The sequence below is a fragment of the Neolamprologus multifasciatus genome, chromosome 4, assembly GCF_963576455.1.
Source record: "Neolamprologus multifasciatus chromosome 4, fNeoMul1.2, whole genome shotgun sequence".
NCBI classification, from domain to species: Eukaryota; Metazoa; Chordata; class Actinopteri; order Cichliformes; family Cichlidae; genus Neolamprologus; species Neolamprologus multifasciatus.
In genome coordinates, this window is record NC_140442.1 from 3,219,096 (window position 1) to 3,291,184 (window position 72,089).

At 40.9% G+C, this 72,089-nt stretch overlaps 2 protein-coding genes and 1 pseudogene across 3 annotated transcripts; 2 read left to right on the forward strand and 1 right to left on the reverse strand.

Annotated features, from left to right (window-relative positions):
* Positions 1 to 10,737: 10,737 nt before the first annotated feature.
* LOC146519478 (small integral membrane protein 36 pseudogene) lies at positions 10,738 to 11,338 on the forward strand (annotated as a pseudogene).
* A 34-nt stretch (positions 11,339 to 11,372) lies between these two features.
* On the forward strand, positions 11,373 to 27,600 carry mmd (monocyte to macrophage differentiation-associated). 2 transcript variants are annotated; one of them, XM_085158206.1, is made up of 7 exons: positions 11,373 to 11,483; positions 22,774 to 22,855; positions 22,958 to 23,118; positions 24,963 to 25,037; positions 25,128 to 25,229; positions 25,565 to 25,634; positions 27,274 to 27,600. In XM_085158206.1, exons 1-7 carry the CDS (start codon positions 11,446 to 11,448, stop codon positions 27,475 to 27,477), a joined length of 732 nt encoding a protein of 243 aa, XP_085014332.1. In that variant the 5' UTR covers positions 11,373 to 11,445; the 3' UTR covers positions 27,478 to 27,600. The 2 variants fall into 2 exon arrangements, with proteins under 2 accessions (XP_085014332.1, XP_085014331.1); XM_085158205.1 differs by lacking the exon at positions 11,373 to 11,483 and adding an exon at positions 20,846 to 21,893.
* A 3,989-nt stretch (positions 27,601 to 31,589) lies between these two features.
* On the reverse strand, positions 31,590 to 43,833 carry hlfa (HLF transcription factor, PAR bZIP family member a). Its single transcript, XM_085158189.1, has 4 exons — positions 43,459 to 43,833; positions 42,153 to 42,512; positions 35,924 to 36,126; positions 31,590 to 35,101 (listed from the first exon to the last, which is right to left on the reverse strand). Exons 1-4 carry the CDS (start codon positions 43,571 to 43,573, stop codon positions 34,886 to 34,888), a joined length of 894 nt encoding a protein of 297 aa, XP_085014315.1. The 5' UTR covers positions 43,574 to 43,833; the 3' UTR covers positions 31,590 to 34,885.
* Positions 43,834 to 72,089: the final 28,256 nt, after the last annotated feature.

Genomic DNA, 72,089 nt, shown 5'->3' on the forward strand with positions numbered 1-72,089 from the left:
TCTGAGTTTCCCCATGGGGAGAACACACAAGCTGCTCTGATGACGTACACGAGACAATGGCGAGAAGTCAGTTTTACAGCTTCCAGCTGATTTAAACTCCAGACCACACATTTAGACCGAGACAAAAATTTGACAGAGTCAATTATAGTCTGTTCACTTCGCCCAGGACCTTCTTGGACAGGATAAGCATCTGAAGATTATTAAAATGTAAAGGTATAAATGTTGAGCTTTGTGAGCTTTTGATGCTTCAGGTTTTTGAGGAAGGCTTAAACAATATAATCCTCCTCTGAGTTTCTGTGTTATGTCAGTGATGTTTTAGCATGCTAACCATATCTAAGATGAATAAAACTGCTACATTTCATGTAACAAGTTGCCCTGATTACAGTGCCTGAACTGCTAATTTATATCTTCTTTTTTTAAATAATAATTGAAGCCAAATACTTATTTATACATGCATCAAGCTGCTGTATAAATAAGTTTTGTTAACTCTTAACTTTTATAAAGTCAGAAAAGCCCGTTTTAAAGTCTTAAATAATTGTACGTAAAGATTTCTTCTTTCTTTATATCTATTTTCTTTTCTAAAAAGTCAATGTGACGTTTTAAAGGCAAACTTAGATTTCATATGTATATCAGCAACACCATTATTTTTAAAATTCTTGGCTAATATACCATTGCACATCTGCATTGCAACTGTATGCAGAGGATAAAAAAGAAATTAAAGTTGTAGATACATTCTTTATTTTTATATATACATGTGTTGTACACGCTTATATTATTACAAACCCTATAATTTTGATCGTACATGCAGATAAGCTCTTCGCTTGAGCAGATTTTTAGCATTTGCAGCTCTCTTCGGTCACATTTAGGGCTGAGTGAAACATAGGATAGCTGGTGGCGGGTCCTTGGTGAGAGGAAACCATGGACTCTGGGAGGGGCAGGTTCCCACACCCAGAAGAAGAGACGCAGAACGTTGTAACACAAACAGTTCTCCACTCAGGAAGGAAAGGGCTCACTTGTTGGGTCTTTATCAGATCTGCAAGATCCTAAGCCAAGCCACGCTTCTCCTGCGTGTTTGGGATGAGCAACTCTCGAGTGTATGTCTCATCAGACTCTGTAATCACGAATAGAAAAGGAAATTGCATTTTATTACAGGGAGAGACTCAGTGCTACCTGCTAAAATGGGACCTGGCATGCTGGATCTTTTGCTCTGTGTATGCCCATCTCCTCAGTTTAATACCTCTGAATCACCCTATTAGAGCACTTCGCTCTCACACTGCAGGCCTACTTGTTGTTCCTAGAGTATTTAAAAGTAGAATGGGAGGCAGAGCCTTCAGTTTTCAGGCCCCTCTTCTGTGGAACCAGCTTCCAGTTTGGATTCGGGAGACAGACACTATCTCTACTTTTAAGATTAGGCTTCAAACTTTCCTTTTTGCTAAAGCATATAGTTAGGGCTGGACCAGGTGACCCTGAATCCTCCCTTAGTTATGCTGCAAGAGATGTAGGCTGCCGGGGGATTCCCATGATGCATTGAGTTTTTCCTTTCCAGTCACCTTTCTCACTCACTATGTATTAACAGACCTCTCTGTATTGAATCATATCTGTTATTAATCTCTGTCTCTCTTCCACAGCATGTCTTTATCCTGTCTTCCTTCTCTCACCCCAACCAATCACAGCAGATGGCCCCGCCCCTCCCTGAGCCTGGTTCTGCTGGAGGTTTCTTCCTGTTAAAAGGGAGTTTTTCCTTCCCACTGTCGCCAAAGTGCTGCTCATAGGGGGTCATATGATTGTTGGGTTTTTCTCTGTATCTATGAAGCGCCTTGAGGCGACTTTTGTTGTGATTTGGCGCTATATAAATAAAATTGAATTGAATTGATTTGAAACACCTCGACTTAATTTGGAACTTGGAATATGCAGAGAGCAGGAGTACAGTGTGTTATTGGACGTCTTTTATTTATAATTATAATCTGCATTATTTATACGTACTCTAACAGGCCAGAGGTGTGGCCCGAGGCTCGTCCAGCCAATACTGCATAATGAATAATGCAAACTTGGTCTTTAAGGTGGAGTGTGATCCTGAATGAAAAGGAGAAACACCTGCTGTTAAACAGTTGAGACTTTGATGGGATGTATCAGGATATAAGCTCATGTCTGTGTCTTTTTTCTGACGTAAGTTAGCTTCATGAGATTAGCTTTAGCAGTATTGTCTATAGCAGGTTACAATGTCAAACCAAACTACAAGTTTTGAACACAGTCAGTGTCGCTCTCACCTGGGCTGACTTGAGCTCAAGTTTCCTTCCTGGTTCATTTAAATTTCTGGTTTGACATACAAACAGTCTTTGTATGCAGGCACAAATTTACACATTCAAAGTAACTTAAGACCAGTGAGATTCAGATTTCCAGCTTTAGCTTACAGGATTGGCCAAATCATTCTCATAAAAGATCAAAAGATAATTTTGTAATTGCAGTACTTAAAGGTACAGTGTGCAAAATCTCACCACTGCTGTTCATCTATAGATCAGGGTGGGCAACTCCAGGCCTCGAGGGCTGGTGTCCCTGCAGGTTTTAGATGTCCTTGAACCAACACAGCTGATTTAAATGGCTAAATTAGCTCCTCAACGGTTGTATCCCAATTCAGGGTCTGCAGCCTTAAAGTACGCAGCCTAACGATCCTCAAGGGCCGCGTACTTAAAGACTGCTAAGGCCGGAAGTGCGAGGCTTGTGAAATGGGACGGTCTAGCCTCCGTTGCGCTGCCCAGGTTGCCTAGCAACCATGATACTAACAGCTGGAAACGTTTCATACAGCTTTGTTTGACAGAAATGAAGGAGAAAATCTTTTGTTCATTTGTTTGTTTGTTTCTACATGAGCTTTGATCATTCTCTGATTAAGCTCAGCTATTGAACGGCGTATATTTTAAAGTAAAGGCTGTAAAACCAAGTTAGTACAAATGTCACTAATGTCACATAACTTTGCTGACATGTGGCCAACAGTAATGTTTTAATGTTCTTCGTTATTAAACATTTGCACATAAATAAGTGACATAATATTCAGTACTTACTTAAAGTTTACTCTTCGGCGCCCCTCATCCGCTGTTTTTTTTTCAGCAAAATTATCCACTCCCACCGCCGCGCTATGCATTCTGGGATATGTTGGGCCACGAAGTCTACACCGCCACGTCCTTAAAATTCAGGGAAATGAGGGCCGCATTTCGAGCAGCCTTTGAATTAGGACAGCCTTCGTTGCGTCGCTGTGACGTAATCGGCCTTAAAATGCAGCCTTTAAGCCTGCAGACCCTGAATTGGGATACAGCCAACATGTCCTGCAGTTCTCCAGAGGCCTGGTAACGAACTAATCATGCGATTCAGGTGTGTTGACCCAAGGTGAGATCTAAAACCTGCAGGACACCGGCCCTCGGGGCCTGGAATTGCCCACCCTGATCTATAGTGAGTGCAGACCTCTGCTGTTTACCTCAGCTGTCAATATGCCACGTGGTCACATCTTGTCCGATACGAGTCGATGACTCAGTGAGGATGAGCGCTCTACTGATGTGAATTGTTGGGGATATCCTGACTTTCTGTTGGTAAGCGCTGCTGTTTCTGCAGCTGTGTCAGAGAAACTTTCTTTGAAGTGGATCTAACATTGTTGGACTTGGATAAATAAGATGTGAGAATGTAATCAAACTGTTTATCAGAGGGAGAATATGATTTTAGAACACGCGAGTCTAATATTAGCTGGCATAATGTTAGTTTATAATCAGCTGTTGTTGTTGTTGTTTAGCCGCTTGTTGCCAGCTGTCTGAAGATGGGAGGGTCGCATGTCTAATCTGCTGACAGTAAGTAATTCTGGCAATATTAGGAATAGATAAGCATGCTTATGCCTTTGTGACTTAATTCCAGCAGATGGCGACTGAGGTAAGGAGGAAGAGGATGAGGTGGAAATGAGGGAGGAGATAGCAGTTGTGGAGGAGGCGTATGAAGAGGAGGAAGATATAATGAGAAAGAGATCATGAAAATTTAGAGTGGGGTGAATAATTACTCTAATCCTCTACTGAATGTATAAGTTTGATCACTTACAAAGAAGAGTTTCTCATTATTGACCCGTCGTAGCTGAAGGAAGGAGGTCATAGATATATAATGTGTAGAATAAAACCCAGATAGACAAATAGTGGGCGAGTGTTTAAATATCAGGTACTTCACCTTTGTTGGGCTTCAAAACAGCTGATTTTATTTGCTTTTGTTTCTGTGCTATTTTGACTGTAGTTATGAGCTTACCAGGATTCATGATTTCTTGGTTATTAATGGGAAAGCCAAGTATTATTTTAGTCTTTACAGCAGTTAAAGTCTTTTCTCAGTCTTGGCATCACTTAAACTCTTATTTTAAAAAATTACAGTGAAGAAAAGATATTTTTAATTTGCATAAATACATAAATGATGAAATGGTTAAAGGAAAGAATTGTTACGTAGCCCTGATCGTTCTCTGAGCGGCATCTCGGTTGTGTAAGACTTCATGGAAAACCTCTGCTGTTACAGGGAGAAGCAATAGAGACGAAGGACATCTTCATCACCTCCTTCCTCTGTGTGTTTTCTGCCCCTGCGGCCAGTTCAGCCTGAACAAAATATTCCCTCATGGCCCACTAAAGGAAAATAAGCAAATTCTAATTCCAAGGATTGAACGGTGGATTTGAACTGTTGTGTAACCGTGTAACCCTTTCTCCACTCAGTTTTATTCCCTTGAGATTATAACCATTTAAAGCCAAGTGTGTCATGTGTGTTACGTGACTTTAGTGAGTTTTTGAGACTTTATCAGTGTAACTTAAATAAATCACACAAGACATTTTTAAGTTGTACAAAATGATGAGGTTATTTTTTTAATTACAAAAAACTGCCTGATGTGGCGAACAGTGTTGGTCAAGTTACTTGAAAAAAGTAATCAGTAACTAATTACTGATTACTTCCCCAAAAAAGTAATCTCGTTACTTTACTGATTACTTATTTTCAAAAGTAATTAATTACTTAGTTACTTAGTTACTTTTTAAAAACACGATTTACAACCTGAATAGGTGATAAAGTGATAGATCTTTCAGCCCAATTCTACTTTTTCTACATAATCCATCATACAAAATGTAATCAAATGGAAAAGTCTCTTTTTAAAACTTGTTTTATTAGTTTTAATCTTTTAACTTTATGCATCAAGCAAAAATTTAATTATATGCAACATTCTCTGACTGGAAGAAATTAGTTTAAACCTATTTTCTGCACATTCCAGCACATAAAATAAAATATTTTTTGTGTTAACACTCAGTCTTTCAAATAAATGCAAGTAAAACACAGCAGAAAATAAATAAAGTCAAAGACTAGCGGTCCTGTTGCTCTATTTTCACCTGTAAAGCAGGAGTGGGGTAGGCGGAGGTTTACCCTGGTGCAGGTGTGCAGCGGTCAGTGGAAGAATCCGCGAGTTTCTCTGTGAGTTTCCCATTACGTCGTAGCTACTCGGTGCTTGCTCGGAAGTTTAGGGGTTTTTTCGCTGTAAAAAGAAGTTTTCTTCCCACGCACAACGGACACTAATGTTTTTGTCACTTTTTATGGAATCAAACTCAAAGTAAGGTCAGTACTTCCACGCTTTAAACGCTGCACGCTCATACTCTCTCTGCACTCGATATATGATCCATTGTTGATCTGCACACAGCTGTTGTCACCAACGTCGCACTCGCTTACGTCACTGTCATGAGACATTCTCGCAAAAAAATCACGGTTTTAGTAACGCAGTAACGCAGCGTTCCTACGGGAAAGTAACGGTAATCTAATTACCGTTTTTGCAATAGTAATCCCTTACTTTACTCGTTACTTAAAAAAAAAATCAGATTACAGTAACGCGTTACTCTGGAGGCAAATATGACACAGATTTAAACTCACATAAGCATTTGCATATTTATTTATTTAGAAATTATTATTAGAAGCACCGTTTTTTTCTTTTTTTCATGAATGGACATTATTTGTATGTTAACATTAACTAGGAGGGATTTACAGCATGTATGTCGCACATAAGCTCAGTGCAATTCAGTTTTATCTATATAGCACCAAATTACAACAACAGTTGCCCCGAGGTGCTTTATATCTGAGGTAAAGACCCTACAATGATACAAAGAAGACAAACGTAGAGTTGTTCTTTCTTCCTATAGTAAGATGTTCTACCTTTACAGAGGTGATGATCTTCTAAATTGGTGTTACGCCTCTTCCTCTTTAGCTAATACATGTCTGCTTTATTTTGCGCGTTTGGAGTTAAAGGAGGGAGTTCAGTACTTCTGAATGGAGGCTTTCTTTTTCAGAGGAGCCGCCCACTGCTGTGTAATCCAGTATTGTAAATGCAAAAGTTATTAGGAAATGATGAGACAAGAGAGGGCATTCAGAAAAGAATAGAACAGAACAGAATAGAAATACTGTTAAATGTTCAGTTTCTATGCCAAATGTCAGAACAAGATCTAGAGCAGGGGTCACAGGCCCTTTAAGAATGTAGCCTCATGGGCAGTGTAGTCCGTGCTGCAGGGAGAATGGACTGCCATACCTGTTATGTGTCTGAGAAAAAGGAGAGTTGAAAAGTCCGAGTTGTCACTGAGCAGAAACGGGAGCTGGAAGCATGTAAATATAATAATAACAAATATAATTATTTCTACTACCTGAAGACTACAGTGGCAGTCCAATGAGATGACAGAGTCATTTTTGACCAGGATATGTCCTTCAACGCACATATTAAACAAATATGTAAGACTGCGTTCTTCCATTTGCGCAACATCTCTAAAATTAGAAATATCCTGTCTCAGAGTGACGCTGAAAAACTAGTTCATGCATTTATTACTTCCAGGCTGGACGACTGCAATTCATTATTATCAGGATGTCCAAAAAACTCACTGAAAAGCCTTCAGCTAATCCAAAATGCTGCAGCAAGAGTACTGACAGGGACTAGAAAGAGAGAGCATATTTCTCCTGTTTTGGCTTCCCTTCATTGGCTTCCTGTTAAATCCAGAATTGAATTCAAAATCCTGCTCCTCACATACAAGGTCTTAAATAATCAGGCCCCATCTTATCTTAATGACCTTGTAGTACCATATCACCCTATTAGAGCACTTCGCTCCCGCTCTGCAGGCCTACTTGTTGTTCCTAGAGTATTTAAAAGTAGAATGGGAGGCAGAGCCTTCAGTTTTCAGGCCCCTCTTCTGTGGAACCAGCTTCCAGTTTGGATTCAGGAGACAGACACTATCTCTACTTTTAAGATTAGGCTTCAAACTTCAGACCCCAACCGGTCGCAGCAGATGGCCCCGCCCCTCCCTGAGCCTGGTTCTGCCGGAGGTTTCTTCCTGTTAAAAGGGAGTTTTTCCTTCCCACTGTCGCCAAAGTGCTGCTCATAGGGGGTCATATGATTGTTGGGTTTTTCTCTGTATCTATGAAGCGCCTTGAGGCCACTTTTGTTGTGATTTGGCGCTATATAGAGACGCCAGTTGAGTCTAATAGATTAAACGCCGTGTCGAGGCTGTCGTTTTCAGTATGTGCACATATGTATTAAGCTAAATAAGTTATCATATAAGTTATTGGTGCACCATCTCCTCTGAACATTATGAGACTGTTGCTGCTACAAATGTGAAGCTGAGGCTTGAAAAGAGCCTGTGTCCATCCTTTATCTACAGTCTATGTTTCTGCTATCAGAACAATATAAAATGATATAAAATCAATGCGGGATCCTTTGTTAGGTTTTTAAAGGGTGGACAAACAAAACCACAAACAGGGAAACAAACTGAGAACAAAATGATGCTCTACAGTTTTATTCTCTATTCTTTTTCCACTGCTCAGACAAAGAAAGGAAGAGTAAAGCAGGAAATAAACACTATCTGCATTTGTCTGTATGAGTAATCTATTGGCCTTTTACTCCACATTTATCATTCTCACGTTGTTATCCACACCCAAGAAAAACGTACAAGCTTTTAGAAAGCAAACAGCAGAAGGGTTTTTTTGCTTTTTGGTAAGGTCATGTCTTAAGGTCACTCATTTGTTTTGGGGGATGGTTGACGCAGGGAGAGCAGAGGTGAGGTCAGGATGTGCGAGGTGGAGGGGAGGATCCCCCGCAGGGAGAATCAGAGGCTCGCTGTGAAAAACGAGCAAACAACCTGTCGGTGCTTCGTGCCTGAGAGACACAGGAAGAATATAAAAACTCTTAACATCCTCGGCTCGCAGACGCACACGGCCGAAGTAAAGTGCACAATTTGTCAACACAATCCTTTCCCGTGTGTCCCAGCTGTCTGTCTGCCTCCAGGTCCCGCAGACGCTGCCGGACTCCCTGGCACCAGAGTCTGGCGACGCTGGGGGAAGATCTATCCCCAAGATATGAGCAGGAGAAACTCCACCCGAGAGACAAACCTATTACATCCTCTGAGCTAATCGTTCTCCGAGAGCACGACAACACAAACATCCCCAGGACAGAAACATCACTCTTCCTCTGACTTGCTGCTGTTTTAAGAGTTTCGATTAAACTTTTTTTAGTCTTTAAAAGTGCTCGTGTTTCTGAAAAGCAAAAGGAACAGTTTGGTTTTTATTTGTATATAAAATTGCAAACACAAAAAGGTAAAGTTTTACAAAGGTTTCTCGGTGCAGTTGCCCCTCCGGCAAGCTTCAAGTGGAGCTGAGTGCTCGGGCGGGTTCAGGGGTCAAGCCTGTTTCCTGGGACATACAGAGGGATTACAGGCCTGAACGAGGAGAGAGCAGTGAGGTCATTTTGTACTCTGCACATTTAATGTGTACAATCTGCTGCTCAAACTCGCTTTTAAACCGCGAGGCAGGAAACATCACGACTGATTGTCTGCAGGAGAGCTGGAGCAGATCGGTGCCTGATTTCATCCTGAGCTGTTTATGTTATGAAATCTTTGTGGGGTGAAAATCCCCCGAGATCCAATGAGACTGTCAAACTTGTAGACGTCTGTAAAAATATATATTGTAGCAGGTCCTGATATCATTTCTCAATTTTCTGAACTGATAAGTTGTTTTTTTCTGAATTCAGGGAAAAGTTTCAGTCCTTAAAATAACTTTCTAGCACAGCGGTCTCCAACCTTTTTTGCGCCGGTTTATGCCCGACAATATTTTCACAGACCGGCCTTTAAGGTGTCGCGGATAAATACAACAAAATAAAACTAGTACCAGTACCGAAAAAAAGAAAATTTATTCATAAAACACGTGAAAAGACCCAGGAAAACCGAGTAAACGATAACGATAACAAAATAACTCTGAAAACCGATAAAAACCCTGAAAACTATACATTTCACACCTGAGCCTCAACTCTCGCGGCCCGGTACCAAACGACTCACGGACCAGTACCGGTCCGAGGCCCGGGGGTTGGGGACCGCTGTGCTAGTAGATACAATAGAAATAGGCGGTAACAGTGGGAGTTTTTAAGGGAAAAAAGACGCAAATGTAAGAGTAAGTATTTTCTGATCCCGTAAGAGCTGAGAAAACCATCTTCTATAAAGTATATAATCATGCCCAAGGTCCTAAAGTTGGAAAATCTGTAAAATAAATCAGGAAATTAGGACTCCAAAGTTTTAAAACACAGCAAAGATTCGCTTCAAGGTGAAAATCAGACTGAAATAACAGAAGAAATCTAAGTAAAGGCAGGAAACATTACAATAAAGAAATAAAAGCTCCTTCATCTACTCTTTTCTCGTCCTTCTTGTTTTGTAGCTGGAGTCTCCAGTTTTCTGCACAATCAGGACTCTGAGCTCCCAGAGTGATCCTCCGGATTGATTATGTTGTCTGAAAACATGCATGTGGGATCATCCTTTCTGATTTTCTGTTAATCAAATGTCATCTGCAGTATTTCAGTTTTTAGGAAGTACTGCAGATAGTATTGTAAAAGGTTTTAAACCAATAATTTCATGACTTTGGTTTTATTTTGCCATCCGAGCTGAGTGCTGTGTGTTTAATACTGATACCACTGGGACTACTACTCATGAAGCACACTATGTATCTGTAATGACCTTTAGTGCAGCTTATTCTGTATTAAAACTTGCTTGTAATCTCACACCACACAAACAGTCTTCGGTGTGGAAAAACAGAAGTTTTTGCACTAAAAATTGTAGCTTTCTTTATTTTCATGCCGTTATCTCAATACGAGTTGCTGTTTGATTTCTGCTCTTTGTAGAAAGGTTGTCTGGGTCAAAGTTGACCTGCAGCTTTACTTCTTCTACTGCTGATAACTGCTGCCCCCTGCTGTCCATCACACTCAACATTCCCTGCACTGCAGCAACAGGTACAAACACGACCTGAGACGTTCCACGTTATTTATTGCTGTTCTTATTTCCCGTTTTATTTCACACCTCCGTGTGCCGTGCACAATTTCCTTCGTGGTAATCTCCGATTCGGTGACACCCGGAGGTCAACGGGTGCTGTAATCCGCCTGGATTTGAACGTTCTGCAAAATCAAAATTATTGAAAAGATATTTTAGGAAGAAAGTGTGTCGCGCCCTCTGTGAGGCTGAGTCTTCTGCTTGGTGTTTGAGCTCTAGCCGAGTGACTTTTTAGTGGCTTCTATTCAGCCAGATGGCTTCCTCCGTCAATCCCCAGTTACAATCAAGATTAAGATTACACCACACACACACACACGCTAAAATACGTCACATACACAGTAATTAAATATTCCCATGATGATGTAACACAGAATCTGTTGCTGTGTTACAACTGAAGCTATTAAAGAGAGCTGGGGATGGCAGAAATTCCAGGTTGGAGGAGAGATGAGGATTAAAGTATTTTTACCTCAAAGCCACGCGTCCACGGCGCTCGTCCGACACAGAGAGGAGGAAGAAGACAGGAGCGAGGCAGAGAGGATGGACGGAGGGCGAGGAGGGAGGGCGGATTGAAGAGGATAGAGAGAGAGAGCCCTGCTGTCACCAGGCTTGCTTAGTGTTCTCGGTGCGTAGCGGCTGTTGACACCTTCTGCCTCTCCGTCCACCGAGGTGCTGGTTTCAGGGCCCTGTGGGCCGCCCAGCATGAAGCAGGCGTCATGGGCTTTCTGGAAAACTACCAGGAGATCGACCCCGTCACTTTGAACCTTTGCATCCTTATCGCCAGCTACGTTATCTTGCTCCTCGTCTTCCTGATATCCTGTATAATGTATGACTGTCGGGGCAAAGATCCTACCAAGGAGTACGCCCCGGACCCACAACCCACTCAGTCGCCCATCAGACTGGTGGTGATGCAGAGCTCCTCAGCACCTGTGGGACGGTGGGACACCGCCAACATGATCACCACCTACCACGAGCCATCGAACTCAGACTTCAGGGAGAAGAAGAGCACGATGGTCTGAGTGCAACTTACCTGCGTTTATACCCAACTCGTTTTTGTACATACACGGCTTTTTACATTTTTCTGGGGTTCTTTTGTTCTTTTGTTTTGACTTTTTTTCCTGGGACAATGCTTCGATTTGACCTACATAGGACCGAACTCGGACGGTAAGGGAGAGTGACATGTGTTGATGTATTTAAGTACTGTGTGCATGCACGTGAAATCCCTCTTTATCTCAAGGATCTAAAGGCAAAGCCTGCAGTCACCTCTGGAAAGCAAAGGTCACAACCAATAAAAGACGAAGAAAAAGAGAGGCGTGTCTGTTGCGAGAGTGAACGTGCTATTATGCAGAATGAATATTCTTCAGTGTCTTTGGGCTTTGCACCTCTTTGCCATATGAAACAGTCATCTTGGCTTTATTGAAACCAAGCGCTCAGATCTGGCTGCCGTTCAGGGGTCAATGCTTACTGTCACCTCTTACGTAACTCGAGGAAATGTGACGTGCATCGATGTAGTTGTTGAAAGTTTCTTATCAGGTTCCTGAGCGAGCATTATTTGCTCTCCATCCAGACACGTTAAAAGTTAATTTGCTTTCTAATCTTAAACATTTCGATAAGAATAAGCAGCACAAAGCCGGGGTTAAGCTTGAAGTGTTTCCTTTTGTCTGCCACATCATTGAAGTGCAGATAAAGCATATCAAGGTGTCAGAAACAAGCGAGCACTCACAGTATGTGTTTGTCGTGCAAACAGTGCACGGTTAACATAAAGCTGCAGAGTGGGAGTGCACGAGAGGGTGTTATTAATGTTTCCATCTCTAAAGCTTTTCCAGGACTTGGCTGTGATCTGCTTTTATGCTCCTTCCGGTTGTTACTTCAGGTCGTTTGTGTTGTTAGTCTCGTGTGCCTTTTATTATCCTAACTGCTTGTTGTTGTTTTAATTAGAATATAAGTGATAACTGACAGGAATTCAGTTATCACAGGTCTTACAATCCAAACAGCCAACGCACAGTCAGGTCTGCGTTTCAGAAATCAGACCGACTCCTGATGGTTGTGTTGACCAATTTGATCACAGACACGGAGACTAAAACTAAAGATGTTTCCGGTACGTTATGTTTTACTTTAGTTTAATGAGATTCTATTGTATCAGTTGTAGCGTTTCCCCGGTGGACCCCGGTGCTCCTGGCTCTGTAATCGGAGCATCTGAGACACTAAAACCTGTCAGCCTGTAATGGTTTCTGTCTCGTACTCAGTGTCACAGGGCGGATATAAGTTTAAAATACCAAATATAATTAAATATCGCAAATGCCAACCCTGAGAGAGAAGGTATTTTAACACTGATTTGACCATTTTTAACAGTGCAGTAATGTTTTTCCTTCAAAGGGTCAAATAGGAATGTAAATATTAACATTCAAATGTTGCTTTAGTTATGTTGTTTCATCTCTGCCCAGTGCTCCCATGCTGGCTGTTTTCTTTTAGTACTTTTTTCACATATCAGTGAATCAAAAAATATTCACTTTACTTTTATGTCACTGCAGCTTTCGCCTCCTGTTCTTTGTATTTATGTAAGAACAAAAGATCCAACAAAAAGAAAACAATCAAATTAACAATTAATAATATAATATACATTTAATAAATTTAAAAAGCAGAAAAGTCAATATTATGAACTTATTATCTAAGAATCTCCTAACAGATGTAAAAGAACTGCATTAATTTTAAAGACCTACTATCATTCCCTTTATCATTATTTAAATGTGTGAAAATAAAGAAGCTGAATCGCAGCTTTAACTCGTCTGCATGTATTCTTTCTATGATTGTCGTAACCCCGTCGTTTATTTCTCCATTTCTAATTTTGCTTCAGTGTTTCTTCATATTTCGGAGCAGACAGATATTTTCTGTTTCGTGTTTGAGTCCGCTGGTGGATTCCCAGGAACGTCTGTGTATTATATTTCTCTTTCTCTTCATATTGTAAATTATGTTATTTGATTATTTTGTCTTTGTTTCAAACTGATTTTCAGAGACGACAGAAGAATTGTGATTATGTGTCTTTGCTTCGAGCACCCAGAGGCGACTCTTGGTGCTTTATGTATAAAAACACATGATGCTGAACTGAACTGAATTTGCTTCACAACATTTTCTCCAGCAGTTTGCAACTTTCCTGTCGCACATTTGGAGATGTAAAATATTTTGTATTTAGTTTACATGATTGTTGTTAACTGTTCAGAAACAGTTTGGAGTATACGCAGTAATTATAGCTATAAAACACTGAAATCATGGGACAGCGACGTGTTTTGCAGTTTATTCATCAACGATAGCTTCAGTTTCATTTTACAGAAACAAATATAAAAAGACATCTGGGATTTAACAACATTAAACTTGGGAAAAAACGAAGCTAGTCGTCCTGTTTGCTGATTATTCTGGACATTGATTACGGCTGTGCTGCCAGCCCTCAACAGAAATAGCTGTGTCTGAGTCTGGATGGCTCTCAGTGTAATCCTGGATCTTCTAAGAAATGCACCATAAACAGATGACATTCATAAAAGAGGTCAGGATGATTCTTTGTAAAGGGACAGGCTCGCCAAACAGAAGGTAAATATACAACGGCTCCAGAAATAGCCTCAGTTAGATTCTCTCTGGTTTGTGCAAAAATTAAATCAACAAATAATTTTGATTGTGCAAATTAAAATAGTGCAACTAGCATAAAAGATAAGGCACATAAACCTGATATAGCATGATAGAGTAACTGAGTTTTACTTAACATCAATTTAAACACACTAAATTTTTTTACCTAATTAAAAAGGAAACCAATTCATAACCAGGTCAAAGGTCAATTGGCAAAAGAGGGCCTAGTTTTTATGAGTTAAGAGATCATTGCTACTGTTAAAACTGCACTTTTGGTTTATAATTTACAGCCTTTTAATTATTATAAAATTACAACCTTTTAATATTTGTTTCACATAGTACGAATGCGTAGAGTAGAATAGAATAGAATAGAATAGAATAGACCTTTATTATCCGCGGATGAGAAATTTATATAAAATATAAAAGGAAGACACAAAGTGGTCCTACATACATAAGCAACTGCAGTTTGTATATACAGGCAACAATGTATTGAAATATGTAGAGAAAAATTGTACAGATATGTGTAACACGTATGAGGATAATCTCATGTACTGTACATGTGCTACAGTACATGAGAGTAAAGGTGTTACTGTGGTCATGGGGTCCATTGATGGCTTAATCTCACAACATCAACAAGTCAAAGCCAAGAAACATCAAAACCGAACACCAATCACAGCACTCCTAAATAAACCTATAACATATTAACAGCCTTGAACTGTTCAGAATAATAAACTACAGATGATTAAATAAAATATGGACAAAATGTGAATATGTGCACTAAGCACTAATTTAGAGACTTAGAGCTTTTTATTGTCATTGTACAACGAATACAACGAAAATAAATAAATAATTAAATAAATAGAATAAAATAAAAAACAGTGTATATGTATACATATGTGAGTGGAACTATATACATGGTGTATGTGTAGGAAACACTGAAACAGACTGGGACCAAAAATATTGCACGGAACAAGTCACTGCATTTAGTTTGGTGGTTAAATACTAACAGCAGACTTTAATTACATCATGCACACATCAACATAACACTGTAATATTTGAGTTAATGTTTCAATCACTCTGATTCTTGTATTTTTGCAGGTTTCAGCTACTCTCACAATAGTTTCTCCTCCAAAATGAAAAATGTGACATCGTGATCAATACTTTCCAGAAACTAATAGACATGAGACTTTAATAAAACTGTTCATATAGTATTAAAACTTCTTGTGTATCGATGGAGTTGATTTTTTTTAAATGAGGCCAAATGATTTCTGTCTAATGAGGACGTGTTTCCTAGCTGACACAGTTAAAGTACGGTCAGTTCTCATTCTTAGTTTTGGTTGTGGTATAATAGATGTTGGCCTTTGACACTGAGGTGTGTAAGAAGAGGACAGAACGGCAGCCATGTTTCGATGCCCGCAGTAATCCTGCCTTTGTGCTTTCCATTACACAGAGCGGCCGGCTCAGCTTGATAGATGCGAGATTAATTAAGGTGGGTACGGAAAACGCTGCAGCGGGAGAGCTCCTGACCTAAATACTCCGTTTAGTTTTGCATTTTTGTGCTGCGGTGACCACGGCTCTGCCCGTCAGACCAGGTGTCCATCATTAACAGGCTCAGAGGTTCAGGCTCTGCCCTCTCTGCATGGCAATGGCACGCCAGCGTGCAGCGCAGGTGATTGGATGAATGAGAAGCTTTGTAAAATCGCTGGGATTTAAAGGTGCTGATCCATTGTGCTTTTATATTGTGCATCCTGCTAAAGCCAAATTAAACATTTTTAAGTTTAAACAGTTATTTAGACTTAAAAACGTTTCATTCCTGTGACATTTTCTTTATTTTGAAAGTAGTTAAACAGTTGTTCATGATTAATTAACACTTATTCATTTTATTATATTCAATTCAGTTTTTTCACAGTCATGTTTGTGACTGTGGACATACATCATATTGCACTAGTTGTTATTTACGAAAGACGAGAAAAGGAAAATAAGCTGTTTCTGTGTTTGTAGTTATATTTAATATTAAATTGCATCTATTAAATAGATGAGGAAAACTGTGACACCATGAGTGAGTGATGACAGACAGGAGAGTAAAATAATCCTCTGCTCAGTGTTTCTATTAAAGGTTTGCAACATAATGAGGCAAAGCAAAAACATACTGTCAGTAGTGCGACTCTTTGAGAAAGCAAAAGGAAACAATTTGCAATCAAAAAGTGAAAAAATGAAAACTGTCATTAATTTTAAATAAAATAAAGCAACTATTTGCCTTCATTTTTAGTAAAGTTATGTTTGGGGTTTGTTATGACACTTTAAATACATTCAGTACATTTATTTCATTACGGCAACGTACATGTACATGAAAGGGATATTCTATTCTATTCTCAAACACAGTTGGTTTATTTAGCTAATATGCAACAACCAAACGATGTCTTAAATGCTAATTTCCTTAACACCTCCCCTCCCCCTCATCACCCACTGGATATTACCCATGGACTTTGCATTCTACCCTGAAACAGTAAACCAATTACAAAGCTGTTTAACCCCCTGTCACATGTACACATAAAGCCTCTTTTATTCCAAGGGCACTTATCTATACGTTTCCCCTACAAGACAAATCTACTAAGAGCCGAGAGCCGTGCTTTCTCTTTGCTTTTCTGCTAATCCTGCATGAGTATTTACATGTGGAGGACCGAGTCGTGTTTTCCACCTTGTGTTGTCTGCAGTAAATGTTTTTAAGGAAACTGAAAGTTCCATAAGCATACGTGAACCCTGACCCCGGGCTATCAGGAAGATTAGATTAGTATTTCTAACTGTAGCTATTCGTACAGTTGCAGAGAGATTACAAAGATTTGATTTGTTTTAGCCGTGGTTAAACACAAGCCTGAAGTAAAACAGAAAGCTGGCCTCTGTATCGGATGAAAATACTCAGATTCTAGCATCACAGGGTCGGGATGTGCCGTGGCTTGGTGAGAAAACAAGGAACAGGTGTGTGGGGACTAGAAATGATCGGCAAAGCAGGAAATGCGTCACATTTTACTGTAAAAATCCCCATGTTTACACGTTGGAAGCATTTACGTCACCTGCAAGGACAGGTTGGACTTGTATTTCCAAAACCTAATCAGTGAGAACTTTAACAATGTTCTGTCAGTCTATATACTTATATAGTAGTACTATAAAGTAGTAAATATTTTAGATACGAAGCCCCCAGTTTGTGGCTATCATAGAGCGTCCTACATTCAATCAGAAATATGGACTGAGATGAAAAAAAACGATAAAAACTTTGTGATTTTAAACAATTATTCCAGATTAAAGATGACCAAAGACACTCAAATGTAAGTTAAATAACACAGAATAGTCTCAGCTTACTCTAAATTGCTGTTGCAATTCCTTTTCAAAATAAAGTAATTTCCATAATTATAGAAACATTTCTCAGTCTCCTTTTGATATTTCTGGATTAACGCAATTAGATCATAAAATAATCAAACAATAAATGATTGCAGGAATGAAATATTACACTCAGCAGTAGCAAAATAAAATGCAAAGAGTCTGTCAGAGCAGCGCTGCAGCTGTAGTTTGTTAGTGAAATAATGTAATCACTCTTTATCAGAATCATTCTGACGGCTGGGTAAATCCTGCTCTCACAGGTGTGTCAGTGCTAACAGGACAGAAGTAACGCATCACAATCTAATTGCAGGTCCTTTGGAATAATTTCACATATATGGAGACGTTTGTATAAAGGCTTTTAGGTCTCCGGCGTGAGCTTCATGACTCAGTGAAACATAAGCTGCTTCATCTGAATTCTCTGACCGGGCTGTTGTTGGTCGAGCTGCACCGGAGGCGACGTATTTCCACGAGACAATAAAATGCAAAGTAAAACGACCATTTGGTTCCTTTGCTTTGATCCCTATAAAACTTTTCATCTTAATTCTGATTAAATCATTGAATAACTCTCAAATTCAGTTTGAGAAGAGGTCGATCAAACCAATTATAAAAGATACAGATATGATAAAAGATAACAAATAACTAGTGCTGGACTCTGCAGTTCTTCTGGGCTTTTGTGAGTGAGTTTCAGTAGAGGTGGGAATCACCATACATCCCACGATACGATATTATCACAATACTTAACGCACGATACGATATTATTGCAATTTTTAAAAATATTTTGCGATATTCAGATTCTGTACATAAAGGTAAACTTTATCAATATTCATTTTATCTAATATCAAAGTCTCACACTCAGTCTTTCTCTCATTTCAGTTTTATTGTTGACAAACTGAACGGTTTGTATTACAGTCTAGTCCAACTTAACTGAATCAACCATCTGGTACAATTATAGCTATTCTGAACTATGCAGTTTATGAAAACTATGCAGCCCCTTCAGCAACTGAAGAATTTGAAAGTCAATTAAAACAAAATATAATTTTACATTAAATAAAAAAGTTTTAAACTTAATTAAAATAAAACATGTCTTAAATTAAAATAAGTAAACTGTCATGTTTATTGCTGCCAAAAACAAGTTAAACACATTTGGACAGTGAAGGAATGTCAGGATTGTTGCTCAGAAAAAGGATCAACATGCTCTGAAGTCAGAGCACAAAAACCTTTTTGTAACAAAGTATCGATTTCTGCTGTCCCTGTATCGATACATTATTAGCAAACAAAATATCACGATACTACACAGTATCGATTTTTTCCCCCACCCCTAAGTTTCAGGCCATTGTTTAGCTTTCTCGTCCATACTTTTACTCTTCAAGTTAATAGTCTTTTTTTTCCAAATGCAACAGTCACTTATTTACAGAGCACCTGATGATTGTACTTGATTGTAGCAGCTGAGGAAGAATGGTAGCGACCAAAACAGAGCTAAAGGAGAGTAAACAGGCTGGAAATGTGACTCGAGAGACTGATAATGATCGTTTCTAACTCTAAATGAACACAACACCTCAAATTAATTAGTTAATTATTGGTTTATTTTAGTTGAGATAGAAGGAAAATACAAATCTGCTTCATTTATATTTTCCTGAGCTGTAGGGCTTTGGTGAAGCACTGGGTGTTGTTTTCCGTGACAGTATTGGAAGCAGTAAGATGAGGTTGCAGCTTTAAATCCAGTCACTGCCCTCGTGGTGACAGGAGTAGGTGCAAATTGATACAGCTGCTCCTGCGATTCAAGAGTGCAGGTTACACAGCAGGGAAACTCCATCCAGCTGAGAAGGTGATCAGTGTAAGTGAGACACAGACAGACCTGGATTGTTTAGGGACAGGAAGCTACCCTGGGCTGCTGTGACAGGCTGCCACCTGCAGCTCTCAGGCCGGTGTCAACAGAAGAAGACTTTGTCCTTTGACACATGGCCTCTGGCACTCTCCCATTGTCTGTGCCAACGTCCTTTTTAAAACTCAACCAAGCACAATGAGCCGTTTGTCTTTGTCTGGATCAATCCTATTCTCTGCCCTCGCTGGTGCAGTAACTGCTGTGTGCTGACTTTTATTTACAGTGACAGGCTACACCCGAGAGGGGTGTGCAATTTCCGACGTGCAATATAACCAGATTTTTGTGGTATTTACTAAAAATATTCAAATTCTTTGAGCTGTAAAACATTCGTAGACAGAGAAGATGGTACGAATGCTCTGAGGGTAAAACTGCACGGCGTGAACTTCATTAATCCGAAGGATTTCACTTCAGTCTTACATAAACACTCTCACAGCTCTCTTATAGCTAAGGGGCACTGGTCAAGTTGTGGTGCTATTATGTAACAAGGCTGTCACAGTGTGATACTGTGTGTAGTTCACTTTCTGCTTGTGTGAGTCAGTCTGCTGCTGCATAAACTTGTGTTGCACCATAAGAAACTTTTAAGATAAAGCGGCCATTTTTCATGTTTTAAGCCTACTGTAAAATCTGTCATGTGATTAATATGTGCAAAAAGAAGCTGAAACTGAGTTAAAGCATTACATGCTAAGATTTCATGGTGACTGCATACTGTAGGGACAACAACTGTGATATGTACCACATCCCCATCTTAGAAGATCTTCCCACAGAGCTCCTGCCTGTGGTACAAATTTACACGAAACATTAAAACAAATTCAAATCTTGTTTTAATTTTTCCTGGTTTGAGACCGGATGTGGGGTTGTACATTTCCGGTAAATCGCTACTCCGAAGATATCCTCCAAAATCATGTCCAAAACTCGAAAACGGAAAGATGGCGTTAAATTACAAAGAGCAGAAGGTGGGAACACTCACCGCTGTTGTGTCATAAAAAAATCCAATGATCAATTTTGACGTTTAAAGAGTTTAGATCGATCAGTTGTTTACATCACTCAACACAAGCAGAACTGCAGCAGAAGACACATCGTCCACATTCAGAAGCACATCTCTGTATAGTGACTGGTCTTATGATTTAAACAGGCAAATGTTCAGCATTCAAACTACAGGTGAAGAATAGTCAAACCAGATGTTTCCCGTTATGTCAGATCAGCTAGTCAAGTACACACCTACACAGCATGTTAACAAACCGTGAAAAAAGCCACACAAAAATGAATGATTGCTGGTAACGGTTTCTATACATTAGTATGTACGAAGGGTATGTTGTGACTTACCTTCAAAATTACAGCGGTCCCTCGCTATAACGCGGTTCACCTTTCACCTCGCTGTTTCGCAGATTTCTTGGTGCAAGTTTGCATGCTTATTTTTTTTACGTCACATTGTGTCCTGCGTCCTGATCTCCTCCATGACGTCTCTCCTGTACAGTACAGAATCGCTGCATCGATGCTAGCAGTGTGACTCTGAAGTGCAGTACTGTATGTCCACGATGTCCACGAAACGTTTTGCACCGTCAAAAAAATAAAATTGGCTACTTGATTTCACCTATCGCTGGTTATTTTTAGAACATACCACCCGCGATAAGGGACAGCTGAGAAATATAACATTTGAATCCATTTTCTCTTTTGCCCTGAGGCGCGGGGAAAAATATCAACAAGTCGATGAACATCATTTACAGATATATTGGGTAAATGCCCAAGACATCTATAGAAATGTAAATCGCCGCTTGATTCATTCATTTGCTTTACTTGTTTTGGACCGTAAACCAGGCGCGAATAGGACACCGGAAACAAAGCTCCCCACAGGAGTTTCCGCACCGGAAGTAGCATATGCTAACGTCAATAAACTGAAGTTTAATGATGATGGACAGCAGCCGGAAATCTTTGCAAACTATTAAAAAAACGGCATATTAATGACTTGTTGTAAAGCTGTAAAAGTGCTGGTAAATCATTAATTAACTTTCAATTGAGCCTTATGCATCTTAGAAGGTGAAAAGACTAATTGTGTTTTATTACTATCCTTTCAACGATCATTGCCATAAACTGTGCCATTGTCACTATTTTAACTGTCAACCAAAAGCGACACATCCCTCTACAGGATCCCGCCCAGCTGAGGTCTGATTGGTCGTTTTCCGACGTCGTTGCTCTTCATTGGCTCATGCCGTGCCACTCAGCATCTCACCACTGCTGTGACTCTGTGCTGCTCAAAAAGAAATCATATTTTTTTGTAGAGCGGATCAGCGGGGAGCAGCTCGTCTTTGGCCAGCGGGGTTGCTTATTTGCGGGGGTGTTTTTAGTTTGTCTTGGCTGCCAGGGGGTGCTTATGGATCTTTATTGCGTAAAGAAGAGGCAGTGAGTCAGTATTTGCTGCAGAATGGTACGAAAAAGACTAAAATGGTGCCTTTGCAGCAGGGGTATTAATTTTTGCCGGTGCCTTGTAGCCGTAGTGCAAGTTAGCTTATGAACAGCAGAACGTTAGCCGACTAGCTAATGCTAGGCCTTTCGTTTCCTTTGGCTTGTCAGGACAGTTTATTGTTTTATCCCTCCCTCTTTAAAGCTGGGCTTTTGCTCTTTACTTTGCTGGCTGTGGTCCATTTTTTGTTGCTTCCCGCGGTTAAAAAAGACACCGGAATGAAGCGCGTGAACAGCTTTCAGAGGTAAGCGGAAATCTGAAAAACGAAAAATGCTGTTTTGGTTGTGCCTGGATGAGATTGGAGAAAATACAGGGAGATTTTAATGCTACATACTTTTATAAAGCACTCACGTGTTTAGGTTCCTCTTCCTGGCCGTTAGCAAAGAGCTGTTTTAGACAAACGAAAGGAACTTTCACTTTAAACATCGAAACGTTTAAATTTTAACAAACTAGCGCTAAACTGTGATTTAAAATGAATAATTCAGTCTACGAGTGCTAATAAATTATTTTTCGACTTACATCTTACACTGTTTTCTGCGTTATATGTAATATTAATTTGAATCTTTTGGTTCGGAGACAGTAAAATAAGCTAATGGCAGATGTTGTTGTTAATTCTAGACTATTTAATTTGATCACACTGAGCCACTGTTTATAATGATTTGGTTTATTTTTTAAATAAAGTTTAAAACAAAATCATAATTTACTTGAAACTGTGTACAGACTTTTTTCAGTGCAGGAGAGTAAGTGGGATTTGAGCAGTATTTGCATTTTCAGTGTTAAGAAAAATATATTTCTAAGCGTTAAATGTGAGAATATTGTTGTTCATCTGTCTGCTGGTATTTCTTTTTTGTACTTTCAAGGTAGGATAGCTCTAATGATACGAATAAAGGCCAGGCACATATATAAGCACATATACAACATGTAACCTATGTTAATTGTTTTGCACGGGTTGTGTAATATGTGTTTTTAGGGACATCCACAGCTCAAACTTTGTCTCCACCTGAGCTGTCCCTCTGATGTAATTAAATTCCTCTCTTAGCGCAGATACTGAAGGGTGGGTTTGTCGGTGAGGTGCCGTGGGGTCTTTTAACGTTTTGTTCTGTTTGTTTTTGTGTGTGTTTCAGGTTCATGAACAGACGGGCCTCTGCAAACTGCCGCTACCAGCCTACCTGCTACGAGCATGCTGCAAACTTTTACACCCATGCAGTGAGTGGCTCCAAACTGTTTAGGCCTCCGTGTAATTTCACAGTTGCTCTTTAATTGTCTTAATAATTTATTTATTCTGTGATTTCTCCCTCATCCTTTCAGCTCCTCGTCGTGCCAGCCTTCGTGGGGATGACGCTGCTGCACTGTCTGTCGGACAACCGCTGGGAGAGGATCACGGCCTGGGTGTACGGCATGGGCCTGTGTGCCCTCTTCCTCGTCTCCACCGTGTTTCATATCATCACCTGGAAGAAGAGTCACATGAGGTGAGGACTGAAGCATTAATAAGCACTCAGGCAGAAGATTCATGCCAGAAATACTCGTGGGTGTGTTTTTGTATTAGTTTTATTCCAGTGTTTCCAAAGTGGAGCGTTTAGTCTGCACAGGCTCTTTTTTATTCTCTGTGCCATTTCTCTGACTTCCTGTCCTCATCATCTGCTTCGTGCATCCATTAAAAAAATAATCTGGTGCTATTTTAAGTGATGCAAAGCAGACGGACCCTTATGGCCCACTTCTAATCTGTGCTTGAGGTCATCTTATGGAATTTCAAGTATTACCTCGAGTGACTGTTCTAATAAAAGCTTTCATACATACGATCAGTCTCCGTATATCGTCAGCTTTTTGGAAAAGACACGTTTGGACAGTGTGACAAAGTGGCTAGGACAGAATTCATTTGCCATTTGTCACTTGCATATATTGTTATTTTGTGTTCTGTTATTTGAATTTAGACATTGCTGGTGTACCTTCTCTTAACACACACTATCCCGGGTTTTGTTTGTGGTAGCAGTAGTTACATCCTTTACATCCATGCATGTGCTTTAAAGCAAACACTACTAACCATCAGATCATCTGAATTTTCTTCTGTTTACAGGCAAATGTCTGGTAAATTATGTTTCTTTGGTTATACTTACCATGGTGTCCATGTTGTGTATTCAGGTCCTATATGTGAGACAGGTGTATGGGAAGGGCCGCCCACTACTTCCTGTTTATATAGGGTCACGAGGTCAATGATTGCATCACTGGGTGTAACCAAATGGAGGGTTTTCCATTTTGTATAGTATTGTTTGTTTTCTTTAAAGTAGCCTTTTGAGTTATATTGTATGCAGTGTTTTACTTTACAAACCATTTAGTTGAGTAAATGAGTTTGTCAGTTTCATGCATGACTTTATTCCTGTTCTTTGTTTAGATTTGTATTATTTGTTTCAATGGTAGGGACTAACGAGGTCAGGTGTGGGCAAAGTCCTGTATAAAGCCAGTGGGATTTTTGCATGTCTGATTGATTGTTTTATGGTAAAATGGAGATGCCAGCAATAAAATATGCTTAAAAGAACTTCAATCGTCTGCTAATGCTATTTACTTATCACCTTCCTTACTGCTTAAGTTATGCTACATCACAGACAGTCCTTTGTTTTCTTGTTATTAAATAATTAAAATATGATGATGATATTTGGTGTGAGCTAAATGAATAAAATCAACATTCTTTGTTGCTTTACTTTCACAAATACTTTGTTGCTTTTAGGTAGTTATACGCTGCCATCTTTCTTCTCATCCATCGGCCATTTTTCTGTCATTCTATCATTTTTGCTCCGGTTTTCACTGTGCAGGACATAATACTACATATTCAGACGCCGCTGCAAATTACAACATTACTGTGTATCGAGTAATGCTTTTCTTTCGTTAGCGTGTTTGTTCTTCACGAGGTTTCACACTTCATGCCAGGCTCTTTCTGTTTCATTATTTCTTTTGCTTTTTTTAATCATGTGAGTGGCTGTGGCGCTTCTCATACTTTGATACTGTGAAATGTTGACCTGTTCTGGTCACTCGTATGTCCCATCTTCTTTTGTTTACCTTTAGCGTGTTAGCAAATTCACTGTGTTTGCATTTGCGTCACGCTGCAGACAAATGACCTGCGACCTCATTGTTTTGTTTTTTTTTGTGGTTCTTTGTCTGTCCTGCTCAGACAATAATTTCCATACACTTGCAAATTACTCACTGCTGGTATGGAAACACAATCTCACTTCCTGTTAGGCGGAAATGTTTCTGCCTATGTGGGCATGAAAATGATGGTTGTTGAGGGAAAAGGCTTAAACCTGAGTGTCGTCTGTTTCAGGTCAGTGGAGCATTGCTTTCACATGTGTGACAGAGTGGTCATCTATTTCTTCATCGCTGCCTCCTACACACCTTGGTGAGTGTCAGACAGAGAGCATGATATACTCCCCTGGACCTGAGTCATACACGGAGACTTGATCTAATTTGGATTTTCATCTTTATTCAGGTTGAACCTGCGTGAACTGGGCCCCCTCGCAGCACACATGCGCTGGTTTGTGTGGCTCATGGCTGCTGCTGGAACCATTTATGTCTTCAACTACCATGAAAAGTGAGTTTATGTCACAGTGAGCTCACCAAGTATTTTTCACTCTTCATTCTTTTTTACATTTTATTGAGAAAGCTAAGAAAGAATAATCACAATAGCTAGAAATGTCTTTCTGTGTTAGCCTGAAGTAACCACAGCGCTTCGAAACTCTTCCCTGGATACAAAACAATCTCAAAACTCGACACTCATGCCTGAAAATCCGTTTTCCTCATGATTTCACATCCTCCAAACGCCGCCTGTGTCAGATCTGATCATCTCCCCGCCTTGCTTGTTTCACATTTCCTTTGCATCGCACAGACCTCGTAAACACACACTTTCCTCCCTTTTTGTCTCCACAGGTATAAACTCGTAGAGCTGGCCTTCTATTTGACGATGGGATTTTTTCCCGCATCTGTGGTGACATCAATGGTAATATATATTTTTATTAATACAAGCACAATCACATTCAGCTAAAGTCTTAAACTCTCACATCACTTCTTCATCTCAGCCGATAAACCGAACATGCGGCAGCTGCAGGGTGGAGCTGTTAGCTTTGTGTCTTACTTCCTCTTTAGAGTGTTTGACAAGAGTTCACAGAAAACAAACGATGCATTTAAAGTTTTCTTTGTGATTTAATGATTCATATAAAACCATTCAGAGCTGCAAAAATCGTCGTCTTTGTTTTAATCTCTGCTTCTACTGGTCTCAGTTGAAATAGCAGCCACATATCTCAGTAATCCTTTTCTGTGCATGCTGCATGTTTTATTGTTAATATTTTGCAGGATTTTGTGGTGTTTTGTAGGTTTGTGTGCACTTTCTGATATTTCATTATGTCCATTGGCTCCTGTTATGTCCTGCACACTTTACTCGGGTTAGCTGCTCGGGTGTAGTGAGTCATTCTTGCAAAGTTATTTTCAACTTTGTCTTCCGTCTGTGAAAACGACGCCGTCCACGACGCGCTTACAAAAAACGGTTTATTCAATCTCATGTTGAGGGTTCAGCTGCTACAAACCATCTGCCTGATTCTTCCTACCTGCCTGCTCATTGGTCAGGTTGTAACGATTCAACCAATCAGTGTACAGTCAGGAATGTGTTTTAAACAGTAATGTTTAACCCTTTAAGACCTACCATAGAACCAAGTCCGCCAGAGCTTATATTATATTTTTACATGCTGTGGAGCCATTTTTGGGAGCATTTCAAGTTGCGATACATCAATACAACCATTACAGCCTAAGTTTTAATATCATGTCTGCATTAAGTGCATAGTAATTACATAAATTGCAAAAAAGTGCAATAAACTACAAAAAAATTGAAAATCGTTTTTGTTTTTTTAACATATATTTCTAGTTAGAGAAATTTAAGAGGCTTATCCCTCAAAACTGTAAATACAAAAAAGTTGCACAAAATAGTTTCTAACAACAGGAAATTTATTTTGAGTGTCTTCATAGTTTAATTTTTGAAATACACCAATTTTTATATACTGCAGGAAAAACAAAAATAAATATTATACTGCAAATTTGCAAAAAAGCAGCATATGCATCAAAATAAACTATTTCCAGCAGTGCAATATGAGTCCTAAGCATCCCAGAAACGACACAGAAAGTCATAAAGTCAAATATAACTTTTAAAAACACCAGTATAGGCTCATGAGGCCCTGATGGTAAAAAACTACATTTCCGCAAAATGACGTCACTTCCGGTTTCTGGCAGGTCATGGCAGACATGTGATAGTTCACGCTGATGGAGGTAGGAAGTGTTACAAACAGCTGATCGGATCGGCAAAGCGTGTTTCTGGAATATTATGTTTTTGTTGCTGCAAGTGCTTTTTATGCAGTTTTTTTGCAAAGCTATATGTGGAAGGAAACTGTGACCGAGGACAAGCTGATGGCATAAGATGTAAGTACAACTCCTCCGGTTTCATATGCAAAAAAAATTATTGCGCTAGCTCACGTGGTTGCAGAGCTACCGGGATTTAAAAATAGTTACGCAAAACGGAGCGTGCCTGCTCCCACCGGCTTTAAAGGGTTTATGAATATGTTACATGTATCCATTTTTGTGTGTTTCTGCAGAGCAACACAGACGGTCTTCAGGAGCTGGCCTGTGGAGGACTCATCTACTGCCTCGGTGTCTTCTTCTTCAAGAGCGACGGCGTCATCCCATTCGCCCACGCCATCTGGCACATGTTCGTGGCGCTGGCGGCGGCAGTGCACTACTACGCCATCTGGAAGTACCTCTACAACGCTCCCAGCTCAGACACCCTCGTCAACTCATGACCGCGACCCCGGACAGGGCGCTTCCCGTCCCGTCACCCTCGTGCTCTCGAGCCGAGCGCGGGGCGACTCCCTCGACTGCCCGCTGAAGCTGCAACGACAGCCGCAAGGTTTACGAAAACAATGACCGTGAATTGTTTACTGTTTTCTAACAAGGAAAACAGATTTTTAAGCCAATGAAGAAAAGCTACTTTATAGCCGTTTTGTAAAAATAAAAAAAATCCTTTGACAGTCAGGAAGGGAATTTTGAACTTTTACACTTGCTGTTGACCTCGGCACATTCATAAATATTTGAAAGAGTATTTGAGAAATTTGATAGCCGTCTTTTGTATCACTTGAAGTCAGTCACATTCCACTTTGGGGGTTATTTGAGTGTCAAAACACGGAGATTGATCAGTTTCAGTGTTTTGAACATGAGGAAGGATATCGAATGAGGTGCTAAATATCCGCTCTGATCAGTAGCTCTTATATCAGACGTTTAGTGTTAATGTAGGAGCTGAATTTAACTTTTATTTAACAGAAGCCAAAGGTCTGTAATGTTGTCTAAACTGAAGCATTTCTTCAAATGGCAAACTGATTTAAACTTGATCAAACAAGAAGCAAAGTAGTGATCTAAACACACGTTCAATGCCAAACAAGCCGACATTGAAAACTTCTCAGTAGTTACACATGTACAGTGTGTAGAGCCGCTCAGTGCTTCAGTGGATTCTGCCGGCAACGTTTTGTGAACACATGAAGATGTTTTTTTTTCTTTCTGTAAAGTTACAGTGATGTTTTAAATCCATCTGATTCACATTTGCACTTTTTTGGTCTAATGCACAGCGCTTTGTTTCTGTGACCAGATGCAGTTTTCAGAGAACCACTGTTTCTTTTCTAAGTAGTTGGCGCCCCCTGCTGGTGGGCAGCCGTAATGAAAGCGACTCATGCTATTTCAGTTTGACTCAGGCAAGGTTTTTTTTTGGTAGTGAACCAAACCATGAGAGAAAAATCAGGTGAGGTGGGTAAAGGAGACAGAATAATTTTTTTCCACTTTCTCTGTAATGTGAAGTGTTTGTATGCACGACCTTTGTACTGTGGTCCAGTATTACATTTGTTTCCACTGACTGCTCAGGTTTGAGCAGCGTTCCCCGTCTGCAGTCTTTGGAAGGGTCTGATCAGTGGGGAAATCCTCGTGTTCCCGTCTTTGTCTCATGCTGCTGGTTTTGTAAATTAGCTTCACGGCTCCTGATTTGTACAGTTATAATCCTGTTGCTTTCCTCTTAGTGATGTCTGGAGCTGAATGATTTTTTTTTTCCTCCAAATGATTTCCTTAACCACTGTTTTGTAATGTTTGTATATTCTCTTTGCTCTGTTAATGACGTGCTCCTGGCCTTTGCAGGGGAAACACAATCCTTCTCATATCTTCTGTTGGCTGTTAACGGTGCTGCATAACCATGAAACTTCTCCACCTTTCTGATGTGAGAATAAAAAAACTGCATCTCTTTCAGGTTTTCTCCTAAATTCACTTTGCACTGACTGTGTCTGTGTTTAATCCAGCTCTCATTAGACGCTCCATACAAAAGCAACTAGAATCTGCCTTTATTGAGTTTCTAAGAGGATTTAGACGAGCACATCTCAGGCTCTTCATTTAGGCTGCTGCTGGGTTTTAATATCCCTCTACAACAGATGAATGTGTAATTCTGCTTTAACAAGAAAGCCTCAGAGTCTGCATAATTAGCCGTTATATTATATTCAGTGCTAATGCCACAACTTTTACTTCTTTGTGCTACAAATATATTTTTGGTAGTGAGAATCAAGCCTGATTTATACACTTAAGCTTATTAATTTAAACTTTTATGATCATAATTTTAAAAAGAGATTCAAGGACCTGAAGCACGAATCCAAACAGGATTCAGTATTCGGTGTGATATTTACATTACTTTGTGTTTCTTTCAATAACAATAGGATAATTGTGTTTTTTAGACACAAAGCATCATTTCTCTTCACACAAAGCAGGAAATATCTCTGAGGTCACCATCCTGTGATCCCACTGGTCCATCTACTGCAGGGGTGTCAAACTCAAATACACAGTGGGCCAAATTTCAAAACTGGAACAAAGTCGCGGGCTAACGTTAATATTTATTGAAATATATTTATTCCTCCAGATATAAGAATGAATCTTTTCTTATGGACTCAAACAAGTTTTGCTGAAAAACTGAATATGGAACAAGCAAAGCTTAATACTAAACAATATATATATTAGCTGTATAATACCAGTAGGCCAGCTCTAATAGTAATTTGGTATGGCTTCGCAGGCCAAATGTAATTAGTCTGCAGGCCAGAGTTTGACACCTATGATCTACTGGGTGATTTACATTCCCACCCTCACCTACAGCCACGAGCTGCAGCTATTGGCCCAAGGAATCAGATCGTGGCTCGAAGAGGATGAGTTGAGCCTCCGCCGACGAGTGTCTGTGATTATGGGACAAGAAGGCTGGTTGTTCAGGAAGTGCTCAGAGTGGAGCCTCTTTTTGGCCTTTTTCAGTTTTATTAGATAAGTGAAGAAACGACAGGAAAACGAGAACAGACATGTAGCAAAGGGCTGCGGGTCAGACTCGAACCCGGGCCGGCCGTTCTCAGCACTACAGCATGTGGGCGTCCCCTCAACGCACCCGGTTAAACCGGCACCCCATAGTGGAAACTCCTGAACACTAGGGATGGGTATCGTTTAGGTTTTATCTGATACCGGTACTTAAAGAATGGAGAACACAAAATTGGTCCAAAAACCTCTCATGTTCAGCTGTTTTTTTGTAAAAAGATAACAATGTTAGCCTTTTCTGCAGCTATGGGGCATATATGGTATCACTCTTGGCTGGAAGCAGCTTAAACAATGGAAAAAACACAAACTTTGTCCAAAAACCTCTCATGTTTAACTGTTTTCCACTTTTTCTTTGGTCATTTTAGCCTTTTTGTCCAGGGTGAAGGGAGTATCTGCCATCAAACAAGAAGACAGCCGCATGTAGCTATGATGATGTTTGCTAGTTCACCTTACATGCATTAATGTAATAACGTGGTTAGCCTACTCAACGTAAATTACACACGGACAACATTAAGCTACTCACTCAGAGAAGAACGGCTGCTGCTGCATCATCATCCTCATCATTTCTGCTACACTGGCAGAGCTCCGGGTCCGATAACAGGCACCACACCTGCAGTAGATGTGCTCGGTGTGAGGTCTCGCAGCAAGCTATCAAATACGGCGTATTTCTCGGCGTTTAAAAACAATGCTATGCATCGCCAGGTGTTTCATAAGATTTGAGGTGTTACCTCCTTTGACAGTATCAGCTTAAAGCACTTGTTGCAGCTGCTGAGTTTGCATCCTTTGCTGTGAAGTACAGCCAGACTTTTGATGGCTTCGCCTTGGGCATTTTTAATCTGTAGCTCTGCTCTAAAAGAACGTACGTACCTGGACCCGCCTACTATCCTCGGAAACGTAAAATGATTGGCTAGAATCTAAAGTGTATCACAGCTCAGGAAAAAAAAGCACCGAAATGTGCGCTGCTTCTCGGTCTGGTTACTACCGTTTATGCCAGATACCGGTACCCATCCCTACTGAACACATTAAGGAAAAACTGATTCTTCAGATTAAGTAAATGAAGGATGTAGAAGCTCACACAACACATATTGAGTGCTTTTGAAGAGAAGATTGATGTGCAGTTCAATTTACTTTAAAAACTACTCATCCATCAAAAGTATATTTTTCTAGTTTTAGTTTAAATATTTAACCGATTGAGTTAATTAGTTAGTTTCTCAGTTTTACTGGATTTTCAGGGTAGTTACTGGGTCATCATGGACATCCAGGCTAAGGCTTCCTGTTTTGTGTGCCAGTTTTTTTAAATAAGGATGCTGACACAAAGAAAAAAAAAGCAAATTGATTGTCACACTGTTTGCAGCCAGCTCAACAATCACGTCCCTGTCTGATGCTTTTCATGTCAGGCACAAAGAAGCTGTAAAAGTCACAAATTAACATCAGAAAACATGTTTTTAATAACGAGTCTGACCCAGAGTTCAGTGCCACACCGACTCTTACCAAACGTCTGCGATCTTTTGTAACCGGGCAGAAAAATACGACAAAGCAGAAAAGCACTGGGATTTTATTAGACACTACAATGTACAGAGACAGAGGCTCAGGGCTGAACAGCACAAGTAAATGTTATGCATCCATTCCATGACAAGCAAGACCGAGTACTCTAAGCCGCACACTCTGAAACAGTCTTTTGGTGTTGCCATGAATACAATGGTTACAGTTCTGGTGTAATGTCCAAAATAAGACATGAGAGTTATTAGTATATATAATGTGTAGGTATTTTGATGCACTAAGAAGCCCTTCAGTGCAGATCTGAACCTATCCGAGTGGCGCTGCGATGAAAACTCTACATTGCTGAGAGACTGGGAAACAGTCGGTGTATTCAAGGCACTGGAATAGACTCAGGATTATGGATAACATTTCCGGGTGAGGTAGTGAAATCACTTGACAGTGAGGTCATTTTGGGATACACGTGGGTTCATTATTGGCTTTTTCCTGTATTTATATATACACGCACGGCGTACGATTTCATAGAAAGGCGCTCCGGAGATTCTGGAGGCATCGTTCCAGTCTTTACCGCAAACTCTGTTTACGCTCTCCCGTGTGCCGGTGCAGCTGAGATGGAGAAGGAAACGTCTAAAGCGCTAAAGCACTGAGATGATGAGTTAAAAAATAATCGTTTTACATCGCGCACGCCTTTGGATCCAATAGATTACGTTCAACAGACTCTGAGGCTGGAATGTGTGAGTTTTGTTTTACTGGGCGGATTTCAGCCTTTTTTGGGGTCGTTCCTTTTTTCTTCCAACTTCGAAAAGAACAAAATGGAAATTCCCGACTAAAATTTCAACACGTCACCACAAAGATAACAAGTCCAGAAGATGCCAGTAAGAAAATAAAATCATTTACTCAAATCAAAGTTCTGTTTACCAATTATAGAGATTTACTTACTTTCAAAATGCAAATAGATAAATTAGACTTTAACCTACTAAAATGTGAGTTGTGTTAAAAACGCAGGAATGTAACATTATTCATGTGGAAAATGCCATACATGCTGGATTGCATGAATAATTCCAGATTTGGGAATATCATCTCCAATACTCCAGCACATAAAACCACAAACTGAGTTTATTACGTGTAGAAAAACAAGGATAAGGACGAAAAAAGTGGCGGGTGGTAATTTTGTTACCAGATGATCCATTGCAGAAAAATTCCATTAATTTCATTTTAATGCTGGCACATCTGAACTTCCATACAAACGAGCTGAAGATTCAGCTGGACTGAATGCTGGGAAGTTTCTACACTACAACAACGTTTTAGATCTTCACTGTCAGCCTTTGTTTAAAGAAGAAGAAGAAAAAAAGCTTCTCAGTGTCTATCACTCAGGTTCGGGACACGTTACAAGTGCATTGGCCAAAGGAACCAATCGCACGGAGCAGCAAGAGTAACCAGCGACAGATTTCCCTTCCTTCATAGTAACTTCATCCCATCGAAGAAGAAAACCAACGAGCTGTGTGAAGCGTTTCATTATGTAGCAGGAAATTCAATTAAAAGCTTGCTCACGGGCAGCTTCAGATCCCCGGGGAAGCTGTGACGCTAACCGCGGTGAACGCGTGCGGGCCCAAATCTTTCTTCTGAACTCTTCTTTTGAGTTACATGAGAATATATGGGAGCCTAAACGTGCCACCTACACAAGCCAGAGTGTCATAATAATAACGATGCCCGGGAGCTTTTTGGGTGCCGCTGGATGTCCACAAATCTCTGTAAACCTACCACATCCTACCTGTTACAGAATATCAAAATACCACTATATGCATTTGTCTTTGAGTTATACATTTGTTTTCTTTAATTATTTTCTGGATCTGTTGTGCCTTTAAAATACATAGTTCAGTAATGTATAGGAAAAATACTGTACAAAAAGAACAACTTATAGAATAGGTCTATATAAACATATCTCTTGTAACCAATATATCATCTCTGTTGTGAATCGTTTTGGTCTGCAGTAAACAAATCGATTGGGTTAACCACAGTATTGGACAACACCATCCAACTCTTTTTGTCAACACCTTTTACATTCATACAGCCATCTTCAAAGAAGGCGAACATAGAGCTATGAGGAGAGACTACAGACGTCTGGATTGATTTCTAAAGTAAAAACACTCATATTAATCATGCTAAGTTGAACAGAAGCAAAAAGAATCGACAACTTTGCAAAAACAAAACAAAAAAAAGGAGAAAAAAAGGGAGAAAATAACCGCAAAGAGCTTTTCATTCTGTCAAAGAAATCATGCTTAAATCTGAAAAACAAGGAGGCTAAACAACATCAATGTCAAGAGTAGTATTAATACTAACAATTATATCAACAGAAATATATATGTGTATATATATATTTTTTTTTGTTTGTCAAAACAACAATCTTCCATCTGAGAAATAAAAGGTAGATAAATATGAGTTAGAGGAAATTGAGCGAGTGGAAACATTGCACCGGATCAGATTGTGAGACACGCATTAGTGCAGATGTCAACTAACGTTAGCTTAGTTAACGGAGGTGAGCTAGGATGCGATGTGGAGAGAAGGCGGAGCTGAGAGATGCTTGTGTCGGGTTAGCGGTGGACAGGAATTATTGCTCAGTGTCCGAGAGAGAGATGAAGGAAATAAAAATGGGCATGACTGCAGAGGAAGAGACATGTTTTCTTTACGTAGGGGGGGGGAATTACCCAACTAAAATACAACATCAACAAAAAAAAGATGATGTTGTTAACAGAAGAAGACAACTTTAACAGGGCTTAAAAAACAAAACAAAACGCACGTTTAAAGCAGGAAGCGGGTGTTTAAACTCGTTACGGGGACACGAAGAAGAAAGGAAACGACAGTTTTCAGTCCTGATGTCACGTATAAAATCGGTATGAAAGTGAACAACAAACATGGCATCACTTCTCAAAAGGTGGAAGGTAGCGGGCGCGGGGATTCAGCTGGTGGGTTGGCTCATGACTCCTCACAGTACATTAAAGTGGGAAGTATGCAGGTGTAAATATATATATATCATTATCCATGTATATGTATATATATTTAGTCAAACAATGTGTACAGAAATTAAAAGAAGGTACAGACAAATTGAAGCTTATGATAGAAGTCAAAAATACCAGAATCATACAGGTGTGTGTTGGTGTGGGAGGAGAAGGGGCTCAAGGGACAGGGGTACTGGAGGGGGGGGATTCAGTGCCACCAAAAGAGACACATTGTCCTTCAAATTCGAGGGGAAGGGAGGTCTGGGGAGTAGAGTGGGTGTCAGGTGGAAGGAGGGGGCATGGTGGTGGTGCTGGATGGGCAGGGTGGGGTTTTGAGGGCTCACAGGGGCCCGTGCCGGGTCTCGTATTTAGCCAGAACGTTCTTGCAGCGGCCCAGCTCCTTCCTCAAGTCCGCTACCTCCAGGCGGAGAGCGGCGTTCTCCTTCTCCAGGAAGGAGGCGCGGATGGCAATCTGGTTCTCCTTCAGCCGCCGGGCGTCCCTTGACCGCTTGGCTGCCACGTTGTTCTTTCTGCGCCGGGCCCAGTACTTATCATCCTGCGGAGAACAGTGGGGACAGGAGGGGGAGGTCAAGAGTCTGAGCTGAAAAACAGTAAACACAGCTCTGAATGTGACGCCTGTTCCCGATCCATCCACTAGGGGGAGACAGTGATTTATTCTAACTGCTGAAAGCTTTTCCTTATTTTCTGTCATCTGTATACAGTTAAAAGGGTGAATGCTCATATTTAACGTGCTCACAAATAATGATGCTCTAAACACTAACGTTTTAGTACCTTTTCCTACTTTTGGCTCTGTATGATGTCATAAATAGAGGATATTCCTAATATAGTTATAGAGCGTACCTCTCTGTGTGCGAGAACAGAAACACGTTACTGTTCGAATTATAGTTTTGTTTTGCTGCACATGCACGACTCATACATGCATCACTTTACACCGTTAGTGCAGACTTACAGATTTCATGTGTTTTCCTTTTCAGTGAAATAATTATTCATAAATATGGTTGGAGAAACAAATGGGGGCTCGTCCGGGATTTAGGTGTAAATCCTGCAAAATCGCTACGCTCAATAAATTTAAATGATCCCCAGTCCTACATTTCAAATGCAAAACCCTTTTTTTAATTGATATGTAAATATTATCTCCAACTTGAATTTTTAATGTAGCCATTATCTTTTTTTTTTTTAGCATGAGTTGAATTTAAGAACACAGATTGTTTTGCTTATAGTTCAAAAGTCTTCCTCCCCCTCATTGTTTGACTTGCTTCAGACTCTCACACTCTTACATAACAACATTTCAGCCAGAACATGAAATCTGATCTCCCACGGCTATAAACACAAACAAAGAGATGGAGCAGCGGGTCACCTTCAGGTCCTCGGGGATAAAGACCTTGCGGGCTTTTTTGATCATCGGCTGCGGCTTCAGCTCTTCGGCAGAAAACTTGCGTTTCCTCGGATCAAACATCTCCTGGCCCGGCACGCTGGACAGAGCCAGGTCTGCTGGGTCGGGGTCATAGGTCACGGGCACCTGAATGGACTCTGGGTCGATGGGGCTGGGGGTGTCCCGGGCTGAGGACAAAAGTTAGACACATTAGCTGTCAGTAAGTGCACAGAAGCATGCAATTCTCTCAGCAAGAGCTACATGTTGAAAGCCTTTTGTGATTTGAAATCAGCAGGACTTAAACAATAAGCACCTCTAATTTTGGCAGAAGCAGCGCCCTTAAGGTTCTGAGTTGTACTTCTATTTAAAGCGAGCAGCGAGGCAACACGAATGAGGCCCAATCAGCAGCTCTAAAGCTGGACCGAGGACAAAGGAGGACGCTCTTTCTCTCCTCTGATTGCACACATCTTAGAGCAGCAGGAGGAGACGTCAGGCTTTGACTTGAGGACAGGTGGCTACTTTTATAGAAGAAAATCTTTGTGCCTCATTTGCCCAGCAGGTGGTGCAAGCACACAAACTTTACAAGGACAAAGAAACACACACACACACACACACACACACGCAGGCCTCACTTCTTACAAGACACGAAGACAAACACGATCTACGCGCTTATTATAATGAACTCTGTCTAGAGATCTCAAGGAAGTCGACTCTCAAAGCATCTTGAAAGCTATCAGCAGCCCCCCCCCCATCTCTACCTGCCTGTCGTGTGAGACTTCTCCGACCAATCTCAAGCTGAGCCAACAAGTGCAGTTCGCTGAACAATTACCGAGTGATTCATCACATTAGCACTAATTAGTTTTGTGATTAAAAACCCCATTTGTATTCCCCACTTAGAAAAAAAAAAACAGTGCATAAAGCGAGTCACAGCGGCCTACATTCCCACGAGCTGCCAATCCACTGGCAGCTCGTACATCATGACCCAAATTGTTGGACTTGTGAGCGGCCGTGGCCAATGAATGCTGCAGACCTTCATGCAGCGTGCACACAGTCGCACCGCTTTCTGCTTTTGGATGCCGTGATTTGAGAACACTTGCATTTAAAACAGAAACAGCAAAAGCTCACTCTGCATCTGTCTGCCCCTCAAGAGGCACCGTCCCAACCACAGGAAGTGATGGTTCCTTCATCACATGACGAGAAAACCTCGAGAGAGTGGCCACCCTGCTTCGGATTTCTCATAGAAAGCATAAGGACAACAACACTGAAGCAGGTTTGTTCGGAAAAACGATGCAGGAGTATTAAAATGACCAATTATCAGCTCATAAATCTGAGGAAAAGGGAATTTTCTCTGGCATTTTTTCCTGGGAATGGTTACAGTTGGATATCTTCAACCTTTTTATTAACTTTCTTGAAAATTCAGCATTAAACTTATTTGAAAAAACTGGAATTATATAATAAAAAATAACATTTTTAATACCAGCTTTTGATATGTCAACATATTTGGCTGTAGCCCCCTGTTGGTCTATCATGGTATTGCGGGCTTTTTATTATTATTTTCAATGTTATAATTATGAGTATAGATACTTAAAAAAACCCTCAATCTGAGATAAAGGCTGCAGGCTAGACAACGAGCAACACTGATCAAACTTGTTCGGTGAACAAGGTGTTTTTAATAATATCTTTTAGCAAGCCAACTAAGGTCGAGTCGGTAAGTAGAGTCACCGTTTCCAGAGTAGAGATAAATCTGTCTGTAAGCTAAGATACAAATAGCTGAACTCTCTTCCACCACCATTCATAAACCGAGCCCTGCTGGAGAGCAAAGCCTCTTACCAACTAAAACTGGAGTTTGTCTGCCAACCTGCAAATAGCCAACCTCACCCTAATCACCTTTACGAGCCACTGAGATTTCCTAATTACCAGAGTTACAACACAAGCCCGTTCATTGACCTGCAGTATCCTAAACTAATGGACCGCACATTCCAGGGGAGAGGAAGTAGTTGGATGCACAAAATAGTTCCCTCCCCGACCAGGAAATCTAAAATTAACAAGGCATGAAAGGTAGTCTTATAAAAAGCTGCGTGAAAGCAGGATTGAGCCCGTCTGTCTGAGAAATACCTGAGGAACTTGTTTTCCTTTGTGGACTTTATCTCTTTCGGTGGTTACAGGCTGTTGTCACGCTAAATGATCGTATCGAGCTCACTGTGAGTGTAATCATGTGGCTGCGTGGGTGATAACACGGCGGTCGGCGATAAGCGGAGCTGGTGGTCATATCTGTGTGCGGCAGAACTCTGACCTCGGAGTGACACGAGCCCAACGGCAGTCGCTCGACTGTGCAAAAGCGTTAAAGGGCACAAGTGCTGTTCCTCTATTTTGGCTTTAAATGATGCTTCTTTAAGCTGGCAGTCAAAACGTATTTGAATGACGTAAAAATCCTGGTGGCGAGGTAAACAAAAATGCATCAACTCAAAACAAATTTGATTAAAGCGTCCTAAATCAGATATTAATTATACCTCTGGGCCATGGGGCTCCATTGTTGTCTAAAACTATTGCACCCACCCCCACCCCGTTCATTAAGTAAGTCAACAGGACTTCATTCCTCGAGGGCACTCATGCAGGACGGGCTGGTCCTGCAGAGGAAAGCTACCATTTCCATGAGACCAGCGGAAAGTGGCCACAACAACAAAGCGGAGAGATATTTTTCACCGTGGCTCATTTTCCCCCCTCATCAAGCCACCTTTCATAACTTAGTGGAATGCGCCACAACACATCCTTTGACCCCTCCTAGATCTGACTTCCCCTTTGCCTCCTGCCAACAGTGTAGCAGAGTCCATCTTCTGAACCAGCCGCTAGCTTGAGGAAAACCATCCCCCTCTCTTTTATTTGTTTGTTGCTTGTGATAACTTATCAGCTGCCTGTATCGCTCAACGATGGTGGCAGTGCGGCCGGTTAGACGAGACTAGACTCGCTGAGCTGGAACAACATTGCGCTCACGTGACCGAAGCACACCCGAGTCCATGTGATCTCTGCAGGGTACAGCCTGTGCCTTGGCTCTGAGTCCGAGGCTGTTTTAGAGCTGAGCCCGGCGAGGGAGGGGGAGGAAGACTGGACAGGAAGTGGACAGCATTGTAGGGAGGGAAGGAGAGGTGGGGAGCGTGAAAGTGAGAGTGAGTGAGAGACGGAGGGAGGAGGAGATGAGAGAAGTGGGCAGGTTTCGTGCCGTGACAAGCGCCTGTTTGCAGCTCGGCGCTGCACACGGCGCCTGCATGTGTCCGTCACATGGCCCGGCATGCTGCAGGAAACCCCAGCTGCGTTCACGTGAGAGACAAATGTGAAGAGGCAGACGGAGACAGACCCAAGCAGAACACACACACCTACACACACATATGCATGTGTCTGTATGCACATGTGCACCCAGCCAAAACCCATAAGGTACAGATGCACCTCCAGTGAGTAAGGTTAGCTCCTCAAACTCTAGTCTGCACAACTTTCTATACAACCTAACACTGGTACGCTGTTACATGTTGCTTTGGATGATTCGTTAATTACCAGTTCAACTATAATCAATCAAAAATAAGCATTTAGCGTTTTCTGGTAATCAAATGTCAAAATGTGCTCGCACTGATACGTCACCCAGTGTGAACCCTGTGAACTTACGCCAGCATTTCCACAAATAAAGCCGTCATGTTGCATGAACTTTAAGTTGGCTGACATTCAAAAACGCATTCAACTGCTCAAAGACTGTAAAATGGGTCAGCTATTGGTTACAGCAGAAATATGGACTGGAACCAGCCGCTGGTCGAGCTGTTATTGGATAACTTTGATATTGGCCCACAATTTCACAGCTGATGCATTCAACGCGAAAACTTTACATCAAAGCACTCACAGCAACTTGCTTCTTTAAAAGTCATCATTAAACTGCTGCATAAACATTTTTCAAGAGGAAAACACTTGACCCTCAAACGTTTTTTACAGTATATATATATATTTTTTTACAGTGTATATATATATATATATATATATATATTTTTTTTTTTTTTACAGTGTATACATATATTTTTTTTACAGTGTATATATATATACACACTGTAAAAAAAAAAAAAAAAAAAAAAAAATTATATATATATATATATATATATATATATATATATATATATATATATATATATATATATACACACACACACACTGTAAAAAAAAAAAAATATATATATATATATATAATGATGTTATTAAGTCTATTCATTTGATTTTATTATAAATGGTAACAGGAAATGGTCTATATATAAATATAAAAAATAAAAATCACACTTTTCTAAATGTTTGCCTCGCTATTGTTGTCGTGCAAACACGGTGAAACTCACAGCCGACGCCACAGAAACGTTGGCCGATTACAGCGTCAGAGAGAGCGCCACTATTAGCCGCTTGCATCATGAAGACAAAGCAGTGTAAGCTAGTTCAGCGCAAACGCTGAGAGGTGAAGGTCATAATATTTGGTTTTTATTACTGTTTTATGGATAGAAAGGCTTAAAAGGCAACAGGTGTTACAAATGTAACAGCTGGATATTTTGCCGCGAATACGATCAAGTCTTTATTATGTCTTCTAGCTCTTCATCACACCATCTTTGAGCACTTAGCATAAAGAACGACAGACAGATATCAATCAATGCCGATACTAATCATCCGCTTTCATATACATAACGATGACGCAGTAAAAGCCACTTGGTCAATAAACGTTAATAAAATGTAGCTAATTAAACTTTCATTTGAACCTTCTTTGCTTGGACTTTCACCCCGATTGTTTCTTATCAACGCCTGGTAGTATTTTGGTAGCTTTCCATGACCCAACTTGGCTCAAGAGCCAAGATTTGGTGCTGTGTAATGTATTTAGCACATTAGAGTAAAGCCAACACAATGCTGACAATACCTCATCAAGGTTTGTTCCTTCCTAATCTCCAAACTCAGGGACACGACGCGCTGAGGGGGGAGTTTTCTTTTCAGGTGGCAGTACAACAGCTGCGTAGCATTTATGTCGGGACTCTGTTTGCGGCTTTTAAGAAAAGAGTGATTTTATAGACGAGGAGTCGACCTTGACCCATCTGATGTCAGGCCAAATCACCGGTCATCCTCTATTATCATCCAAAGTCTTTGGTCCGATCAATCCACGTTCATCCTGATTATCGGTTGTGTGATTGAAATATCACTCAAACTATTAGGCACTCACTTAATCAGGACGCCCCCACTTGAGCATCGAGTAACAAACATAAAGAACTTCTTGCTTCCCTTTAAATGCAGAGACCTCGCTCTGTTTACATTCGTACCGAAGGCCGGTCCTTTAAAATGACTTCAATCCTTCTGGTGTCTGGCGTAAAACCCAAACAGAATCTGGCAGCGCCTTAACAAACTCAGTCACACAGTTTAGCGCCTCCGCCTAAATGCAAACTGCCCACTTAATGTTAGCTCATTACAATAAAAGAAATCTTCCTGGATGAGGAGTTTTAGCTTATCAACACGTCACTGAAACAATGGAGCTCTGCACCAAAACAAAACACGGTTCTAACACCTGAAATGCTTTGAGGATTAAAGAAATAATTAGACGGCACCTTAAAATTCATTCAAAAGTCACATCACTGAGCTGAAAAGAAGTATGTGTGCAAACTAAATGAAGCTCAGCGGTATGTAGTAGTCTCTGAGTCACATTTCTGAGTAATGTAAACAGCCGATGTCAGTGTTTGCCAAACCCAGCAGGGATTTATTCTGAATGAAGACGATGAAAACTAACTTTAAAAGGGTGAATCTGAAGGCAACAATACAACTTTAGAAACACAACACAGAAAATGACCATGACTAATGCGTGACACGGTCGGTGCGGGAAGATTTGTTCTGCTAATCGGAGCTTTGTGAATGAGATTGGACACCACCCTTGAACTTGAGCTTGCTTACAGGCGCTCCAAAGTTCAGTGCAGGGCTGTATAACAGGACTAAAGTGTGTCAGTGTGAATTTCAGGTGCGATGTAACGCTCCAATCAGGAGCTAAATGAGAAAACGCACAAGATATTGTTCTGTTAGTGAGTAAATGTGGCGAGAGTGTGCTTGCACCAGGTGAGCAAACAGGAGGACGGACCTCTCGAGGCCTCCGTCCACCCACACCGACACTGAAAGGGTACAACTAACTATTTTGAGGTGCATGATAGGCTCCACTGCATAGGCTGCCTACCTGCTGTGCTGGGGCTGTGGAGGCAGGTCTGAGGCGCCATGCCCGTGTGAACCGATGTGGTGGCGCGGCTGCTGAGGTCAACCACGGAGGGCGTGGGCGGGGCAGGTGGCGGGGCCTGCTGCAGAGGAGCCTGAGGCGGCTGCGCCGTCTGCGGGGCCTGGTCGCTCTGGGCCGAGTTGGCGGGGATGCCGTTTTCCGACAGGAACTCCTCCAGGTCCATGTACTCCAGCTGAAAGTTGTCCCCATCGTAGGGCAGCGTCTTGTCCCAGAGGGTCGGACCAAGGAAAGCCGACTGTGGATGGCTGGCTGCGCTGCTCTCATCGTCCAGCTTCTTCTCCTTCTCCTTGTCCTTCCCGAATCCTGCAAATGTTTGCACACAGTCATTTTATTGTCTTGCTTTACTGAGGGAAATCACGGGTCAGATCTTGGTTATAAATAGACAGCGTCTCGTGTTTATAAAAAAGGGTCAGTTTAACCAATTTTCCAAAAGGGACCAAATTAAATGATTAACCGAATTTAAAATACTTTATTTATCTGTGCAGGCACCAGATGTTAAAAATAACAAAATAATATGTTAACTTAATAAAACGTGCCAATAAATTATTTCTGATGGGATTTCAGTGTCATCTTCCAATAATGTAAGCAACATTAAAAGTATTGGCTCCAAGTGTGCTGAAGCGGTGACAAAAGTCCAACATTTTACACCACAGACAAATAAAACCATAGAAATGCACATAGAAACCTGTAACTTGGATAGAATCACTTTTTAAATATTAATAACCTGCTTTCCACTCATATTTAAATACATTTTCACTCAATACAGCCAAGAATCCAAACAGCGCGCAAACAGCAGCAGCTTCATAACGGAAACAACGCCCTCTATCGGCAGCCAGAGGGGGCGCTACTGTAAATCCCAAAGAAGACGAGCGGGTTTAAAGGTTGCAGAAGGAGCCCGCGAGCTCAAAACGGCGCAGTCGGGAGCACATAGCGTGAAAATTAACACGCACTGCGCTAATTTACATGACAAGTAGATGCTAAACAGCTCGAGCCAAAGTTCACGTCAACCTGTCAGTCAACTCACATTTAACGGAGACGGACAGCGATCTGTGATAAATAACGTTACATCGACAAACGTCGCAAAAACGTTAACAGGAAAGTCACAGCTGGTGGATTTAGCGAACAAGTGTCCTCCATCGCCTCCGATCTGTCAAATCTACGCACTGAATGACCACAACAGCCCGCACGTAAACAACACGGCCGAGAGTGCGCGCTCGCGGCTTCAAGTTTTGGCCCGGTTTAAACGTACCTTCATCGTGGTGGAAAGGCAGCTTCAGCGGATTCTCCAGCAGGGATTTCAGCACGCCGTGAGTCGGCGGCAGAAAAGTTGGGTTTATAGGAAGAGGTCTGGCCATTTTCTCCATATGTCTTGAAGGGCAATTTGAGAACAAAGCTCGCAAAGACTTAAATTCCCCCCCCGAAAACAAAAGAAAAAGAGGCGACCGAACTCGCTGGCCGGTCCGTGAAGGTCCCGCGCAGGTGGAATAAACGACGCTGGTGCTCGGAGGGAGACAACAGGGTTCCGCGCAGCAGCAGGTCGGCGAGCGGCTGGCTGTCTGTCGTTGAGGGCGGCTGGCAAATAGCTGGAGGAGGAGGGCAGAGGGAGGAGTGTCGCTGTCAGAGCTCCTACACTCCTCCATCCATGTGCGGAGACGGATGCCGGTGACGTCAAAGCACCGGGAGGGCGGGGAGCGCGGCTCGTTCGAAAAAAAAGAAAAAAAGAGTTGCTTCAGAGGTGCGTTCAGTGACAGTCGGAAACATTGGCTTTGATCAAAGTAGTACGTATCTAGCAAGTACGCATACATTTAGATTTACTTTTAATTATTTTTCCAGTTTTTAGGGGAAATATTAATATAGAGATTATTATAGTTTAAACTGGTGTGTAAAAGTGTTATTTAACACTGCCTTTCAAAATATGATGAAATACATGTATAACGTATAACAGGATAGATTATGTCCAGAAGAAGTCTGGCCCTGAGAGACCAAATGCACTGCTAAATAAGAAAATATCATAAAAAAATAAAAAATAAAAATGCAGCCAAGGCTCACAAAATACAACAGAAGTAAAAACCAAAACCAAAACTAACAGCTGTAGTAGAAAAATGCACCAAAAGCTCAAAAGAACACAGACTACCTTGCATCTTTTTCTTCCTCACAATCTTTTCAGCGCATTTCAGTTCTGTCCATTGGATCTTTTGGTTTCTGTCACTTCCACAGCCAGTTTTCTCACTTTATTGTCTCACCTAAATCATTGTGGTTTGTGCGCTTTTGCAGCATTTCTTTATTTGCTGGTGTTTTCTTAGGTTGGAGTCAATTTGAACTCCCAAAGCCACCAGAAGTTTATTACGTACATATTTATTTTACTAGGCCAAGCATCTTTGTCATAAAAGATTTTATGGAGATGAATAAAACCTTTTTATTATCTTATTTCACCCTGTCCTCTCACCGTAGTTGCAAAGAAATATACATACTACACTACAAAACCCCCAGATAGCCAAAGCACTATCCATAAAACTATGTAGAGGTCATTAAATATCAAAAATAAATCTGCTCAGTTCATAAAGTGTTTCTCTGTCTCCTTTGTCTCCTTCATTTTCCATGAATTGTTCCACAAGAGCTAGATCTGCAAAGCAAACAACTGCCCCAGGAAGTCACAATTTCAGCTGCTGGTTTTATTAAATGCCATTTTTGGAATGTGCATCACCAAAGAACAGACAAAATAAAATGAAAAATGCCTTAAAAATTGAGAAAATGTGACATCTCTCAGTATTATCTAACCTCGAGGAGGGTTCAAAGCCAGTTTTAAAGTCAGATCGAGAAATCTAGTCAATTATTAAGGATTACATTTTAGAAATTGTTTGGTTTATATTTGTTTTATTGCTTTAATCGATATTAATTAACTGATTAAATTGATACATCTGTAACAGTAACCGTAACAGTTGGGAGAGGAAACAACTGGGAAATCTCTCCTAAATCAAAATTGAAAAAAGCTCCTAGTAAAACATCTGAAAACAAGTTTGTAACTTTGTAGGTAAAAACTTCAACAATTTCAAGTTTCTCCCACAAAAAATGCAAAGAATTCGGGACTTTCTTTTATGCACGGTGCATACAATTATTAAAAGATTCAGAGACTATGGAGAGACCTCTTCAAGGAATGAACTAGGCTGTAAGGACCAGGCTGCAGGTCACTGCGTGGAAACACAAACTTAGGAACACTTGAAAGTTAAAACTGTAACATGCAGAGAAAAATAGAAATATTAGATATTAGACTGTCCGATGAGCTAAAGAGAAGGACAATCGTCTTGTTATCGGCATGCAGTTCAAAAACGTTCAATGAGGTTTAAGCTAAGGCAAACAGAATAACTGTTCTACATATAAGTGAGGGTCCCATCAATGCTAAACGATCAGTTTCAAAGCAGCATCCAGGATGTGCACAGTTAGCACGCTATGAACAACAAGGGTCAATTTTCATTTCTTGTCTTTGAACTTTTAAATGAATGTCACGCGGTTTTGCTAAAAAGTGGGTTGTACCACAGGTTGTGTAATGCTCGCCCACACATGCCCACCACGAAACTTCAAGCATGTGTCAGTTATAATCTGCAGCCTATTAGCGAAATGCTTTAACGGTTCAGATGAAACCATGTAATTTTCCATTATTTGCTACAACCTCAAGGAAATTGAAGGATTTATGCCAAAATGTTGCGGTCCATCAGTTACGCTGGATTTGTACCTCAGCTATACAAAAAAAACAACAAATGTTTTTTTTCAGGCCAACCAAAAGCATTTAAAACATTACGAGTGTGGGCGCTTTGCTCCTAAAAACACATTTATATCATTTTTACTACATTACACATAAAAATGTACACGAACAGCATTTTTTGGGGTTTTGTTTTGTTTGTTAGGAGGTTTAAACTTCCTAAGCAACATATGAGCAACAAACTTTTATTTAAGAATATTTTATGTCAGAGTTATTTAAACTCATTTGGATGCGAATATGTTCCCACCTCGGACCAGTAAATGAACCAGCTTGGTTTCGTGATAACGGCACAGATTCCTGATCGCTACAGTTGCTCCTCAGGCTTAGTGCATGCTCATATTCGAACATGAGCTCCTGCTTTTGTGTACGTTACACAATCTTTCTCTCAGGCACGACAAAACAAGTTTCTTAGAGCAGCTGCATTATACTGTAAATCTGAGCAACAGGGAAACGGTCCACTGTAATTCCACAGCGGAGAATGACGTGAATGTAAACTTGACCTACTTTTATCCAATGGGTGTTGCCCGGCTGAAACTCTGTCTGTGCAGGTCGTGGCACATGGAAACTCATGCTTTCTAGTTTTGTAGTGGCTGAGTCATAGTATCAACTGCTGGCTCTGCCTATCTGTTTGTTTTTAATGATTGGATCCTGTCGTCGGCACAAAAATGCTCTAGAAAAACAGAAATAACAAGAACGACAAGTTGAGGAAAACTTATTTTATTAGCAGATAATAAAAAGTTAAAGCAAGGAAATCAAATGCAGACAGAGACCGAGACCAGAAGGGGTTAAATCCTGTTATCTGAAACAGTCCACATGCCTATGAAATGTCACAGAGCATCACACCGTGCCTTTAAAGTCTTATTTAGTTTAGATTCAAAGCCCCGCTGATTGGAAATGTCCTCTTGTCCCTGAAATTCAAGCTGTTACAGTATTTTGAATTTGCCTTTCAAATTGTGTGATGCTCTCCAGGGGGTGTGTGAGGAAGTGTTAAACTGTTGGATCATTCAGAAACTGTGTTGTTGGCCAAGGACATTTGCCATTTATCATCTCATCTCTCTTTATTTCTTTTTCATGCCAAACATTTAATCACTCTCTTCATGTAAAATACGACAGAACAGCTGCAACGACGACTCGGTGCATTTAATTTACCCTCAGACTTCAGCTGCAACCTCGAACCTCGAGGAAAACGAACGGATGAAGAGAAGACGTGATCATTTTATCAGACACTGTTTGAAATGTCGCGTGGTGTTGGCTGTATGAGTAGATGGAGACACGTTCGTGCAAACAGAACACAAAATGAACCTTCGGATCCTCTGGAGGTCTCGTAATTCAGTAAATATGACCTCAGATGAACAACAACACACATTGTATCATGTCGTTATTTATTTAACAAAAAATTAAGCCAAAATGCAGAAGCTGTGTGTGAAACACCAAACACACCCATAAAGCTTCCATAGAAGTTAAAAGGATAAGTAGATCAATTAGTTTATAATGAATTGATTAAAGTGTAAGCACCTCTGTCACACCTGTTGCTGGTCTCCAACCTGTGAAACAATGCCATTTATGCTGAGGACACGGGCATAAGTACAGTATATGTCATACCTATATCTTTATTTATTTATTTTTACAACTGTTATCTTTTATTCATAGAATAAAACTTTACTTTTATTTACTTTTAGCATTTTTTAGTGGTTGAACGTTATGTTTGATTAATTTCTGACATCAAACAGCTCAAATTTGGGTATAAAACATTTCTTTTGCCTAATAAATAATGTATTCAACACAATCACTTTAAGCATATTTGCACTGCACAAGACACTTACACATGTGGATTGCACAACACTGGACATTATATTCTTCATTTCCAGTTAATACTTGTACAGCTGCTGTTATTGTGTATATATATATATTTTATATTTCTCATACATTCTTATATATTTCTATACTGTGTATTGTGTATTTTGTTGTACAGTTATTTTATTTTTCAACTTTAATTTATATATTTTATCTTATTCTTTCCCAGTTAAATTTACCCTTCATTCTAATTTGTGTTGTACAGTTATTTCATTTTTAACTTTAAATTTTATATTTTATTTTATTTTATTCCTTCCTAGTTAAATTTACCCTTTTTAATTTTCATATTTATTTCCTATCTTATTCATAGCCTTTTCTTTTTTCTTTAGGTCACGAGCAGTTGTCTAAGCATTTCACTGCATATCGTACTGTGTATGTGACAAATAAAATTTGAATTTGAATTTGAAATGAGGGAGAGAGCTGGGCTAAAGCTCCCAAACAGCCCTCATTAAGGTGGAAGTCCAGCGAGTAGGAGTTTGTGTATTTAGATGTAACAAAGTAACAAAGTAACAAAACAGTAGTACTTTGTATGCAGACATATGGTGGATATGAGAAAGTAAAAGTATTCTTCACTGTCATTGGTGTGGATGTGGAGTGCCGTGTATTGTCAGGTTGGGTTTTAAAGATGTGCAGGACTGTGTCTGTGTGACCGCCTCCTCTGTGTGACACACTTTTCAGTACTAGAAAGCATTATTAACGGTATTTCCTGTGGGATTTGTATGCATTTAGAATATAGATAGTCATGGAAATGTGCCTACTTTTTTTCCCCGAGCACACTTAAGGCATGGCACAAATTCATCACGGTGATATCCCATAATATTCCCCAGGACAACGCTCTGAGGAAGTTTTTCCTTTGCAAGGCGAGAGAGCAGAGTCTGACTGAAGAGCTGAAGGTAAGCACAGGCAACTTTTATCTTACGTCAGCTAAATATAGTTAAGTCACGTACACAGATTTTTTTCTAGACAGCAAACATCACGGTAAATGGTAAACGGCCTGTATTTGTGTAGCGCTTTTCATGATAAATATCTTGAAATCTGAATGTCCTACGTCGACTTTATCCTTCGTTAAACTGTGCAATCCTCTCTGCCTGCACACACAAGTCTTTGTAGTCCAGAGTCACAGTTCGAAATCACATTTTCAAAGGGCCGGAGTTCTTAGAATTTGTTTTTTATGCGTCCTTGACTAACTCTGCCGCAGTGATTCGGGGGCATGATGCTCCCTTCAGCTGACCGCTTTCATACAACACACGTTTTGTTCTGCTCATACGTCACAAATTTCCCTCCACAGAGTTTTCTCACAGTTTAAGAGGACTCGTTTTTGCACGTACACCACAGACAAAGACAGAAACGCTCTAAAATGTACATATTTTCCTGTGGCTGATAAGGCCCGCGTGACCCAGCGATACGTGGAACCGGAACGTTCTCCTTTGGCCATAAGACAATCAGGTCATTTTCTCCTGTTGAAGTGTAAAAAATTCAATTTTGTTTCAAGAGAACTTGGCAAAATGTAAATCCTGCTTAATGTGATCAGCGTACAACGAGTAAATATGCTCACCGTCTCCCAAAAACTTTCTCAGAAGTACAAAAAACTGTATTGCTTCTCAGCTGAAGTGATATTGATTCTGATATGAGAAAGGTAGAAAACAGTTTAAATCAGTAAGTCCAAGACAGAAGAATGAGATAATGAGAAAATATGCACAAAGGTCAAGGCCACAAGTTTCCAAGGACCCTCAGAGACGTGGAAATGCTGCCGCTGCAGGTGAACAGGCACGTCTTGGAGCGACTCCTCCGTAAAAACAAAGGGATAAAAGTTTGTCCCTGTCAGCTGAAAACTTGCCTGCAAATTATCTCATTTTTATTTTTAGTTATATTCAGCTTGAAAGTAATCCAATGACAGCTGGCCATTCATGACTGTTTTGCAAACAGGAACTGCTAATAGATGATTCAGCTTACTTTTAATGGTGCCTATCTGCTACAGAGTGGGGCAAGCTGATTGGCTAATGACTTGTGATTGTTAGCTTATATGCATACCCCGGATATCCTCCTGTCTGACTCTAATAGTCACATTAATTTACTAAATGCAGCTTTAAGGCGCCTCCGTGTAGCGGCACAGGCAGCTGCAGCGGGTCGTTGTCTGCCTCTCCAGCTATCGGAGCCCTTTGGAGCATTTTAATAAAATAATCTGACAAGTATGACACGTGAAACTACAGATATACAGACAACCAAGCATCTAGCGTTAACTCAGGACTTCCACTTGCTCATCCAAATATGGCCACTGCTGGTTGAGGCTTCCAAATTTGAAGTCTAAGACTACTGCTCACTTTAAACAGTCTATGATGCCCACCCACGTAGCACTTGTGGATTTGCCACCTCTACTTCTGCTGTCCTTCTTTGGGTCCTTCTTATTTGTGACAAGTTGCGTTGCAATGAACCCCAAAAGTCTTCACTTTTTTATCTGTTCCCATTAGGGGCTCTTACATCTGTATCGACCTGAGCCGTCCCTCTCATATACGCATTTCTAATCCTGTCCATCCGGGTCACTCCCAATGAAACCCTGAGCCTCTTCAACTCCAATCTATGCCTCCACCTCTGAGCCATTCATCACAGCAGGTCTCACTCTTCTGTAAATCTTCCCTTTCACTCTTGCTGCTATCCTTCTGTCACAAATCACCCCTGACACTCGTCTCCACCCACTCCACCCTGTCTGCACTCTCTCCTTCACCTCACTCGATTGTGTTGAATGACTGAGCTCTCGACCTCTACACCTTGCACTTTCACCTTTCCATCTGCCTCCGTCTCATTCACGCACAGACTTGTGTTGCTCTGCAGTGCATACTTTGACTTCTCCAGGCTCTCATCCACCTGCCGGCTCCTCGTTACAGATCGCAATGTTGTCTGCAAACATCCTGCCTGACCTTATCCGTCAGCCTGTCCATCACCATTGCACCCCAAAGGAAAACCCACATCGTTCCCATATTCTGGAACACCGTAGGATCAGATACAGGATCAAACTGGACTCTATCCTGTTAATTTTGTCCATACAAAAAAGCATTTCCTGTTATTCTTTACTAACCACCATGTAATGTGTTTATGTGTAATAAAACATAATAGCACATTAAACAGTTCATTTCATTATTAATGAAATCTGTTATCATAAGAAGAGTCATTACATACACGGCAAATTACTGCTTGGTATTTCACCCATGGATACGTGCACACAGCCAGGGGTGTTATCATGTTGAAACAGGACTGGGTCTTCCCCATACTCTTCTATGAAACAAGCCTACATAACCTTTGTAGGCCTGAGCATCATGTTTCCTTCCTCATAAAAATATGTGGCCAGGCCTTTGTTTTTGATATGGAGTAAGTTCATTATTCCACGAGATTGACTTTAGTCCATCCTGACAATATGAATTGGAAAAAGTAACAAGTCAGTGTAAGAAATGTAATATTAAAATGTTACTTCTCTTTCTGAGAAACAGGACAACTCGAGGAGAAGCGTAAGCGAATACATGGATGAAATATACTGAATAATCCAGCAGCGAGGAGGCTTTACGCCTGCTGTTGCTGCTGCTGCTGCTGAAATTATCCCGAATCTGCAACAAAACTACTCCTGTTACATAACGCTCAGCAAAGCAATTACACGGACTCAGGCGGTTATCCCTCGCTCATGGCAACAGCGTGCCGAGTTCAAATCTACACGGCTCGCCCTGCACACGCTGTTCAGACAGGACAGGAGGGAAGCTTCTAAGAGTTTGCAGAAAATCTGCATTGAAAATACTTTTGGAAATTCCATATAATCACCTGATATGTTTGGAAAGCTGATAAAGCCTTACAAGTTGTATATTGTGCAAGTTTCTGTCCTAATTTGAATCCAAAGAGGGAGCAGTGCAGCCTACCTGCATTAAATCCACAAGTGTTGCAGAAATGATCAAATATATATATTGGACTTGAATTCTGATAACATCACTGTTCACATATAAATTTGCTTGTTTCTTAAAAAATGAGCCCAATCACCCAGCACGCTCTTATGCACGAATGGGATCAAATCTGGTTCAAAGCTCAGATCGAAAGCCAAAAACAACAACCGGAGCAGATTTGAGTGCTTTTAAAATGACATGCTCAACAACCACGTGGTGTCCACTTACCGCTGACTGAATAATCACGTAACTACAGAGTCATTCAACCTACACTATAGAAAATCAAGTTATTAGCCATGCAGTCTGCCTTTGCAAACATCTGTGAGAGAATGGGGAAAAATACAGAGCTCACTGAACTCGAGTGCACGGTAACACGATGCTGACGCTGCAACAAGTCCATTCATAACATTTCTTCCTTAACAGATATTCCATAAAATGCATAAAATGCAAGCATTAATATTGCAAAGTTGATGCATTTAGGAATCATAGCACCTCAGCTAAGTGACAGAACACGTAAGCTCCAGAGCGGGATGGCCGAGCGCTGAGACGTACAGTGAATGTAAGTGACGGATGCTCTGCTGACTCAGTGACTGCAAACCTCCTCTAAGGTTGAAGCTCATCCATGAAGAGCAGGTGATTCCAGTATGTAGCAGCTGATGTGATTAAATCAAATTTGGTTTAATCACATCGAAATAAAATCAAAATAAAATCTTGCTCCATGTGGTGCGTTATAACACGACTGTAGGTAAGTTCATTTTGTTCTGTTTAATGTCTACTTGTATTAAAAGTATTCTGCAACCAAACAACTTATAAAATGCAAGAAAACCCCCAAAACTAACCTCCCCCCCAACCAGATATCACAGAGTAGTGTACAAAGAGCTCTTACAGCTTGGTGCTGTATTAAAATGACATGCCAGGCTCACTGAAACAAAGCCAGTGGAAAGTCAATTAGTGCTGGTGGATACACAAATGGAGCGAAGCCCGCGAGCTAGTTCAGGCAGGCAACCTGAACATCATACACCAAACACACCCCCCACAACTGATTATCTATTTAGGATAAAATTTCCCATCTTTCCTTCTGGCATGTTTCAACCCCTCCACCACTCATCCACCAGCAGGGTCTGGAGGATAGTCATTCATCCAGCACAAAAATATATTTATTTGCACCGAGTAGGAAACTAAACCAATTCATTTTATCTTCTTCTGCTGAAACAAATGATTAATTTCCACCTGTGAGTCGTCTGACTGAGCCTAGCTTGTTAAGGCAAAGATAACAAAATTCGATATAAGACGTTGGATATTTTTGTGAAGGCAGACTCGTTGTCCACTCTCACTGTTATTTGGCTTATTTTGACCAATCAACCTCTCACATGTAGGATTCGTGACAGTGAACCACCTCTTACAGCCCTGTAAGTGTAATCTTTCCTGCACATAATCTGTCATCAACAAGGCAGCGGAGAAGCTCTTTGCAGTGGTTCGTTTTACCCACCGTGGTGTTATATTAAGTTCATAAGAGCGATAAGGTTACAAAATAGCTACATTTTCACCTTAGCCTGAGGTGCTGAATATGCTGTTAAGAGGTCAGAATTGAATCAAAGGATTCAGTGCATGGACAGCTCTGCAGGAAAGCTTCTGCAGAGTGTTATTATTTTAGAAAAGTTATCAATCACACATATTTTTATTCCTTACTAAAAATGTGCTGAGGCTGGCATTAGTACACAGAAATGTGTTTAGATCTCACAAAAACTACATTCACTGATCCCGTGACATTAGACTCAGCACATGTGGGCCAACTCCTCAGGCTGCTTTTATACAGTGATGTGCAAAAGTCTTAACGTTACTGTAATCCGATTACTTTTTTCAAGTAACGAGTAAAGTAAGGGATTACTATTGCAAGCAAAAACGGTAATTAGATTACCGTTACTTTCCCGTAGGAACGCTGCGTTACTGCGTTACTAAAACCGTGATTTTTTGCGAGAATGTCTCATGACAGTGATGTAAGCGAGTGCGACGTTGGTGACAACAGCTGTGTGCAGATCAACAATGGATCATATATCGAGTGCAGAGAGAGTATGAGCGTGCAGCGTTTAAAGCGTGGAAGTACTGACCTTACTTTGAGTTTGATTCCATAAAAAGTGACAAAAACATTAGTGTCCGTTGTGCGTGGGAAGAAAACTTATTTTTACAGCGAAAAAAACCCCTAAACTTCCAAACAAGCACCGAGTAGCTACGACGTAATGGGAAACTTAGAGAAACTCTCGCGGATTCTTCCACTGACCGCTGCACACCTGCACCAGGGTAAACCTCCGCCTACCCCACTCCTGCTTTACAGGTGAAAATAGAGCAACAGGACCGCTAGTCTTTGACTTTATTTATTTTCTGCTGTGTTTTACTTGCATCTATTTGAAAGACTGAGTGTAAACACACACAAAAAAAATATTTTATGTGCTGGAATGTGCAGAAAATAGGTTTAAATATTAAACTAATTTCTTCCAGTCAGAGAATGTTGCAGATAATTACATTTTTGCTTGATGCATAAAGTTAAAAGATTAAAACTAATAAAACAAGTTTTAAAAAGAGACTTTTCCATTTGATTACATTTTGTATGATGGATTATAGAAAAAGTAGAATTGGGCTGAAAGATCTATCACTTTATCACCTATTCAGGTTGTAAATCGTGTTTTTAAAAAGTAACTAAGTAATTAATTACTTTTGAAAATAGTAATCAGTAATTAGTTACTGATTACTTTTTTCACGTAACTTGACCAACACTGCCTCCGGCTTGTGTTTTTGTAGCATTCACATGTCATTGTTTATGTTGCCTGTAAACACAAAAGTTTGAAATAAATTCTGATTCAACTCTGTAGGGCTGTATTGTTGTCAAGAGAACGAGCTGTGCAGTAAGAAATATTATGCAGTATAATATTATATACTCATCCATCTTTTACCTGCTACTACATAATATTTGTCTAATCTGTAATTCTAACCTTGTCTTATGTGCATGTGTAAATGCAATGAAGAAAACAAAACGAATATACAGAAAAGACAAAACGGTTTCCTTAAAAGTAACACAGAGAGTGAGCTCTCTGTCACAGTGCTTCTTGTTTCTGTATTTTTTGTTTCCAAGGAGCCAAAATGTTTTCATTTTTTAAAATATTCTTAAGCAACAGTTTTCCAGGCATAAAAAACATCTCAAGGGATGAACCAGTGTTGTGTCTACACATAACAATCAAGTTTTGCAAAGAACCCATTTTAAATTGCACTGTTACCACAAGCCTGTCACAAAAACACATAATTTGTTGCCTTTTCTTTAGCTGAATCTACCAGAAAAACCAAAGCTAATGATTCTCAAAGAGCTTTTGACTAAAAACTTGAGATATATCACTACAGTGTGTGCTGTAGCCTTAAAAAATCTGGAAAAATGGAGGACAAAAGAAAGCATCAAGCCTAAAAAGCTTTTTGCAGGAAGTTATATCCTTACAAAATATGTAAGTCCAACAATTTCTGACATAGGACCTCAAAGATGCATTTGGCCCTTCAGTTGATTCATCTGCTCTTCCCTGAAGCCTCATCAGAAATGGTCTCAGTGTAAGAGTGGTAATCAAGAAACTATGGAAGGGGATTAGGACCACTAAAACAAAATCTGATGAATGGAAGGCAGACCCGTCCTTAAATACCAAAGCTGGATGAGATGATGGAGAACGGGTATTGGAGTCCATGAACACACCTGTAAGAAACCCCCAACATCACAGGTATGAGAGAGCAGGAGTAAAAGCACACGGCATCAGGACACAGTGGTTGTCATTAAATTTTTTAAAGCTAAATAAAAATAAAACTGAGGTTGTCATTTTTGGCAACTTTAATCATATCGACAGCACTCTGGACGCCCTTTCCTCGTATTGTAAAACACATGTAAAAAACTTCTTCTTTTAAATTGAATAAGCAGGTGAGTGCAGTAGTTCAGTCCTGCTTCTTTCAGTTAAGACAGCTAGCCAAGGTAAAGCCATACCTTCCGGCTAACGTCTTCGAGCGTGTTATTCACCTTTTTCTTACTTGCAGATGAGACTACTGCAATTCATTGTATTATGGTCTAGATCAGGCCTCCATCCATCGTCTTCAGATGGTCCAAAATGCAGCTGCTTGCCTGCTAACTGATACCAAACGGAGAGAGCTTATAACCCCAGTTTTAGCTTCTTTACACTGGCTTCCTGTCTCCTACAGGATCCAGTTTAAACTTCTACTTTTTGTTTTTAAGTCACTTAATGCCCGAGCCCCTTCTTACCTGTCTGAGCTGCCCATGCTCCAGGAAAAACCACGAGGTCTAGCTCAAAACTAATGCTGTCCATCCCACGGACTAACCTCAAATCCCGTGGTGATATATCCTTCTCTGTGGCAGCTCCCAGACTTTGGTTATTGTTTTAATTCTTTTACTGTCCTATTATTGTTTTTTATTGTTATTATTGTATTACATTGTTGCTTTTTAATACCATTTTTACATTGTTAAGCACTTTGTGCAGCATCGGCTGTTTGAAATGTGCTATATAAATAAATTTGACCTTGACCTTGACACTATGACAGACAGAATTGAGGTGATCAGCTCTGTTTCTGCCTTGTATACTTTACATATGTCCTTTAATCTTTGCACGTAGCAATTAATCACTGCACTTATGTCATTTTCTAACCAAATAAAAACAAACGAGGGCTATCTCAAGACTTTTGCACAGTAGACTTATCCTTAAATGAGAAACATAATCTAACAAGAAATAATACCACCATAGTTTTTATGGTGAGTGCAGTAAGAGTCTTTCACTTTGGCTCAGGTGAGCACTTCTACACTACTGGAACATTTTTTCTGTAATGGTTCAGAATCAAACTGACTCTGTGGAGTGAATGTGACACTCTTGGCCTAGTTGTTATTACTCCTCAGGTTCTTCCTTGGGGCAACGAATGTCCTCGAACATGGAAACATAATGATCCGTAGATGCTTCACCAGCTGGAGCACTAAATGTTTTTGCTTAAGGAAAGGCTGACTAACTTGTTACAAGGCTGCTCTTCAGCAGCTTGCCCACAATGATTAAAAACCATTCCCCACAGCCTGTCAGGGCATTCAAGTATTTGCTGAGTGATTTGCAATACGTCATTCACAAAACACGAATCCGTCTCCTCTAAAGCACCAAACTCACTTCAGCCATGTTCTGTTTTGACATGCGTCTGTTATACACACCAAGTATTAAAATTAACCACATTCCCATATTGAAGACACCCGATGCGAGCTTCCTTGATCTGGAAAACCCCCCAAACAAAATGCGTCTGTTTAGTTGCATTTGAGCAGGAACAGCTCTTCCTTTGAATCGTCGACGGAATAACGAGGAAAACTTTAACGAGATCTAATTTTTAGTGGAAAGCGCTCAACAAAACTCCAATTCAGAAAACGGCTGAATCATGTGACGCGAGCTAAGTGTCGTGTTTTTCCTGGCAACCTAAATCCAAAGACGGGAAAAATCTTTATGACTCATGATCTCCTCCATGGGTTTAATAATTAATTGTATGGAACATAATTAATTAAGTAATTTAGCTTGTTTCAGGGACCACAAACTAATGCACGTCCAGCACACATCAACTTAATTATGCCAGACACATTCTGGAGGGTTGTTTTGCTCTCTGCTTCTGCCGCAACAAAGTCAAGAGCCATATCTCTGCATTTCCTGCCGTCTCTCCCTCCACCTGCTCATCATCTCCTCTTGCCGGCAGGTGAGAGATGCCGAGGTGCAGGGTTGTTCATCTCCACATCCCACACACTGCATTAAACGCTCACATCTCCCCCCTCCGCCGCTCGCTGCCCACACACGTCGAGAGGGCCACAGGTGAAACAAGTGGCTGACAGTTACGGTGTATTTCTGGAGCACGTAATGTGCAGGGAGTCCATTTATAGAGGTAGGAGGGAAAAGCGATGCATGGATAGATGCCCTGCTGGGATCCTTGGTTTTTTTAGGTGTAGCTGTTTAACATGTGGGGAGATAAATAAATCATTAGACTGAAAAATACAAGTTGAAGGAATATTTTGTTATTTGGAAATGACAGAAATAACCAATTAAGTGATTTAAAAAATAAATAAATTGTGAGACGGCAGAGTGATGGAGAATTTGGCAGCTTTGGTGAGAGCAAGTCTCAAAAAGTGTGTGAAATTCAATTTCTCTGCTGTGGAAACAGAACTTTGGCTAATTTGGCAATTTTGATAATGAATGCTGAGCTGAAACTTCATTTCAGCTGTTACGCTTCACTTGTTTGGCTCTCTGTTTGCCTCTTTATTAATCCCAAAGTAAATGTTGGGAGTCTCAAAACGAGGCCACGAATGTAGGTCTGTGAGAAAAATAAAAAGATGCCAATAAAAGAATTCAAGTGTAGAGATACAGGAAATAGGCAAGAATTAGGACACCACAACCTGACAAAACACTCAGTGAGGTGATAAGGAAGGTGTGGCAAATGACCTGGAACCCGTCGGAAAACCTGAGGGTCAATGGAAAAAGAAACACATTTTTATTCCCATGGTGTCAAATTCTGCTGTTTGGCAAAAGTCGCTGGCATCCAGCAGAGAAACACAGAAGGTGTCCTTTGGTGCAATGATTTGCTTTTGTGTCTTTATTTTGCAGACAGATTAGCTTTACAAGAAAACTATAAGACAAAACTTTTGTATTCCAAATTAAATTAATACATATTATAATGATTTAATTAACATTTAAAAATGTAAATCCAAATGTTTTGTTTTCTGTTGAGCTGCTGAATAGATGTAAGACACAGGTGGACAATGTTCACTGTTAGAGAGAGAGAGCTCAAGATGAGAAAGAAAAAATATATTCATGTTTGGGTCTACTCACAGTTTGAGAACCATTGTACTAAAGTAAGGGGACCCCCCCCCCCCCCCCCAAACAAAAAAAAAGCAGACTAAGAGCCTCAGACATTGAGATGTTAATCTCAATGATGTTAATCCATCTGTTGCGGTGAACAAGGAGCTGAACATGAAAGCAAAGCTATTCTCCTAGCCTAACCTATGGCTGTCAGCAGAGATTGCAGATACTAGCTGCATAAATTTGGTTCCTCAGTAAAAGTGTCTGGGCTCAGCCTTAGAAATAGGGCGAAGAGCTTCGTCATTCAGGAGGGGCTCAGTGTAGAGCTGCTATCCCTCCGTGCTGAACGGAGCCAGTCGAGGTAGTTAGGGTATCTGATCCTGGGTACCTCCTTGGTGAGGCGTTCCTGGTATGCCCGACTGGGACGAGGCTCCAGGGTAGTCCCAGGACACTCTGGAGAGATTATATGTCTCAATGTGCCACCAGATACTGATGGAAGAGGTGGCTGGAGAGAGGGAGGTCTGGGCATCTCTGCTTAGCCTACTTCCACTGGAACCCCGACCCAGATAAAATGCAAAAATTGGATGGAGGGATGGTCAAATTTCCTAATAAATACCCACATGTAATTTCTAGCACTTGAAAATTGTGTTGCTGAAAATAATCTTTATATACAAATCATTTTAATTTTCAGCAGTCGCCTCAAGGAACTTTATATTGTAAGGTAAAGACCCTACAAATACAAATAAAACTGCAACAAGCAGAGGACCCCTGTCTGAGGAAACATTTGACGACAGTGGGAAGGAAAAACTCCCTTTCGACAGGAAGAAACCTCTGGTAGAACCAGGCTCAGGGAGGGATCGCTAATAAATGCTAAAGATGAGAAGCATCTGTTGGCCCACAAAAGTGATGCAGAAAATAAATCTTAAATTTGACTCTCGTGGCTCATTTCGTAATCCTCACTTCCTGTCTGAATCTCCGTGAGTAAGAGCAATAAACGATAGTTGTTACACACATGTGTCTCTTTTCTCCTCCCCTCCTTTTTTGACTCATCATGATCTTATTCTGTTGATGCATCCTGTCCTCGCCACCTCGTCCCTTTCACGTGGCACACTGCGTTTCCTCCCGTGTGGAAGCCTGGATGGGGAAGCGTTACACGGTAGGTGACAGCACACTGACAACCCAATCCTCCCCGTGGGATACATTTTGCCAAAACAACAGTGCAAGGATTAAAGAGAAGGATCGCATTGATCCCTCTCTGTTCAGTATGACGGACACGAGGCAGCTGCTTTGATTTCATGCTGTTTGGAGTTTAACGTGACACAGACTCAGGCTGAAGGTAGTAGCAGGTTAAAAAAATCGATGTTTGCAGCCTGCTCACACATGCAGAGGGAGACATAAAGAAACACACACTCCCCTGCATGAAGTCACACGCTGTCAGTGTGGACAGACACGTTTCCAACCGCATGTCCTCTTGTTTCTGTCTCCTGTCTTTGTTCTCTTCTAAGGTCATCTCCATCCTTTCATCCTTTCTACATTACTCTCTGGCTGCTGCTGCTTCTAAACAGAAAACCTCTTGTGTTGATATTGTGTGCCAGTGTGTTTCCATGTTCATGCCTCTTGCCGGAGAGTGAGTCAGAAAGCAGTAAATGGGTAACGAGCGTCCGCGCGGCACAACACACCATTTTAATCTAGCCCTCTCATTTTTCCATGACACAGAGCGTAAACAATCCGGACCCAGCGGAGCGCCTCATTAAGTGGCTGCTGTCTGCTCCTATTCTGATGATCAGCTGAGTGAAGTTATTGCCGTTGAAGCGAAGGGAGAGGACCCCAATCAGAGAATAAGTGATTATCCCATACAATTAACTTCATTTGACTGTCATGGGCTTCTCCAGATCTTACATTACATTACATGGCAACAAGAAAATACCAGCGTGACTTGGATGATAGCAGCAGCTATTATCTGAGCTGCAGATTTGCAGAGTGTGACACTTTGGCCTTTTGAGTTTAGATGAGGAAGAGCGCTCGATTGCTCAATTAAAGTTTAGGAATCAACTTAACACGTGACGTGGTGGTCCCCATTTCTCAGGCGTCCTCATAAGACCTCACACTGCAGCGTTCCTGCTGTTCCCTAAGCTTCCTCAAATAGATGGGAGGCAGATCCTTCAGCTATCAGGCTCCTCTCCTGAGGAACCAACTCCCAGTTTGGATTCAGGAGACAGACATTGTCTCTACTGGCTTCAAAACTATATAATTCCTGATAAAGCTAATAGTTAAGTCTGGTTAACTATAGGGCCTTTCTCAATATGCGTACTTGTGCGTACTTGCGTTCTTGAGAATTGAGAAAGGGCCATAGGCTCATAATGCTGGGGGAGTTCCCATGATGCACTAAGCATTTATATGGGGTGGTCCAGTCCCTGCAAGTCTTCTTGCAACAGTGCTGCTTAGAGTTTTGTGAGTCTTAGTTACCCCTCAGCTTTTACTTTCGTCTGTGTTAATGCATTACATGTGTTAATTGGTTGGCCAGGGGTCTTTTTTTGTTTGCAATAAAACCTTTACTAAGTTTCTCCTGTGAGGGCTCATGTATGAGGGCTCCCCTCCTGTCCCCTAGCACAGCGGTCCTCAAACCCGGGCCTCGGACCGGTACCGGTCCGAGGCCCGGGTTTGAGGCGAGAGTTGAGGCTCAGGTGTGAAATGTATAGTTTTCAGGGTTTTTATCGGTTTTCAGCGTTATTTTGTTATCGTTTTTATCATTTACTCGGTTTTCCTGGGTCTTTTCACGTGTGTTATGAATAAATTTTCTTTTTTTCGGTACCGGTACTAGTTTTATTTTGTTGTATTTATCCACGACACCTTAAAGGCCGGTCCATGAAAATATTGTCGGGCATAAACCGGTCCGTGGCGCAAAAAAGGTTGGAGACCGCTGATCTAGCAGAAGGCGTCGTGACATCCAATCTTTTTTAGTTTGATACTCATTGATACTCACCCTCATAGACGTTCTACCGTAACTACCATACTCTGCAAGTGTCAACCGTTCAGCATACACCTACAGTACACTAGCAGTGAAGTGAAACAGTGAGAATAATCCTGTACATGTTGGAAAAACACAGAATAAACATCCAGAATGCAAAATAATGCAAAATGCACTAGCAGTGAAGTGAGATTACATTCACGCTATAAGAGAACAGCTTTCTTTGGAGCTGGACCGAGTAAACTTCCTCATTGTTTTCCGTCTGCACCCACGTACAAGTACCGTGTCCACATTTGAAACAATGAGAATAATCCTGTAAATGTTGGAAAAACACAGAATAAACATCCAGAATGCAAAGTTTAATCTGTAAAGCAGAGGTTGCACACGGGTCGGCAGGCAGCGAGGCAAACGCGGGGACGGAAACCGAAGCCCGATACAGAAGGACGGCACAGACACAACCTCTGGATGTACTGTAATTTGGATTCAATAAGAAGTGTTTAAAATCTATAATTACTGATTATTCTGCATTTTTAAAAATAGAAACCTATGAAAATATATCGCTGCATTAGTATAGGTAAACCCAGCAGTGTTTACATAATTACAATAATCTCCAGCTGTCGCAATAAATTAACACATTTATAAACTGCTAATTATGATTTAATTGTATAGCACATATGATTGTCCGTAATAACTACTCTGACTTTAGGTGCTTTAAGGATATTTTGAAACTTTTGTACCGTTTAGCTTCTTATGAGCAGGATCGTGACTTTTACTTATGTAAAAGTGGAATTCTTGTTTCGTCACTCTGCAAAACAGTTAGTCATTGTTATTTTTAGGCCTGTGCCGAGTGCTATTTTCATTTCATTTTAATACATCCGTATGAGGCTTACACATGGATCTATTTTTGATCAAATCATTTGACTTCCTTTGGCCTTGTGGGTCTCAATTTTTAGTTTTAACTTAGAACTTCAATTTGGATTCACAACCAGTCTGTTGTGCAACTAGATTTCAAAGAATTAGTCATGGCTTTCTAAACAACAAGCGTCTTTTCCACGCTTCTTGCTATCGGTGCACCAACACAGCCTAAACTCACCCTTTAATCCTAATTTCCTTTTACACTTTAAGACCGCTTTAGGCAATCGCTGAGGAATGAAGAAACAATAGATCCGGTTGTGCGTTTGCCGACACAGAGCCTCGAATTCAACCCTATCCAACAATTTCAGCATGAACTGCAATATAGTCCAGGCCAAACACCTCAGGACTTATCAGCAACGGACGTCACAAATGTTCTTGCGGTCGAACTGGAGTAAATCCGGCAAATTTATTTTTAATGCAGTGTTATGTCTGGTTATATTCAGGTAACTATATTTATACTGTATTAATTCTGAGGCCCGGCGGTGAACAAATAACTGCAGAAGGAACAGAAAAGCTAATTTAATCAGTTTTGGTTGTTTAACTGAAAGAGGCCTGTGCAGAAATGTGAATATGTAACTTGTTTGACAAATCCGTTCATGATCTACTGTTAATTTTTGTGCGTCTTCCATTTCCTCCCCATGTCTCTCTCATCGTGCCACTCACCAGGGATTTGCACTTGTGTCGAACAATAAAATGACTGGGATGTGGCAGCTTCAACCGGTGCATTTCACTCTGCAGCTTCTTGATACTCTGACCTCAATTACACCCACTAGGGAATTCACCATTTTTCAGGAAAGAATAGTTCCAGGTTCGAGCAGTAATTTGATGTGATCTTAAACCACAAGTATTGTGCGGTTAAAGGTACACTCCCAGTTTTTTTTATGTCTTCTGCATATTAAAAGGTATTCAGTTCATCTAAAGTTAGCAGTTCACATTTCACAGTAGACGACTAAATCACCATCGTGCAGTTGAGGAAATAATTCACATCACGCGGGACTTGTGCCAGTGTTGGTCACACCTTCAACTGTCACACGCTCCGTTTCGTCTGCACACTACTTCCTGCGTTGGCAGTGAAAGCTGCAAATATTGATTTTTGTGTGTGCGTGGCTTCATTTGCCTTTTATGGTTCTGATTGGACCGATTAACTCGGGTTACGTAATCATGATCCGCGCTAACGTTTACACCGTAGCTGCTACTCATAGCTGCAACTGGTAGCTGCTACTCATAGCTGCAACTGGTAGCTGCTACTCATAGCTGCAACTGGTAGCTGCTACTGGTAGCTGCAACTGGTAGCTGCTACTGGTAGCTGCAACTGGTAGCTGCTACTGGTAGCTGCAACTGGTAGCTGCTACTGGTAGCTGCAACTGGTAGCTGCTACTGGTAGCTGCAACTGGTAGCTGCAACTCGTAGCTGCAACTCGTAGCTGCTACTCGTAGCTGCTACTCGTAGCTGCAACTCGTAGCTGCAACTCGTAGCTGCAACTCGTAGCTGCAACTCGTAGCTGCAACTCGTAGCTGCAACTCGTAGCTGCAACTCGTAGCTGCTCTTATTTAGAGCAGGCTTATTAAATGTTAACTTAAATGTTGGAAATAAACAGTGAATGGATTGCTTGCACTCAGACATCCTTCCACTGGCAGAACTTCAGTTTAAGGCCTCCTTGGGCTGGACGGTGAAAGAAGTTTCCGTCCGGCTTTAATATGGAAACGAGCCAAGTGTCTTAACTGTGTCTTCTCATAATTGGATATGTTTACTCGTGTCTACGAGGATCTGAGTTCGTCTGGACGGGTTAAGAAGAGAATTTTATCAGAGGAAGTCTGGTGAACGATGCGCCCTCTCATTTAGCTGACTGGATGAACATGCTTCGCATCTTTTAGGTCTGTTGTTTCTGGTGTACCAGTGTCGGTATGGCACAGCAGCTGCCGTATCCCCTTCCTGCCTTCTGGAGATCAGAGCAGTGCCAGGCCAGCATCTGCAGAGCATTGGCTTTGGAGCAGAGGAGCAGAGGAGGGAGGGAAGGAGTTGTGCGAGTGTACGAGCATGTGTGTTTGTCCTCTGGCTGTCTGGTATTGTCACGGAAGCCCTTTGGACACTTTCCAGCCTGCCTTTGGGCTAGATGATTCATCCAGTCGCTAAAGTTATGGCGCTAACAACTAACACGCATTGAGTTGGAGGAAGAGTGCGAGAGAAAGTCACGAAGAACAGAAACACTGAGAATCTTTTGTGTTGAACTCTTTGGATTTATTCCGTTTGTCATTTAAGTTTTAATATACAAAAACATTTACAGCACGTCTGCACCAGTCTTACCAGACAACGATTGCTTTCTACTCGTTTTCCAGCCTTTTTACCATTTTCAGATGAATGTTTGGCAAATGCAAGCATAAAAAAGCAGCTCAAGGCATGAACCAGCGTTGTGTGCGCAAAGAACTGGTTTTAAATGGCATCTTTTTGGAACTTTGTTACCATAAAACCACATAATTTGTTCCCATTTGTTTTGCTGAATTTATGAAAAATACCAGCAATAAGACAGTTTGACAGCCATAAAATACGATTTTTGCACCAACAAAGTGATTTCCAATGAGCTGTTAGAAGAAAACATGGTATATCTTGACATGGTGTGCTTGCTGACTTTGAGTGGTTGCTTCAAAAACACGGATCAGGTCTGTGACTACCTGCAGTCAGCTTCTGTACTCAAACTGACTTTGGTGCGCTGAGATGGGCAAAACCATGGAGTCAGCGGAGTGTGGTCAAGTTGGCAGTTACATGCAATCTGATAAATAGACAAAAATCTTTTGCTGTCCACATATACAGAGAGGTTGACTCCCACCAGACCACCTGAGCAATCACCTTGTGATAGAAGCGGCCCCCAGAGATGCCGTGTGTTGCACACTCATCCTCTGGGTGACCAGCTAGTCAGGAGGTGAAAAATTCAATGCAGTCACTTATCTATCACCAATTTTTTTTCCTAGTTGCAGGGAGAGTGCGATCCTACGGAGCCCCGCAGGGGACATGGGAGGAAAAAAAAAATTAAGACGGACTTTTGCGAGATCTCGCAAAACAACCTTTGTGAGGACAAAAAGGCGTTTCTGATGACTCTGACTAGTGAACAGAAAAAAGGTTCAGCGTACCAGCTGAAGGTAACGGATAAATCAAGAGGTCAGTTTCTTTAAAAAGCAGAGAAGACAGTGAAAGGTGGCTTTCACAATCTGCTTTTAATTTACGTAGCTCTATAATAGACCAGCAGCAAAGCTTCCCCCTTTTGTCTTTATCCCGTCTTCCTTCTCGAGCCCGTTCTCACTCCCGAGGCGTAACATGCCGACGTTTTGTCACGTCCCACAGCGTTCCTGAGGAACGCGAAAGGAGACCTTCGGCGTTCTTATGGTACGTGGCGGGTTATGGCCGAAATCCAGTGCAATGACGCTCCCGCGGTAATAGACGTTCCAGCCCTGTATTCCAGCCCTAAACCTAACCTTATCCCTAGCCCTAACCATAACCTTTTTCCTGAGCTTAACCATGACTTTAATTATGTTAAATAGCGTGTTTCTAAGCGTTTTGAAGAAAAAGAGCGAACATGTGTAGATTGAGTCCAGACGGTTCTCATATTTCCGAGGTCGTCATTTAGGAACGTGGTGGGTAGCCGAAAACGTAATATGTTGACGATTTGTCACCTAGCCTAAAATGTGACGCTTTGGGAGTGAGAACGTGTTGCCTTCTCTCACCTCAACCAGTCGCAGCAGATGGCCCCGCCCCTCCCTGAGCCTGGTTCTGCTGGAGGTTTCTTCCTGTTAAAAGGGAGTTTTTCCTTCCCACTGTCGCCAAAGTGCTTGCTCATAGGGGGTCATGTGATTGTTGGGCTTTCTCTGTATGTATTATTGTAGCTTACAATATAAAGTACCTTGAGGTGACTGTTGTTGTGATTTGCCGCTATATAAATTGAATTGAACTGAATTTAGAAGCATGAATTTACAGCATGTTGGCTTATTGTCATCACAAAATATTTGTTGTTTTCTTTTTCACTTCACTTCAGGCCAGAGTTCAGCTTCAGAAGCGTCCCTGTAACAGGTGAATAGCAACAAATCCCAACGTCATGTCACAGTCCAGCAAAGCTAAGCTGAATTTAAGGTACTGGGACAAGAACATCCAGTCTGAGATCTGGGCTTAGATGACGATTGGTATTTTTAGAAGTACAAATCTCCAATACTTTAATACACTTTAACAGTAAAAAGCCGTTTATGGAGATTACAGTAGGAACTCTCTGCACAGCAACAAAGTCTTACTGTGACAACGTTACAGTACACGCGTTATAGGATTTCCATATGGTATGCCATGTAGGTGAAAGGTCCATGTACAGAGGTGCATGTGTGCACGATCCTGTCTGTAACACTATACTGGTCACCGGTGAAATGGACGATGTTCAGAGTTTAAAGGAGTTGACTTCAATAACTCGTAATCCACTCTGTTTGTATTCCTGCTGAGGTGCTTTGGAGCAGGAGCCTGCTGTGTGGTATCAGCAGAGCAAAATAGTTGACCGCTAGCCTTGACCAGCTGATGGGGGGATTACTAAGTAAATCCCCCGGTGTCCTGGAAATCTTAACGAGCCACCTGAATGTGTCAGAGGACACTTTGGATCATTGCGGTTCCACAGATATAGGAGCAAATAGAAACTCAAATATGCTGTCAGATATAATTTGGTTATGTTTAGTTTCCCTACAGAGTGACTGCGGGTCTTTACGTTTAGATCCAAAGCTACAAATAGGCAGCAAATGATAAAGGCTTAGTTCCTGTTCCTGTAACCTGTACTTATATCACCTCATTAAGAAGAAAACCACGGAAGAAACATGTGACTCAGACAGAAAAACAACTCCTTCAATGACCTAATGTAAATGTTTAGAAGGAAGTTCAAGCAGCACCTTTTTTCTACCCCAGCCTGTATCCTCCAAACATCAGAATCAGCCTCCAGACTGAGTCTGTGATGAGGCGTCACTACAATAACCATGTGAAATCTTGGAGAAGTGAGGAATAAGCAGTTTCTGTTTCCAGGCAACATCATCTCTATCGACTGTGGCGAGTTCAAAGGATCGGAGGAGAGTTTACGCTGTCGCGCTTACATCTGCTGGTTAACACGACCTAGTTTCACATATATACACTTGCACGCTATACTTGAACCAGCGACCTTTTAATTAGATGATGGCTTACTTACTCTGGCTATTTGTTTTTACTTGCATCTTCTGCTCGCTGGGATGAATTAGCAACAGCAGCAGTTTCAGCCTGCAGCTGCGAACACTCGCTTTAACCTCTGCGCTCCTCCACCTCCACCTGCACTTTAATAACACTGCTATTTTGGTCATTTTCAGATGTCTGACCAATACAACATTCAGAGCACAGTGTGGGAGGATGATCCTCGATAGCAAATGGAGGAGTGCAAGTCTGAAATAAAACATGTCTCACCACAAGCTGCTAATGTATTTTATCATTCTCTTTCAATGGAGCTTTTATGGTTTCCGATGATTTGTGAAAAGCTAAAAGCTGTGCAGCTGCCATTGAAACATTTTGTTTTTCTGCTCCAGTGTTATTGTATTTTTAGATGAAGTTTATTTCACTGAACATTTCTAAATATGATCAAGCGCTTCCATTTCATCTTTAAAAAGCAGAATTTGCTAAAGATACAAGAAAAGAAAGATTGGTACCATTAGAAATATGCACATACAAAACTGGGATAAAGTACATATTGTGCATATTATAAATCAGCAAACAAAACACTAAATTAGGTAATTTTTCTTCAAATCACTTAGAAACACGCTATTTAACATCATTAAAGTCATGGTTAAGGTCAGGAAAAAGGTTATGGTTAGGGCTAGGGATAAGGTTAGGTTTAGGGCTGGAATGTCTATTACCGCGGGAGCGTCATTGCACTGGATTTCGCCCATAACCCGCCGCGTACCATAAGAACGCCGAAGGTCTCCTTTCGCGTTCCTCAGGAACGCCGCGGGACGTGACAAAACGTCGGCATGTTACGCCTCGGGAGTGAGAACGGGCTGTCCAAACCTGATAAAAGAATTAATCAACAGATAAGGAGGTGAGCTTTGTTTTGCCCTCCAGGTCTGTTTTCCTATAAAGTCTTGTTGCAGTCTGCTGTCACTTCCAAGTTCCCGTGAGGTCGAGAGACACAAGAACTAATGTGCTTCAATAAAATTCAATTTGCGTCGGTTTGTAGTTTGAAAAATATCATAGCCAGCAACCTTCACGGGATCTGTGAGCCCGAGGCAGCAGGCTGTTTGTTTGGGTAACGAGGAACAGTTTGTCATGAAAACTTAATGTCCCTCTTAATTTGTTATTTGAAAAACAATTAAAACTATTCACAACCTAATCTCTGTAAAAGAATTTGCAGGCATTTGAATGTAGTCTGCTGATTCAAGCAGGCTTTGGTTGCAGGTAAACAGTCCACGTGGAGAGCAACCTGTGCTGAAAGCCCTTGTACAGTCTTTATCAGACAATTTATCTTTTATTAGACTTTTTTGGAAATGCATCTGTGTTCATTAGCAATACGTCTTGACGAGTGCTGCGCGGCAGGCAGGATGGAGTGCAGGATTCAAGATGGAAGCTTAACTTCAGGCACAGCTTTATTCGCCGGGAAAAACAACTCGCAAAACAAACCAAAGCCTCAAACATGAAACATAAGCTAAATTGACACTAGGAAACACAGGCTCGGAACATGACGGGAGAAAACACAGCACAAAGAGAGTCAACAGAGGAGATGGCAGGGGACTAAAATACACGGTGGTGTAATCAGGAAACGGGATACAGAAGGGAAACACAGCTGCGACTAATTGGGCCGGACGAGACAAGGGAAGCAAAACTGAATACACTGACATAAGACAGACTTTCAAAGTAAAACAGGAAAAACACGGGAGATGTGGGACCTGGACAGGCACTGAGAAAACATGAGAAGAGAGACTGAATGCAGAAAAGGGAATTTCAAAATAAAACAAAGAGCACACGACACGAGCACAGAGGAAGCATGGGAACAAAAACCTAAGAACTAGAAATTCCCCAGAAACATATCCAACAATTAAACTGAAACATAAGATAATATTAATGAAGTCACCAGACTCAGGACCATGACACGATAACTGCTGAACCCAAACCAAAAACTTGGCCAGACACTCGCTGGTTACAAATTAGCTGTTTCCCCCAGAGACAAGTCAACTGAAGGTTCTCCAAACGAGTTAAACTGTAGCCAGTGTGCACTAAATTAACTGCAATATTTCATGCAATTTGTAATGAAACTTCAGTCTTTATATTTTTAAAAAGGAGGCCCTCTAAGTAAAAATTAATAGGAAATCTGATCTTTTATCTCCTCGACTCTCAAAGCTGGGAGGGAGTTAGTAAGTTTGTGAGCATGCATTTGGGGTTGTACGGGGTAATGCTGTCCTGATTTGCATCTATTTAATGGCCAAGCTCAGGCCACACAGCAGATGGCTTGTGCAGGTTACGCACCAGTCTTACTTTGACCCTTTGTCTCAGCAGTCTCCATCTATGAATAAATGACAAGGTGTATCTGGAACAACAGAACAGCTAGACGCTGAACATTACTGACTCACCCGCAGGCTTAATCGCTGCTTAACAAGTCTTTCCTGCATATATGACAACTGATTTAAAGAAGAAACACAAAACAGTGAGGTGGGAACTTTATCTGCTCATTCGTTCTGATGCCATCAGCAGCAAACTGATAAAATGTTTATGAGTAACGCAGAAAATGTTTCTTCTCATAACCTCCTGTTTCCTCACATTTTCAGTTCTTTGGAGAAATACAGGAAGATTGCATTTTTTAAACTCACTGTGGATTTTTTAAAAATCTTGTTTTCTTCTACAAGATGAATTGAATCTTGTTGTAGGACACATGTACATGACAGAAAAGCGAAGGAGCCACCACTTGTGTTGTGGTGTGTGGGCACACTTATGACAAAGTAAGGAACTGTTATTTTGTCATGATACTAGTATCTTAAAAGGAGCTGACATAGTTTGAATTATGAAGCTTTCTGCTACCAACATTGTTCAGTTTGTCGGTCAAAAAGTGTGTGGATGCCGTTGTTTTTCTCCACCCATGTTTGGGCTCATCAGGGCTAAAGAATAACATTTCACCAGCTACCTCGGTCAATTTCCATCTGAGACAAGTGGGTTCAAACGTGGTAATTTTCATCACTTTGTGGAAGGAGGAAAGTGTAAACATCATCCAGAACTGCCACAGACCTTGCTTATGTGTGAAAGGAAACAAAAACAAAGCGTCCTCACAAAAGAAAGCGTTTCAAACGAGCAGTCTTTACGCTAAAGGAGAATATTTATCACCTCCGCACAGAGCTTATTTTAAATAGACAATGTCTTCAATCTCTGGCTCTGCAAGACATCTTGGCTGATTTTCTGTTGTTCTCTGTGGAGGATGAGGCAGATAACAATACCATTTACAAACCCACCACTGAGCCAGACAACAGAGACCCAATGAAGCAACCAGGCAGCTGTGTGGGCTGCATCTTTCCACTGAAATCATGTTGGCCTGGTGCGCTCAATTTTGCTGCTGAATGGAAAGGTTTTAAGCTCTAACATTATCATACCAACATTATCGTAAGTATAATGAATATCACCAATTTTTTCTCTTCTCAGTGACAAATGTTTTTTAAATGGTAACAAAGCTGTAAAATTTAGATAAAGAAATGATGCAAATTTTCCATTTTTTGCTGACATCAAAGCCCTTTAACACTCAGAAAATCACAAGTGTTTGGTGTTCAAGAAGATACGACACTTCCATACCTAAAGCTGATCTCCTCCGGTCCAAATCAGTTGATGAGTTTTAAAAATTAATCATTTTCTCTCAATTCAGTTTCTATTAATGGACAAAAATCCAATTCAACCAAAAACAAAACAAAAAACGCTCACGTTCCTACTAAACTCATTTGGACCTAAAAAGTGCACAAAGCCTTTTCAATCTACACATCCTACAAATCAACCTTAATTACTAAACAATGTTTTTAGATGCATGCATTTCAGTTTGGATATGAGGGTGTGAAGCTGTGAAGCTAACACTAGCTGTAACAAACAAGCTAGCTTTGGTTAGCTAGCTAGTTTCCTGGTTAGCTAGCTAGTTCCCTGGTTAGCTAGCTAGTTCCCTGTTAGCTAGCTAGTTCCCTGGTTAGCTAGCTAGTTTGGTATGTCTGTGATTATTTGCAATATAAAATTATACAGATTTGAAACAAATGTACTTAATTTGTGCTATAGCACTAAAAATTAGCTTAAAGCAATAAAGTTCAAGTTGAGCATCAGAATGGGGTAGAAAGTGACTTTCAACGAGACGCGCTCAGAGTATTTCAGAAACTGTTGATCTACTGGGATATTCCCATGTGACCATCTTCAAGGTTTAGAGAGAAGAAGAGAAACTATCCAGTGAGCGGCTGTTCTTGGCAGGACATGCCTCATTGATGCCAGTGGTCACAGGACAATGGATAATTGGTGACCCGAAATAGGCACTCTGGCGGAGTTACTTTTTTTGTGTGTCTTTTTAAGTAGTTTTAAACTTGTGATCCACAAAAAGTAACAGTGAAAGTGAAACTATTTTAACCATAACGTTTTTAA

Coding starts and splice junctions, on each gene's coding strand:
- mmd (XM_085158205.1), top strand. CDS start 21,727: ATGCTAGGCCTTTCGTTTCCTTTGGCTTGTCAGGACAGTTTATTGTTT. Junction 22,856..22,957: donor CAAACTTTTACACCCATGCA/GTGAGTGGCTCC, acceptor TCATCCTTTCAG/CTCCTCGTCGTGCCAGCCTT. Junction 25,038..25,127: donor GCTGCCTCCTACACACCTTG/GTGAGTGTCAGA, acceptor ATCTTTATTCAG/GTTGAACCTGCGTGAACTGG.
- hlfa (XM_085158189.1), bottom strand. CDS start 43,573: ATGGAGAAAATGGCCAGACCTCTTCCTATAAACCCAACTTTTCTGCCG. Junction 42,513..43,458: donor GCCTTTCCACCACGATGAAG/GTACGTTTAAAC, acceptor AAACATTTGCAG/GATTCGGGAAGGACAAGGAG. Junction 35,102..35,923: donor TTATCCCCGAGGACCTGAAG/GTGACCCGCTGC, acceptor TGTTCTCCGCAG/GATGATAAGTACTGGGCCCG.